Raw genomic sequence first — 71709 nt, 5'->3', positions numbered from 1 at the left:
GGAGAGGAGAGCTAGCTATACACGATCATTTGTGGATCTGGATTTGATTTCTACTATTAAAACTCTCCAAAAAAAAAAAAAAAAAAAAAGGAAATATCTCAGCTAGTAGTGGTCTAAGCTGCCTGTAGAAGCGGGGCTTTGTTTTTGGGCAATAAGTGAGTTTAGCAGCGCTCCGTGCAGCGCGGGGATTTGCAGCTCCTGCCTTGGCTGGGCTGCTGAGCTGGGTGTGTTCCAGCTCCTTGGCAAGACCTTGCACACCCCCACTGTTTGCTTCTGCTGAAGGCTAAACCTTATCTCAGCAGAGGCCTCGAAACAACCCTGTGCAAGCTGAAGGCACGCTTATCTTTGGGAAACAACAGCAGTGGCATTGGGATGCTTCTGCTCTCATTTTCACTGATTTTTGGGTTCCAGCGAGCCCTCATTATTTGAGGAATGGATGTGCAGTAATCCACCTTGTTAATATTTAATTATTCCCGTCTGTCTGTAGTGTTTGCTCTGAAGGCTGTAGGTGTAAACCTCTCTGCAGTTCTTTGCACAGTGGTAACTTCAAACGCTGGGATTGCTTTGTCTCAGAACTATGCAAGAATTTGTAGTACTGATAGCAACTTAAAACACTCAGGGGGCAGAGGAGGCTGACTCAGACTTTCAAGTGTAAACGCCCCGTGTCGGCTCAGGCTTGAATAAATGCATCTCTAGGTAATAAAATCTCTTTACAACATCTAATTTGGTTACTTACATGTGATTAAATGTGTTCACAATGAATTATTCTAAGCATTCCAGGACTGAGAAGGCTTTATTTAAATTGATGGCTTTCTCAAGCTGTAAACTAAGCGCAAACTTCCTAAATGGTTGTGTAATGGCATGCCCCTGCTAGGGTTACAGGTCCTTAGACTTGAGACAACTTCTTCAGAAAGCTGAAACCTGCCTGCAGAGCAGCAGTGCCGTGTCCTGCTCTGGCTGAGACTGAGAGCACAGCAGTCACTTTCTGTTTGTTAAGGCATGTAAATTCTCTGAAGTGTGCATGCTTTTATAGAAAAGAAGTAACTTAGTGGTAGGTAGTAAATTTTCTCTGAATTCTAGATTTGCGTGCCTATGAGTTTAAAAAGTCTTCTGATGTATTTTTAACGTTCAGCTGCCCGTGAGGGTTATTAAATGTGTTCTGTGTAGCAGTTCCATGTATCCCTTGCATGTACTAACCAGCTGGATTGTCTGACCAGGACATCAAGCCCATGAGGGACCAGATTGTCCGGGTGAAGAGATACGAGAAAGTTCCTCTGATCCTGGTGGGGAATAAAGTGGATCTGGAGTCGGAGAGGGAAGTCCCGTCTGCAGAAGGCAGAGCCCTGGCTCAGGAGTGGGGCTGTCCCTTCATGGAGACGTCAGCCAAGAGCAAAACGATGGTGGATGAACTGTTTGCTGAGATCGTCAGGCAAATGAACTATGCCTCCCTGCCTGAAAAACAAGATCAATGTTGTACAACTTGCATCGTCCAGTGAGAGAGATTATGAAAAACCTCAACCATGGCCATACAGAGCAGGTTGGTGGAATAGTCATAACTAACTGAGGTGCCTAAACGTGGTGTTTCAGTAAGAGATAAAGGGACAGGGAGTCTGAAGTGAGGCAGCCTTCCTCCAAAAGAGATGATGGGAACTTGTGCACATGGTTGAGTCAAATGGACTTCTCGTGTTACCTCAGCAGGGTTAGTCAGGGAATGCTGCATTTGCTTGCAGTAATTTTACAATGACACAAAGTGAATGATCTCATCTGCACCTATTTTGACTGTCAGTGCTGTATTTGATGCTGTGTTATTCTGCATAAGTGCTTTGTGATGTTGCTGGTTTGTTCTTGTAGCTGGTATCTGAATTATTTTCTAGTAATGGGAGTTACCTTGGAGTTCAATGGGATTATTGTGACCAAGTTTCCCAGTAGTTTTGCTGAGAAGACTTTGAGCTTGTTTTAAAGAAATAAAGTTCTGCAGTACAGAAACTGACAGTACCTTCTGCCTTATCAGTGGGATAAGTTTCTCTTGCAAGAGAACCACCCTGAGTGGTGAGAAGTGGCTCAAAGCCCACATGTAATAGTCAAGGGCATGCACCAAGTGCTCTTCATCTCAAATCTCCAGAGCAGAGAACACACTGTAAAATGGCTTCCCAATGCACAACTCCTTTCCCAGTGACTCACAAGAGGTGTGATGAGAGTCCAGTGTTCAGAGGGCTCTCTGTAAGGCTTCCCCTGTGTCAGGTATTGGTTTAAATTTTCATTTTTTTCCCTCCAGGACAGCTGCCTTTGGCCTTTCACATGTTTGGTCTTTTTCATCACCTTTTTCCTCCTCACTGTGCACAGGTCTGTCCCTCCCCAGTGTGCATTCCCATGGGGTGATTCTGAACCCTCCCCACTCCTGTTTCCCCTGTAGCTGTTGCAGGTCTTGTTTCACCTCTGGCTCAGATCCATGTGCCTGCAAAGCACCCTTGGTGTGCTCTGGGTGCAGCCAGCTGGGCCCTCAGACCTGCAGTTGTCTGTTGGACCTTCACAAACAACTCGTGATCTCTGAGAGCAAGTGCAGGAATGAGGGAGGATGTGGAAACTCAGGGGAAGGAACTGCCCCTCCTGACAGCTGCACTGCTGGAGGCTCACTCTCCACTGCCATGGTAGTAACTTGCTTAACTCAAAGGAGCTTTTTGTGTCTGAGTGACAAGAAGGGAAAATAGGTTATTACTGGAAGCTTTGGACCATGTATCCTCTTTAATCTTGAGTGCAAGGTCAGAGTGAAGTCTCAAAGCTTCTCTTTGAGATTGTTATCAAGTGCTTTGTAAATATAAAATTTTAGGTGCTCCTGGCCCTAGCACTGTCATGCTACAGATAATACATGATGTTTTTATCTCCAGTTCTGTGAAATTAGGAAGGGCTGCTCTCACTGTGTAAGAGGTGTGAGTTTGAGATTTGCTTGTTGAAAGGTGAGTGAGCTTGTTTTGGAGCAGAGGAAAATACAAATAAAGTCTTTCATTGTACATTAAGCACACCTGCAGAGTCCATGGAGTTCTAGGAAGAAATGAATCTAAGAAATTACTGCCTTTTTTTAAAATTGAGTGCTGCAGGGGTAATATCCTGAATTGTGTATAGTAATGCAATGTTGCAGCTATTTCTAAGGCAGCTTCACAAACAAGATTATGTGGACTAGAAGTATCATACCAAAGGATATGGCAATCCCCTGGGTTACTAATGGTTTTTTTTTGTGCAGGTTACTGTCTTAAACTCTGACAAATTCAGGCCTTTCATCCTTGAAATTTAGAGTTCTGGAATTGATTGCTTCTTAGGAAGGCTTTGTAACTTGTCTGTTTCTGGATTTAGCACTAAACACATTTAATCTTAGAGGTGAAATGGAATAAGGGGCAGGGCCACATGTTATTCCTTTGAATGATAACTTTTACCTAGATTTGGTGGCTTCCTAAACATGTTCTTCCTTCAGAAGAAACATCTGTATTCTTATGTCTTTGTGAGGTCTTGAGACAGGGGATCTAAGCTTTTGTCATAGAGATTTCCTCTCCTTCCTTTTGCCTGGCTTGGACAATCACCCCAAGCCTTTAGCAGCAAACTGCATCCTTGCTTCAGGGGGGTGCTGTCTCTGCCTGGTGTAGTCTCATCACCTGTGCCAAACAAGTCTTTCCTTCCTGATCCATTTCCTCTTCACTCCAGTTCTCACCACGTCTGGAACTTTTATTACTCATTCTGGATTTTCACAGGCTTCATGCTCTGTATATTTCATTTCAGGCTAACACTTTTGGGGTACTTTCCTTTCCTGGCTCCCACTCTATCCTTGTTCTTTGAGTAGATGTAGGATCTCATTAACTTTATCATAAGCCTTTGCTGCTTGATAATTTCTGTCTGATGTGCTCTGGTAGGAGAGGTGCTGATGGTGTCTGGTGATAGCTCTAATCAGCTTTGTAGTCCTGCTTATCTGTGATCCAGAAAACAATTGCTGCCTGTCAGACCTCTGCTTTAGGAGTGACCCCTCCTAGGTAAATTGCAACTGAGGTAGAACCACCTGTCTGAAAGAAAATCTGTGGGTTTCAACTACAGCTGTGTCCTGGGATCATCATCATCATCTCTGAGTTCTGCAGCCTGGCTGTGTCCAGGAGGAGTTTTGGGTGTGTCAGCTCACAGAGCAGTACATACAAGAGTTTGTGTTCCTGCAGTGCTGGTGCCAGGAGGGCACCAGAGGGGTGGGGCTGGGTTTATTTTCTGAGCCTAGCTTTGCCTGAGGCTGTTCCAGTGTCAGTTTTAACTCTCAGGTACCACTCACCCTGAGCCCTTTGTGGTGCTGATATTTCTGCCTGTCTGTCAGCTGTGATGTGTAGGTTCTTTCATGACACTTTTAAGAAACACTTGCTAAACTGTTGTTCCAGTCAGCTGCCTTGGCTGAGATGGAGGATGGAACATAACTGCCTAGTCAGGATAACCCTTAGTTCCTTTTAAAAATGTGTTGTTCTCACATCCTGTTTCCCACCTCCTCTTTTGTGTTTCTGCAGTGGTCTTCTGTGGTTTTGCTCATGTATTCAGAGATGGGAGAATTCCAGAACCTGCTTTGTGTTCCTTGCTCCTTGAGTTTTCAGTATAACACTGTTTTGTATTTTGAATCTTCTTTGAAGTATGGTACCTGGTACAGTCTTTCTGATACTAATAGGATTGGTAACACCTTAAAGGTTGGGATGAAAGACTGATTCTGGTCTCTGTCCCCTGTGTTCATGAGGAACTGGTATGAGCAAGGCTGAAGGAAGAGGAATACTCTTGGAATAAAAACTGAAATTGTACTCTGTTCTGGTCTGTGTGGCTGTGCACAGACACATTTATGATACTATATTGTCTAACTTCCCCTTCTCTCCTGCCTGCTCACAGAATAGAGAGTGGTATAAAATATCACAGGCAAATGAAGCCAGATGAGGTATCCTGTAGTGTTAATTTTAGTAATTAAACACAAATGGAAAGGTGACAAATCTGAACTGGGATGTCCCTAACCTGCAGATGCAGGGATGCTGAAGGGCATGTGGAGGAAAACACCATTCATTCATTTTTCTGTTCTTACTATTCCCAGCAATTCTTTGCTGGGTTTCGATGAAGTTTTTGGGGTGGATCTAACTCTGATAGGATGAGGAGCTACACTGTAAATGATTTGCCTCTTCTGTGCTCTAAGCAAAGATAAAAAAATCTATTAGGCAGGTCTAACCCATCCCCATTAGAAACTAAAGGTTGGTTTGCTGCTTCTGACACTGCAGGGACTCTGTCTGAGACTTGTGCACCAGCAACAGTGTGTGGGGTGGGAGTGATCTCCCAGACTGAGAGAGAATTGCTGTTAGCTGGAAAACTACAAACCAGCAGGAAAAACCTGCCTGTTGGCTCCTGTCAGGGCAGCAGTGCTGCTCTGAGTGCTGACCAGTTGTTAGGCAATAGGGGAGCCCTGGCCATGTCAGAGCACTCTGAGGTGACAGGCTGTTAGCTGAGAGCAAACCAACAGCTGGAAAGAAATGGTGCAGTAGGAAACACAAGGTCCTGACTCATTTGGAGAAATTGAAGAATTGAGAAGGCTCTTCAAAATCCCTGAAAAGTCATAGATCACAAATCTAGAGTGAAGTACATGCACATGCATATGACAGATTCCTACAGACTTTAAGCTTCACCTGAGACTTCTAGGATATCTCTGCATATAAATCCTGGGAGTTACAAGCAAGTTATCTAAAATGCAAAGATGGTTTGATCACATTGATAACATGTTGGTGTGCTTGATTGAGGATGGTGGTGTACAGCTCTGTCCCTGCTGAGGCTGTCTGAATGCTAAGGGGCTTTTTTTGGAGTCATTTAGAGGGTCTGATTGCTGAGAACACAGGTGTCAAAACTGACTTAGCTGGCTCATCTGCCTGTTCCCAGAACTTGTGCTAAGGCCCTTGCTGTGTGTTAGTGGGTATTACACATACACTGGGTCCTGCATTGCTGCATCTGTACACAAGAACTTAAATTTCCTGGCTTTTTCAGATCTTTAGGTGCAATTTCCTATCCCAGAGCAGCAGCTGTTAGAGAGTGAATAGCAATAGGTTGTTACCTGCTTGCCTCTTGTATTACCAGAGTTAGTGGAGCATTTGGGAATGCTGCTGTGGAAAACAGTGCTTTGGAGCTCAGGATGGAAACTGGCCATTCCAGGCTGGGGAGGAGCCCTGTTCACTTTGGATATGTATTGAATCTGGCTTTCATTAGGTTTTTTTTGTTTGTTTGTTTAAATTGCAGATAAAACTCAGAGGAAACTTGCACAGATGCTGCTTTGGAGAACTTTCAGCCCAGGTTGCAGAGCTGAGCCTTGGTAAACCTGTCTCTATTACAGCACATTGCCATACATCTAAGTGCATAAGGTTGGTGGCCTCCAGGATCCACACACCTTAATCAGAATGCTTAGCATGTTTACCATAAGTTTTAAAATCTGTTCTTTATCTATCAGTCCTTTTATAGCTTTCTAAGTTCATATAATGGCTAATATGCAAGAGTTCATTTTTAATATTTTAATTGATTTCTTTAATCAATTCTGAATTTGTATTTATTAAATACTTAAACTCAGTATTACCTACTCAATGCCTTTTAAAAGAAGAGAGTTTTAATGGAGAATAAGTTGAGCCTTAAACAAATGGTTACTTCTGTATATTACCTCGCATCAGTGCTTATTTCTATTTGCAAGGTTTTCTCCTACAATGTAGTTGGTCATTCTTTGAAACTTTTTGTTTACGTGTGACAGTGTCATGGAAAGATACTGAAGGCACCCTGTATGGATGTAGTATCCCTTTTCTTGGCAAATGCAGCTGTGACAATGTGTTTGGAACTGGTCTGGTTTGACAGTAGGGATTACTTGGAATGGTATAGAAAGTCTCCAGCTGATGTTTCTGGCAATCTCGGGTTTCTTAATTGAAAATGACAATTGTAGCATTGAAAAACAACAGCACACTTTTCCTTCTACTGAGTTTCTAAACTTGTTTGTTTACAAATTGCTTCTCTATGCCTTTGAAAAGGGATAATGTATCCTTCAAAATGGGCTCTTTGCCTACTCTGTCAGCTCAGCTTTGCCTGGCACAGTAAGAGACATCTAGTAGACCTCTGCATATGTAAATCTAATGCAAATAAGATCACTTTACATTTTATAGTTTCTAATATTTGTCTTTCTGAATAATATTTTAAAGCAATATTTGTTAAAATTTTTCTTGCACTGTCACAAATTGCTTTTTAGTTTGGTTTTTTTTCCCCAATAAACAAGTTTAATATTAGAGACAAGTTGGTGTAACAAGGGGAAAAGCACCAGGTTTCAGTGATACTAACTGCAAGTGTGCTTTAAACAGCCATTGCCTTCCTTATTGTTTACCTGATCAACATTTTCTCTGAATACTTGAAAATTTTAACAATAACACAGGTATAAAGAGCAGAATGAAAATGTACAAAGAACAGACGAAATCTTTTTGTTCACCTCTATTAACGTGTTGCATACATGAGAGCTTTTTCTAGCAGTGGTTTAAAATGTGTAATTTTTTTTTGCAGAAATTTAATAACTGCAGCTCACCTACTGCACCAAAGTTCTAGGTTTTTAGGAGCCCAGCTTTAGTCATTTGAACATGCTTCTAGAAATGTACATTCTTTCCCTGTAATAGTTAAATATCTATGAGAAAAGCTCCAGTAAAAGCAGTGATGGATATATGAGGTTAAGCAGTTGAAAACTCACAAATTGTATTGTGGATGATGGCATTTAAAACAATAAAAGATCACCGGTACAGTATCTCAATATTAATGTGTTTTATTGGTAATAATGCAGGCTGACTTGACAATATTAGCAGAAATAAAGATTGTGTCTACATTCAGTGTTGAATTTGAATCCTGGAAAGAAGAGGACAGGATTTCTGCCTGGTTATTAAAACACCTGAGTCTTTTTCTGTGGGGTTACTTGAAATTTTTTTTTCCTGTTTGTACAAACTTTATAAACAGGCTGAGGCTAATACTTAGGTTTGCACTTTAATATCAGAATTAAACCAAACCTTGTATTCAAGCTAGACTTTTTTTTAAGTGATGGTTGTTGATCATTTTGGTAGGTTGTAAGGAAGTAATAGGATATGGAAGTAATTCATAAAGATCCTAGTTTTCCTTTGTCTAAGAAGGAAAAAGTTGGTTGATATTGATCAGTGGTTCATTCCTATGGGTAGTTTTCAAAGCAGTGTTCATTTTCATTGACCTCAGCAAAAAAAGAAAAAAAGAAAAAAAAAACCACAAAAAGACAAACAAATGAAAAAAAACCTTAAACTTGAACTAGCTTAGAGTGACAGGACTGGGAAAATGAGAGATGGTTTCTTCAGCACACTTTGGGGGGAAAAAGGGACCAAAAGTTTATTTAGGCTTCCTCAATAGTTTGCATGTGAAGTTGCTTATTAGAGTAAGAGGCTAATAATAAATGCAATATGTATTGTCTTTACTATGGCATCTGTTTAGGAGTTGTTCAAATCACTGCAGTAGGGCTCTACAAATAAAAATGTAACCTAACATCTTGTATCTAATGTACTGTATCTTTATCAGTGATAGGTGAAATCTGGAATAACAAGTGCAAAAATGGAACAATTACCTATAATGCTTTGTAAAAAGTTTTTTCCAGTAGAATTCATTCTTGTCATTTTGTAAGACAACCCTACAGTCCACCTGTTTGTAACTTTTTTAATAAAATAGATACCTGTATTACCAAACTGGGGTGAGTAGTCTGTGTTCAGTTTCTTTTGGGGTGGGCTGAACTGACAAGCTGCTGCTGCTTTTTATTTTGTGGGTTGTTTTTGAGCTCCTGGTTTTATTCTAAATGCAGTAACCACATCTGAATTGTCTTGAGTGAGTCCTGGTGTGGGGGAGCAGGGTGTACAGCTGTGCCCCAGCTGGGTGTAAAGCTCAGAGGGGAGAGAAGGGGAGCAAGGGCTGTGCATCATCTTCCTGTGCAAGGCAGGCACTCCCTGAGCTGAGGGCCAGTTCAGAGCAGCTCCCTCACAGGCCAGTGTGGTGGAACTTTGGTCAAAAGAAATCTGTGTTTGTCTTGTGTGAGCCTGTAACCTTCTTGTTTCCATGCGGGCCTTATGTGTGTGAAGATGGCCACAAATCCTGACATCACCTTGCAGTGTCTGTAGCTGCCCTCCAGCCAGAGCTGACATCTTCCCACCACCCTGGCAGAGTGAGTGCTCCTGGAGCTCTGCCACAGGACAGGCACAAGATTTTTCCAGAAAACCAAAGTGCCCAAAGCTATTTGATAACAATTATCTTAAATGCTCAGTAAAAGTCCTGAATTTGCCAAGTCAATGATTGTCATCTGGGCCCTGTAACAAAAAGTGCATCTTCCTCAGGACATACAGTCTTGGCACTGACCTTTGGTACTGCATTTGTAACTAAAGCTGTGCACTAATGGAAAATGTGATTTCAAGTTGAGAAAAAGTTGATACCTTGGTACCTTCAGTCCTCAGCAGTGTGTCAGCAGGCAAAACCACGCAGCCTGCTCACCACCCCTCCTCCAGCTGAAGCAGCATTAGCCTTATCTTGTAGGTAGGTTTCTGTGCTGTTCTTCCTGCTCACACTTCCTCTGCTGCAGTAGAGAAGTAGTTTCCATCTTGAGAGGAAAATGATAAAGAAGAGCAGGGTGTGCTTCTAAGTGATTTTGGGTGAGATGTCTGCTTCCCTAAGCTAGCTGAGATGTGAGAGTGAAGCATGCCCTGTTCTCATTAGCGTCACTGAGGGTGGGAGCTGACACTTTAGGATCTGTCTGCTTTGAGGTGTTACTCTTGGGTTCATTGCTGTGTGAGTCTGACTTCTCATGTGGTTTAAAAGAATTTAGAATACAGCAAGAATACTCCCAATTCCTTATGGCACTCAGTGTGACTAAGGAAGCTGCTTCCTATTTCTACTTCTAGGTTGGGAAGTGATGTGAGTTAAACCCCTGTTATTTGCACCACTGGTTTGTTTCCAGGTGACAGTGTAATACAGGCTGGGTTGGGGATTTTGAGGAAGGACATGAGATTGTTATTTAAGCTATTATCTTTCAAAAGTCTTTGGTGCTGAGAATGAACCTGGTTGCTGCTGCACAGGCTTGTGTAGCATCCTTTGTTAAAAAGGTGTGGCAATGTCATGTTGCTCTGTCTGGTTTTGGGGCTGTTAGGTAGTGTTTCATGGCAGCTTTTTCTTTGGTCTACCAGGTCTTGCTCTGCAGGTGCCTGCAGTGTCCTGTGCAGCCAGAGGACCGGGATGTCATCAGAGAGCAGGAGCCAACTGCAGCACCAGCCTGTCCCCACCCTGCTCCCCCAGCCAGCACGTGTGACACGTAACTGTGTCTGCCCAGGGCAGAGCTGGGCCCTGCAGCCCGGCTGGGTGTGCAGGGGTGCAGCCCACAGCCACAGGAACCCCTCAGCCACAGGAACCCCACACTGGCACAGAGACCCTGCCAGGGTGGAGGGTGAGCTCCGGCCACACCTCGTGTGGAGCTGCACGCTGGCATCTGCCCCGGGAGGCTGGGCTGTAATTACAGTGTGGAACTAGGTGGAAGTGTCTAGCCTTAATTAAAATGAGATCTGGGTTCCAGAGCAGTACACAGTGACCTGTGAGTTATCTGTGCTGGAAGGCAGCAGCCCAGGCTGGGGCTGGTGACTCACAGCTCTGAGGAAACGCGAGCGGCGCTGCGGGCGCTCTGTCAGGAGATGACGTGGCCCGATGTTCTGCTCTCTGGAAGTGAAATAATGTGGGTTTGGGGTGTTTTACATAGCCACTTTTATCTCTGCCTGCTCCATGCAGCTGTGAGGGGCAGAGAAGGAGGGCTCTGAGCTCGGTGCAGGGGTGATGTCCTGCTGGCAGCAGGGTGCTGGTGCTGCTGCGGGCAGCGCTGAGCTGGGCTGGCAGTGACCCTGCTGATGGCAGGATTGTGGGGGATGAAACTTGTTCTCTGTGCAAACAATGCATTTAGTATGGAATCAGCTTCCTTGCCGCTGGTGCTCTCCTTCAAAAGAGTTTTCTTCAAGTCCCTCCCAAGGCTCTGGAGCAGTAACTGCAATAATTGATGGGAGAGTCTCTCATGTTGTAGGAAGCTGTGAAATATTCATTCGCAGGGAGATTTTAGTGCTTGTTTGGTATGAGGCATTTCTGTGCTCCTTGGTGTTCTGCTGGTTCAGTCTGAGTGTGCTGTGAGCTCTCTTAGCAGTGCCTTCCTCCTGAGCACATTTCCAATGATCAGGCTTGTGTGGGATTTGAGACTCTGTGACACTGCCAGTTGTGGGGTGACCTCAATTGTTTTCTTGGGAAAAAAAATCATAACTGTGGCACTTCCCTCCTGGAGCATATGGGCAAGGGTGTGTCAGAGATGTGGAGGTGCTTGGACTTGCTTGGAATCAGATGCACCAGCATTGTCGAATAATTTTGAAATTGGACTTCTTGCATGTAAATAAGTAAGTGGACTACAGCTTAAATAACAAAGTTGAAAAATTCTCAGACTTATGAAAAGGATTCATATTTCATACATTTGTGAGACTACAATGTAACTTGTTCTGTCTTAAGGCTCATGCTTCTACTAAAAGCTTTAATTGGTTTGTAAGTGTAACTCAGTAAAGCAAACAATCAGTTTTCTGGGAAATTTCTGGCTTTTCCAGAAATTGTTTTTCTCCTGTCTCTAGGCTGACTAGTTCATACAGTTTTATGTCCTTAGAAAATCTACCTTGACATAATGTTTAAATTATTTGGTCAGCCCAGAAAAGAGAAAATACACTTGCTGTGTGTGACGTTTCTGAAGGGCTACTTGTCTTTTTGGGAACTGGCAAGATAAGATGAGCAGTTGTCAGCTTGGGATTCATCCTACTGCTGGGACAGATCTTATAACTCTTTTCTTCAAATTAATAATGATTTTGTAAACTCTTAACAGCTTGGCTTCTGTGGGAAAACAAGAAGAATTTAACTGAATTTTCAGAAAGCTGATCTATGTTGGAAAAGAGAGAAAGCTGCTCACAGAGCCCATGTAAGTTGCAGCTCTGTGGGGTGGTGAGGGATTTTCTAAGATGATATTGGAATATATATCCTCTCTGCTGGAGGAAGGGGTGTGTGAGGTGAGTGCAGCTCCTGCCTCTGTGTGTTGGGCTGTTACGTGGAGGCTCTGAAGTCCCTTGCAGGGACCACAGTCACATTACTGATCTTGTCATTATTTTCCATTTGTTGTTCCAGGAATTAGCACAGCCTTGCCAAATGCTCTGGGTCTAATCTCAGTAATGCAGATGTTTTAATAGGTTAGAAGAAAGATTTTAGCTGCAGGGCCTGCCCATTATCAGGCTGTGGTTAGAAGTGCTTGGGTGTCCAGCTGAATTCCTTTCCTTTCAGCTGTCTCTGAAGTAGTTGTCAGCACAGGATCATCCAAATGGCTCCCTCTTGGGGCCCACTTTAATAATCTGAAAGGTTTTGTGAATGTACCCCTGAGACCCTGGGACAGTCACAATGTAGGAATGTTTCCTGGTTTTGGAAATGTGTCTGTCTTGTAGCTGCCACCACCTGCCAGAAGGCCCTGGAAGAGAAGCCATGGAGTGGGGATCACCTTTGATCACTACAAAAGTACCAAGCTCCCAGCTTCAGGTGGATGCTGCTCTGTTCTCCTCCTCTGCCTGCTGTGAAGAGTGGCTTTGACACCCTTCCCCTCTGCTGTGAGCTGTATTCCTGGAAACTGGTGTGCCCTGGTAGGACTGAAGTGTGATGAGGGTCTTTTGGGAAAGAATAAAAGGAAAAAAAGGAGGGGTAGAGGGGCTACCTGGGAAGGAAGTGTTAATAAACTCCAGGATGAAGATCCATGTGGTGGAATGGATCTGATCCATTGGCCAGGAGGTACCTGGAGAACATGTGCATTTCTTTGTCTAGGTGCAATCAAGACTTACTCAACCAGAGCCATTTGTCTTGAGCCAGAAGAAAACCACATCTGCCATGAAAATAAGCAGTACAGTTCCTTAGAACTCTGTCCTTCCCACTAGGATTCACCTGGCACTGCAGACTCCATTTGGCAGCTTCCTCACATGAGGCCATTGGCTGTAGGATCCTTCCTGATGCTCAGCAAGTGGCCCAGCAACGTGTGAAAAAATAAAGGACAGCAAAAAATAAAGATATCAGCCCAGTGCTGTGCACTGCTCACAGGTGTGGGGAGGTGCCCCTCCCCTGCTGGAAATCACTGAATGCTGTGCAATGCCCAGGTCCTTGGAGGCATCAGTGCCCCTTTGAGTCAATACATTTGAGAGGCTTTCTCTTGCTGCATAAATTTCTTTCTCATGTCTTTGAAGTGACCTGTTTGAATTAAACATCACAGAGTGCTTTTTATATAGCTGTGCCAACAACACAGTGCAACTGGCATATCAGAAATGAGATAAAGTGCTCTGGGTGTCACCAGAGTCAGGGCAGTATTTAGTTTCTTGCACAGCTTGTGCTGTCATTTGTATTTGCTTACAGCAAGCTGCCTTCTGCAGTCCTGGTCATAGTTTTTACATAACATATAAAACCTGAAAAAGGAGGAAAGGTCAGCAATGGCCATGGGTGCACGCTGGAAAGTGTGATTGCAGGAGTGACCTGCTCATCCCTGCACACTGAATCCTCTCTGTGTGTGCTGTGGGGCACCACCAACACCACGAGAGGGAGCGTGGAGGCAGCGAGTGGCTCCTCCTGGATGGTCCCGCTCAGAGCAGGGCGGTGCTCCGGCCCTGGCGGCCGAACACAGGCTGAAAACAGAGCAGAAATGGAAATAAATTCAGGTTTCAGGGCTTCGGGACTCCAAAGACTGTTTTGCACCTAGGGTTAATTTGTCTCAGGTGTCTGGAGTTGCAGTTGTGCTTGGAGTTTTTATTGCATAATTTGGGATTTCCTACACTGTTATTGCAGGTAGGTAAAAAGAGCCACTTACCTTAGCTGCTGAAGCTGAAATAAAAATATAATCATAAGAATAAGATTTGCTTTAACTCTATGATTCCTTTAGCATGAGATTATGCACTGATTTTGCCCTGAGTGAGACTGGGGCAAAATGCTGCTGCATAATGTCACCTTCTGATATCAAAATGCTGCTCAGAGAAGTCTCATCCTGCAGTTGGGAGGTTATGGGTGAACCTCACCTAAACACAAAATAAAAAATGCAATTATTTCCATTTTCCCAGCGATTACTCATGAGTAATGAGTTTTAGCACACTTGATGTCAGATTATTACCAGCTGATGGTTGGTAAGCAAAATTTGATGAAAATGTAAATGTATCATTATATTTATTGAATTTAATAAACAACAGTTTTGAGGGAGAAGTTTTTAGAAGGGCAGGACATGGCAAGTCAGGTTTAACTGCTGAGATATGTTTAAGATACAATGTGGAGAAAATGTAAAGCAATGATCACTGTTATAGGTTTAAAGGAAGGACCATGTACCTGAGCTGTTCCCTACAGATGTGTCTAAATCAACTCTGGTTTTTCCAGCCTGCTCCAGTGTTTTTTCTGCCTCACAATTTAAGGGTCTTTCCTAGGACCTAACTCAGATCTTCCCTGCAGTTTCTAGCAAACTCTTCATTTTCTCTTTATCTTGGGAACACAGCTGATCCATTCTGGAGGGGATCTGCATCAATCAGGTGATTGTAGTTCCTTTCTTCTCTTTCTAAGCTAAACAAACTGAATTTTTCAGGCCTTGTGGTTTTTTTAAAAATACTTTTTAGGAGGTATATTTTATAAAAAGTATAACGCAACTGTGTGTATGCTGGGAGCCCAGCTGAGAGTGAAGCCATTGCTCCTGGAAGGGCAGCAGGAATGAGGTGGGTACCCCATTCTGGATAGAATTGTCCCTGTTGGCAGTGCTGGTGCCATGCCTTGGGTTCATTACCCAGCTGGGATTGCCTGTTGTGGACCTGCAGCTGTTCAGAGGGATTTTGGCTGTGCCAGAGCCAAGGGCTGGGCTGCTTCCTGGCCCTGCAGCTGGGGGAGTCCTGGCTGGGTGAGGAGGGAAAGTGGATGTTCTCCTTGCAGCTCCAGCTGAGGAAGGGGAGGTGAAATGTGAGTGTATGAAAGGTCACAGCTGACCAAAGTCCACCTGGGTGAGTCCTGCCTGGCATTTCAAGCGTGCATTTCTGTCTGCTCAGCAACGAGCTGGGTGTGGGTTCTTGCCTCTTGGACTGTGGTGTTTGACATCTCCTGGCATGTCTCTATTCAATGACTTTATCTATACATCTCAATTTCCTGCCTCTAAACCATCTTTGAAGATAAACATGACAAAGTCTAAGGGACAGCAATGCACGGTGATGCAGGGGCAGCATGTCATGTCCCTTCTCTGCCACAGTTTGTTCTCTCACAGCCTGCTGCTCTCTCAGGAGGCAGTGGGGAGGTTTGGGGCATTTCCTTGCCCATCCCCAGCCCCAAAGCAGGACAGCAGCTCTGCCCTGGCTGGCTCAGTGCCCAGTGACCATGCTCACCCTTCAGGAGGCTCTGCAGGGTGTAGCTCAGTGCTCAGCTCTCTGCCCTGGCTCTGCCCTCGCTCCAGCACTGACAGGGAACAAAGGAGAAACACCCAAAAATTTCTCCTTGGGAAAAGTGACAGCAGGGTTTGGGAGGAAGGAAACTTCTTGGTTCTTGCTCTGCTCAGTCCATCCCAGCGAGCTGCAGGGTATTTGAGAGGCTGAGGAAGACCCTGGCCAATGCATCCAGACTAATATGAAGTCAGAGGCACTCGGTGGAAGAAAATCCTTCCTGGGAGAAGTGGTGCAATGGAGGATGGTGCTAGCAGGGTCCAGAGTATTTAAAATCAAGGGCTGAGCAAGGAGCCCTGAAGCAGAACTCACTCCATCATGCTGCTGCTCAAGCCCCTCAGTGCTCTGGTGCTGCTGCTTGGGGTCCCCTCCCCACCTGCCGCTGTGGCTGTGCTTGCCCCTCACGGGTTCTGTGCTTTCCTGCACCATTTTCACATTTTCCCTGCCCCTGCAGATAAGGAGGACATACATACCAGGCTGGGCTGTGGCATTGGCTCAGGCCAGGAGCCAGAATTCCTCCTGGTGCTCCCCTTGTGTGCTGCTCCAGCTGGCCCCCAAGTCACCTCCAGAAGAAGGAGACAGGTGGGGGTAAAAAAAGTTTCTCATCTGCTCAGACAGCAACAATCTCCATGCCCCAAGCAATCCTTGCTTGTCCCACATCTCTTCTTGCTGTCCTTTAGTGTCCTATCCAAAAAGCTCTTGTTAATGTAGTTTGATCCTGTTTGCTGCTGCTGGCTCCATGCTGTGTCCATGGATGGATTTGTAGGGTGGCCAGAGGTCCTGTCTGATCCAACACAGCCTTATCCTTTATATCAAGGTAGTGCAATAAACCCTTTTCTTGTGCCCACAGCCTGACTGGCCGGTGCCCAGCTTCCAACAGCATCTGTGGAGTCCAGGGTCAGTGCCCTGCCTTGCCAGGAGAGCCTGTAGCAGGGAGACTTGGCTCCTTCTGGGCTTTGGGGCTCCTCTGTTGCACCCCATACATCCCTTCTGCCAGCCCAGAGTCCCCACTGTGCTCCCAGTGCAGAGCTGTGACATGAGAGCCACTCACAGGAGAGCTGCTCCTCTCCTTGTGCTCTCAATATTTGGCAGCACAAACATTTTGAGCCTCAGAGGGAGGGTGCACTGAGCCCCCCTGGATGGTTTGTACGTGCTGCTGCCCTTCTCCTGTGACACAAAGAGCTCAGAGCCCAGGGCCACGAGCAGAGCTGGCTTTGTCCTTCACGTGGGGCTGGCACAGGGGCACAGCCATCCCCTCCTGGAGCACAATGGGCTCAGCTGATCTGTGGAGCAGCTTCATGGGGAAAAGCAGGTTGGCTTTGATTTTTGGGCTCCTTTTTGTCTTGGTTAGCAGAAGATTTACACATTTTTCTGTGGATAAAAAGCTCTATGGTCTTTCTCTCTGCACCAGAGATGACAAGGTATTATGCTGCCCTGATGGCCTCTGACTTGATATCCTCAGGAATGTTTGGGAAGTGTAAGAGAGGCCAGGGAAAATGGTCTGGAGTGACTTACAGTGGGAATTTCAGTAAGGGAGCACCAAGCAAAATCTCTGCAGCACTAAATATGTTTTTTTGTTTGCTGAGCCATGTTTCTATTACTCTGGGTCCCACAGGATCTTGTGTGGTTGTGACTTTTTCCAGCAGCAGTAATGATCCCCTGTGCCAGTCCAGTGCCTGCCTTTGGCACTGCTCAGTGCATTTATTTCTGAAAGGGAGGGCTCCTGCCCAAAGGTGCATTCCCCCAAAAGCTCAGTGGGGTGGTCTCTGATGGGTGAGAGGAACCAGAGGGGTCAGAGAGCTCCTCATGGCCCTGCCCACCTGGGGCAGAGGAGCAGCACAGGCACCCCCAGCACGGAGCAGCCTGGGCTGAGCTGGGCTCTGGCACTCCCAGGAGCAGCTGATAACTGGGGACATGGGCTGTTCAGGTTTGAACTGGGAACCAGGCTGTCTCAAAGGCTTGTGAGACTTCACTAAGCTACTCAGACAGGGTGTGAGCTGGGAATTAGGAGCAGGTTCTCCTCTGCCTCTCCAGGAAGGACTCACAACTGGTTTTGAGTCCAGCTGGAAACATTTTCCAGTCTCTGGTGAAGTACCTCAGCCCATCCACACATCACCCAGTGGACAGGACATGATCTGCCCAGCCCATGGAGCCAGCCCAGCTGCCAGCCAGCTGCTCTGCCAGGGCGCCTTGACCAGAGCAGGCAAGGGTGACACTCACTGCTGGGTGACTTTGGCAGGGGGGATGCTCAGCTCTTCTCCCCTGACCCATGGCACCCAGCACGGGCTTGCTTTGCCCTCTCATTGCTCACCACCAGCTGCAAGAGCTGAGCATTTATCTCAGCCCCATTACTGCCAATCTCCCCCCTGTTAATACACCCATAATTCACAGGCAGAAAACATCTTTTATTGCAGAGGTGACATTTGAACCAGGGGAGGTATTGGTTTGTTGGGTTTTTTTTTTAATTAGTTTTTAGTCAGTCAGCTCATTTGCTCCAGCCTCTGCTCCACATCTGTGAGTGCAGCCTTCTCCATCCAGCTGAGAGGGAATTATGTGTGCAAGAGGAGTCAGGGCTCCCTTCCCAGCTCCCAGCTCACACTGCTAGCACTGCGTGCCTGCTGCACACCCAGCTGCCTGCCCGAGGATGCTGCACCTCAAAGTCCAGTTCCTGGATGATTCCCAGAAGATCTTTGTAGTTGATGTAAGTGGGTATCCTATTCTTACTGATTTTTTGGTGATAATTATTAAATCATTGCTGTTCTGAAGGATTGAATGGTTTCTGATAGCTTCTGGTTTTCAGCTTTAAAAAAACCCAGCAAGCAAACAAGAAAACCAATCTCAAATTCAAAATGAAGCTTTCTAGAACTAATTGGTAAGTGTTTTTTGGTATCAATATAGTCCTGTGCTCCCCTGTTATTGGCATTATTTATGAAAAAGGAGGAATGGCTTTTCCTTACCTGATGTGATCTTTAGTAAATCAGTTAATATTAAGTGATGGTCTTGACAAGTGTCAAGTTCACTCATTTGTCTTGCTGCCAGTGTAAACATTCAGCAAGGAAGAAAAGTCTGGGAACAGAATAAAAATAGCATATTTATCCAAGTTATCCCTGTTGAGAAACATCTGCACACATCTTCTGGGCATTCAGCTGAAAAAGAAAACGGTGTGGTTTTGTGAATAGCTGAGGAAAAAACTCACTCTGTCTTATTTTCTTCATGGCAGTGTCCCACAACACATTGTGATTAATAAGTCACATTTTAAAAAATGCTAGCTCTGAACTAGGTTTAAAATATTAAGTATTAATATCTATGGTGTTAAGTTTATGCATATGTGTGTACATAATTGAAAGCAGGTATGTCTTGTCTGTGTGTTAGAAGCATCTTTTTACAAGTGTGATTGCACATTTACTCTTGGTTAGTGTTTAATAATCACAGTAGCTAATTGAATTAGCTAATTCAAGTGGATTTGTTCTGGTACTTACCTGCATCTACTGTGGGAGCAGAGTGTTTAATATAAAGTGGGTTTTTTCAAGTTCTGTTGCTTTTCTTCTGTTCTCTTCTGTGGTTTATAGCACAGCCAGAGAACTGCTCTCTCAGATGCCCAGCTCCATTTCTTTGTGACAGCATTTTGCACAAAAGAGGATTATAAAGCAATTCCATGCCTTGACACAGTATAGAAGTTGTTTGATTTAGTTTAATTAATCTATCCTAGTCCAGGAGTCAGCTTAAAAATGAGACTGGTCATTTTAAAATGCCTTTTCCTCCTCCCCCCTTTGATTAAATAAGTCATAGTGAGACACAATTCAAAAGATGCTTCTGCTACAATGTTGCTGCATTTTTTTCCATCTCTGTTTTCTTATTTGCTCAAAAGGCAGCACTATAGCTCTGCACGACATGTTATTGCAGCAAATAGCTTCCATTAGAGGAACTCCTGGTCATTTCCTTTTTTAGCATGGAATGGTATTGGAAACCCCTTTTAGGCATTTCATGCATTTGCTGCTCTGTGTGGGTACAATAAATGAGTGGCTGAATTAGTGACTTCTCCAGTATAAAAGGAGTGCTTTGGGCTAAGTTTTGAGCAGATATTTTAAGCAACTCTTCCTAAACCCCTCCTGACTTTGGAAAGCTCTTTTGAATGAGGAGTTCTTCAGTATAATGGGAGGGAAAGGACAAAAGGGACAAAACACAGAGGGCTGAGTGCCCCTGCACCTCACACTCAGTGTAAACATCTCTACCTGCCTCACATGGGTGTCACAGCTGCTGGCATGTGCAGCAGGGTCTCCTTTCCTGCTTGCATGAGAACAAGTTCCTTTGCTGGTGCTGGATGCTGACCCAGGAAGGCTTCTGCCTCCATCTGCATCAGTTGGGACCACTGAGTTCCCAGGGTTTCCTTCAGCTGAGCTCTGGTTCCTGGGATAACAGGTCTGAGCCCTCAGGGCAGGGCAGAGAGGGGCTTGGCACTTCTCTAAGTGTCCCCACTGTGCCCTCCCTGCCGAACACCCCATGGCTGGGCCTGGGATGCTGTGGGCAAACCAAACAAGCCCAGAAAAACTCTTTGCTGAGGTTGGGTGAAGGCCAGGGTCTCCTGTGGTCGTGTGTTCCCTGTAAAGCTGGGAATTCCTTGTAGGAGGTGTGTGGGCCTGGTGGCAGAGGAGTGAGGGCACGGGGAGGCTGGTGGCTTTAGGTGCAGGACACCTGTGCTGTGGGAATGCTGCAGAAATGGGCTTTTCCTTTGGGCTGCAGGTGCTGCCAGAGTCCCTATGGGGACATGGGGGGGTGTGTGTGTCCCCCGTGTGCTGCACGTGCTGCTGTCTGTCCCTGGAAGTGCCTCTGGCTTTCTGACTCTGCTCAAGTCCCAGATGCTTTCACTGAGGAGTGAGGGGCAAGTGCAGCCTTCCCTCTTCACCTCCTGCTCTGGGGTTTCTGCCTGTGGGTGCTCACCCGGCCCTGCCTCATTCCCAGAGGCACCTGTGGGCTGGGACATGGCACAAACAGCCCCACATGCCATGGCTGTACCTTGCACTGTGCCCCCCAGCACAGACCCCACTCCCTTCACTCGGTGCAGGGCAGGGCTGATGCTCTGAGCCCCTCTGTACCCCAGGGCTGAGGAAGCACTGGCCTCAGCACCCCAAAACCCAGGACAGGACACCTGCAAGAGAAAGGCTGTGCTCCTAAAGAGCCCCTGCAGCAGCAGCAGCAGCAGGGCTGTGTCTCCCAGCAGGTTTTCCTGGGTTTGGGGCTGCTCCTGTCCCTGGGCACTGCTGCCCTTGGAGCACAGTGGGTTGCTCCCAGCAGACATATGGTAGGTAATAACCCAGTCAGAAATGCTTGTCTTTCCTGGCTGCCTGACAAAGGCCAAGGCCTTTCATGCTAGAAAATTCTAGCTTGGAAAAAAAAAACATTTATAATTTTTTTAATTACCCTTGTGATCCAGTAATTTTGAGGAGAGCTGGGAGCGCTGCAGAGTGAATGCTGTTATTATGCTATCACTTTTCTGCAGCCTTTCAGCACAGAGCCAGCAATTTCATCCCAGGAGAAGCCCTGAAAGGTGGTTATTAGTGTGCATCAGCAGCAGCAGCCAGGTCCCTCCCATCCCTGCTGGGGACAGCCACTGCCACAGGGAGCTGCAGCCTGTCTTCCCCTCCATCACCCCACATGTGATCATTTAGCAGCTGTCTAACCTGGCCTCTGCTCCAGCCTGCTTTTGCAATAACCATTACGTCTTTTTGCTCTGCTTTTCACAAGCTGATGAAGGCATTTCAGAGTTTTGTTGGGGTGGTTCGCTGCCATTTTAATTTTTGGTGCTTTCTGGTGCAATTTCCAGAGTCGGGGCCCTCCTGGTTTGTTCTCCATCCAGGTCCAACAGCATGGCAACAAGCCAAGAAAACACCCGCCAAGTGTTTCTGTTTACTGGGAATAACTACAGCCTGGCCTCTCTTATCAGCATGCAGCACCACTTAATTCCTATTGCCAAAGCCTGGGATGACTCAGAGCCCTGGGCACAGGATCTCTGGCCCTGTTGCTGTTAATTACCATGAACCATAATGGCAGCTCAGCCCCAGCTGTTGGGACACCCAGGCTCCCTGCACAGGGTTGAGGCTGCTCCGTTGGCTCTGGATGAAGCACGTTGGCCATGGCTGGCCCTGGCTCAGGCAGGTGCCTGTCCTGGGATCACTCACTGCTTTGCCAGGGACAGAACTGCCCACACAGTGATAGCTGTGACTAGTGAGTCAAAACATGGTTTGTTTTCTCTTGCTCTCCTTTCTGGTTTAAGTTCCTTAATAAAGAAGAGAAGTGATGGGGAAGGAATTTGATTTCCAAAAGCAGGGAGCACAGCATGCAGCTGTCCTGTTGTACGTGCTGAAGCCAAGAGCATTTATTGAGTGAGATTTTGCTGCTGCATGGTCAGGAAAGGGGTGCAGGAAGGGAGCTGAAACTTCTCCCCAGCTCTCTGAAATCCCATCACTGCTGCTGCCAGCATTGCCTAACCTGCTGCTTCTGTGCTGTGTTTGCTTGCTAGCAAAAATCCTGTGGGAAAGGGCTCTTCAACCTCACCTGCAGCCACCTGAACCTCGTGGAGAAGGAGTACTTTGGGCTGGAGTTTCACAGCCAGGCTGGGAACCAGGTGAGTGCAGCTGCCAGCGCCTGCATGGCTGGGGATTGTCAGCACCTCCCTGGAATTCCAAATGGAAAATTAAATAGAAAGTTTTGCCATGATGGCAGGAAAACCCTGAGAATGGGAGTCAGGAGGGGAGCCACAAGCCCCAGTGGTATGTGCAGCTCACGGTCTGTCCATGGCCAGCAGGACACTTGTCACAGCAGCCAAGTTGGTCAGCATTTTCATGCTGCATTCTACCATGCTGCTGCTGCTGCTGCTTTTATTCCCCATCTCTTGTGCTGTTTATTTACCCAGCTCTTACTTGCCTTATTTCAGGTCTGGTTGGAACCACTAAAACCCATAACAAAGCAAGTGAAAAGTAAGTATTTCAAGAATGGAATTCTTATAAATCATTACCTGTGAGAATCTAGCACAGACACATTCATGCAGTGTTGTTTCTGAGGGATAGGCTCTCTGGTTTCCAGCATTTAACCAGGCTCATTTTAGAGGGTGAGGCTGGGCAGCATTGTTTATAAGGACACCTCAGTCCCTACAAAATCCCACAGAAACGCCACTGCCTTTGCAATCTGCTATCTGCACCATTTTAGGCTGGAGTGTTAATAACCTGACAGCTTGGCAGAGGAGCAGGGTGGCTGAGTGCCTGTGTGGCCGTGCTGGCAGCGTGACAGGCTCTGCTCCTGCCTGTCCTCCTTTTCCCTCTGCAGCTCAGAGTGGCCCAGGCACCTGCATGTGGCAGGGTCCCCCTGTGCCCTCAGCTCCTCCCCAGCCCCAGAGATGCTGCAGAGCCTGACCTGAGTTCAGGCCCAGCCTCCGGTGCCATGGCCAAGAGCAGGGTTAGCTCAGTGCTGCTCTCAGGCCTCTCTCCATCCCCATGGTGTTTTCCCCAAGTACACGAGGGCTGGGAGGTGACTGAGAGCCTGGGGCCATGACCCCAGCTTTGCCAAGGGGAGGCTGCAGAGCAGGGTTTGTATTAATTTCTCTGAAAGGGGAAAGCCTCATAAGGATCCTTCCCTTTCTGGGTGCAGCACAAATGGAATTGTTGCAGGCACCTCTTTCCTTCACCTTCTGGCCTGTCCCTCTGAGCCATCCCAGGGTGTTCTGTGACAGTCTGTGCTTACATAATTGCCTCCCTCCCTCCACACATTTTGCCTTGGGCTTGGCTGCTTGTTCTCACTCATCCCACAAAAAAAACCCTTTGCCCTATGGAGCTGCTGCATCCCAAGTGCTGGGAGGGCTGGGTTTAACACACAGCCCCAGTGATGGCAATTACACCAAGGCTCTGGCCAGGCTCCCTGGCACCATTTCATGGAAACCCCCTCCAACAGGGATTTTTGCAATTTAAAGAATTGCTGGGACATTTTTCTCTTTAGTATTCTTTAGGTATCCAAATCTCTGTTTGTATTCATTGGTGATACTGGGGCCTGGGCAGGCTGGTTTTGGGGGGCAGGCTGTAGTCCCTGATTCGTAAGGGTCCAGATAATTTACCCTGTAAGGAGGCAGCATGTGTGAAGAGAGTTGTAAATGTTCTCAATAGACATGTAAAAGAAAACTTATGAAGATGTTGTGTTTTAAGATCCTAAGGAGGTTCTTTTCAAATTTATGGTGAAATTTTTCCCAGTGGACCCTGGCCACCTGAGAGAAGAACTGACCAGGTACAGTGCTTGTTTTACTACTTTCTTACCACACAGTTCTGTGTTTTTGCAGTGTGTTAATTCTTTATCTTCATCCACCCCAGCCTGTCTGTGTGCGGTGGTTATCCTAAATATCCTAAGTATTTCTCTTTACAGAATAAAATCAGAGAACATATTTTCTTGATCCTCTGTTTTAAAACACAATCCACTGTCTTATGAGGCTGCAATTTGTTTACTGCCAAACACTTTAACAGTTGGGTACAGAGTCTGACTGCTCAGTCTAGCTCCTGCCTCAAGCAGTGTTCTGAGAGAACAACTTTAGTTTTATTTTTAAAAATGACTTTGTTAGCTTCTACAATTTTAGAGAAAGCATTGCAAACAGGGACTAAGAATAAAATCAAGACAGTGCTTATGCAGAACGTCAGCCCCAAGAGAGGCAAATGCCCTCCAAAACGGAAAGGAATGTTAATTTTGAAGTCTACTAATGTGCATTTCACTGACAGGGACATGCTGGTCCTACTGGTGCCCAGCTGCAGGGGCTGCGCGCTCATCCTGTGACCCTGAGGATGTGCATCCCATGAGTTTTGGGAACAGGCACAGCCCTCGTGGCTCAGCCCGGCACCCAGTTCCCCCAGGGATGCTCCTGTCCCCCTCCACAGGTACCTCTTCACCCTCCAGATCAAGAAGGACCTGGCCCAGGGGCGGCTGCCCTGCAGCGACAAGAGCGCGGCGCTGCTCGTCTCCCACCTGCTGCAGTGTAAGGGCAAGAGAGCACTGCAGGGCCAGGCCCCTTCCCTGGGGATGGGCTTTGGCCATGCAGCCAGGGCTCCCCTCTGCCCCGACCCCTCACAGCCTAATCCACCCTCTCCCTGTCCCCAAAGCTGAGCTGGGCGACTTCCACGAGGAGACAGACCAGCAGCACCTGGCCACGCACCGGTACCTGCCCAACCAGGAGTACCTGGACAACAAGATCATGCACTACCACCGGAGACACAGGTAAGGGCTGCTCCACACCACAAACCCCCTATGGACCTCTGCTGGCACAGTGCTGTCACCAGCAGGCAGGGCTGGCAGTGGGGTGGGTGTGATGCCAACCTGTGCACCTACAAAATGGCTTTTTCAGCCCATTTCAGCATCTCCCTTCTCACTCCTGTCCCTCCTGTGCCTTGTGTCTGCAGAGGGAAGACGCCGGCCGAGTCTGACGCTCAGCTGCTGGACGTGGCCAGGAAGCTGGAGATGTACGGGATCCGCCCCCACCCCGCCAGCGACGGCGAGGGGACACAGATCAACCTGGCTGTGACACACATGGGGGTGCTGGTGCTGAGGGTGAGGGGACACAGATCAACCTGTGACACACATGGAGGTGCTGGTGCTGAGGGGACACAGATCAGCCTGGCCGTGACACACATGGGGGTGCTGGTGCTGAGGGGACACAGATCAGCCTGGCCGTGACACACATGGGGGTGCTGGTGCTGAGGGTGAGCCCAGGGCTCAGGGGTGGCCTCTCCAGCTGCAGGTGACCCTTCTCCCCTTTGAGCACCTCAGACTCTCTCTTCCACAGGCCATGGGGGTGAAGGGGATGCTGTAGGCCTCAGCCCCACCAGCCCTGCGTGCCACTGAAGGTGCCCCAGCCCTGCTGGCCCTTGTCCCACGAGTGTGGTGGCCGTGTGAGCAGCACAGGTTCCACGGCTCTGTCACATGTGCTCGCTGTGTAATCTTCCAGTGAAAATAGCCCCCCACGTCTGTGCAATTATATAAGGCTGTAATCATGGCAGAGCTGGGCAGTAAATACAGACTTCCTCTCCGCTCCCACAGCAGCTGATTTCAACCTGGGAACATCTTGTCACAGCAAAAAAAAAAAAAAAAAACAAAAAAACAAAAACAAACCAACAAACCCAAACATAAAACCTAGCTTTGGTCTGGTATTGGTAGTTAGTCTGCTGTTGGTAATTAGTGCTGCCAGACCTGGTTATTTATTCAGAGCCATAAACACCCCTCACGCATGATTAGAGCATCTGTGAGCCCATTAAAGTCTGTGCTCTTGCAGAAAGCTGAGAGGGTCCTGGTGCCACAGAGTGGGGTAACGTGATTTTTCCTGGTTCTGCCATGTGGCTGCATCTAACCTTGTGCAAAATGATAACAGAGTAATTAATGTGTGCTTGCAGCCTGCTTAAAGCAGGTCTAAAGGTGTGGAGGTGAGCTGAGCACTGCTACACTTCCCAACAAAGGAGGGGAGAATATTATTTATTTGGGGCACTGATTTTGCCTTAACTCACCTGATATTTGAGCTGGCACAGATAGGACTCCCTGCCTTAACCTCTCTGAGGTTTGTCTGGGAGTCCTGGATTTTGCAAAGAGCTTCAGCAGACAGAGTTAGGCCCTGAACCTCAATTTCTACTTGTAGAACCAGCTGATGCAGTCAAACACCAAACCCCAGCAGCTCCAGGAGCTGCATTGGAGTTTGATGCAGTGTCCTGTGAGCTCAGGCCTTGGCCCACTGCATTTCTGTATTGACAGGTTGCCCCATCCAGCTGTAATTGCTGTGTTTGTCCTTTCAGGGCAATACAAAGATCAACACCTTCAACTGGTCCAAAATCCGCAAACTGAGTTTCAAGAGGAAGCATTTTCTCATCAAGCTCCATGCAAACATCTCTGTAAGTACCACAGGCACTGCTGGGCTCAGGAGCAGACAGCTGTGGATGGAAGGTCAGCCACATAAAGTCCCCAGTTTTGAGCAAAATCCATTCCTGTTGCTCATGATGGTGCTCCTTCTTGAGGGCTTCTCCTGTGTCCCCAGCCAGGTGACAGTGCAGTGCCTGGAGCCACTGGCAGCCCATATGGCCCCTGGGGGATCAGGAGGGCACATGGCAGAGCTTGTGCCGTGCTCCTGACCCCATCTCTGGCACACAGGCGCTGTGCAAGGACACGCTGGAGTTCACCATGGCCAGCCGGGACACATGCAAGGCCTTCTGGAAGACGTGTGTGGAGTACCACGCCTTCTTCAGGCTCTCTGAGGAGCCCAAGTCAAAGCCCAAAGCCCTTCTGTGCAGCAAAGGTTCCAGCTTCCGCTACAGGTAAATTCCCAGGGGAAACCCAAGCTGCTGGGGCTGGGAAGGGCCTGGGGATGGCTCCGAGCCTCACTTTTATGTCAGCCCTGTCTGAACCTGAGGGGGTGAGAGCAGCTACTTCTCCTGGAGAGCCCCCCTGCCTTAGTTCTGCTGCATCCCCTCACAAGGGGCACAAGGGCTGGGGCTGATGGTGCTGCTCACGTTTCTCCCTCCATGCTGCAGTGGCAGGACTCAGCGGCAGCTGCTGGAGCACGGCAGGAAGGCTAAGATGAAGAGCCTGCCCTTCGAGAGGTACCAGGGGCATGGAGGGGGAGAGGTTCCTGAGGGGACTGGGGAGAGGGGAAGGGCCCTCCTGGCCATACACCTACCCTTGTTCTTGTCCTGCAGGAAACACTACACGTCCCGCTACGATGAGAGGCAGTGCCGCTCCTCCCCGGACCTCCTGACGGATGTATCAAAGCAGGTGAGTCCCCATGGCATCAGCAGCTCTGCACCAGGGCCTTGGCATTGCGGGGTCAGGCCCTCAGCTCTGGGCGCTCCCTCCCACCCTCTCTGTGCCCTGCCCAGGTGGAGGAGCTGCGCCTGGCCTACGGCAGCCGGGGCTCCTACCACGCCAACGGCGTGCATGGCTCCGAGCCCACCCTGGACAGCCGGCGCCGCAGCTCCACCATGGAGGTGACCTTTGCTGCTGAGCTGGAGCGCTCCAAGCCCGAAGCATCCCCCACCTTCCTGCCCCACTCCAAGAGCTCCTCTGCCTTCCCCCTGCTCTACGCCGAGCTGGAGATGGAGCGGGCGTGGGAGCCCATCGACCTCTTTGGAGCCAGGAATCCCTTGACATCCTTCCGGCCCCACCACCAGTTTGCTGGGAACAGCAAGAGCACCTCTGTGGGCAACATGCGGGAGGTGAGCGCCCGGCAGCTGGTGTACACGGATGTGCCCTGTCCCCTGCCCCTGGTGGCCCCCGCGCCCCCTGTGCTCTTCTATCTGGACAGGGCACTGCAGCCCCCATGCCCTGCACCGGCCCCCGGTGAGGACACAGCAGGACCGGCCGGTGCAAGCGGCCCTGTGGCAACAAAACCCCCCCGGCAGAGCCCGAGCGGGGCCCAGGCTGGGCAGCTCCACGGTGAGGCTGCAGGCACGGCCGTGGGCACCAGCATGGCGGGGGACAGCAGGTCCCTGGCTCGCTCCTTCGCTTACGGCCTGCAGGAGCAGCCTCCCAAGCGCTCCTGGAGCCAGTCGGACATGAAAACCATCCGCTTCCCCTACGGCTCGGAGTTCAGGCCCCTGGGGCCGTGCCCTGCTCTCAGCAGTCGCAGAGGGGGGGTTTTTTGGCACGTCCCAGCCCAGCAAGGGCTGGCACCGGGGCTGCGGCGCTGCCCCGAGCGGTACCTGGGCAGCAGCACCGAGTCCAGCGACTCGGACCCGGAGCTGCTGGGGGCTGAGCACGGCGCCTGCTATGGCCGCGTGCTGCGCTCGCCCATGGCCCGCGTGCGGCTCTCCTCGGGCAGCCTCCAGCTGGATGAGGAGGATGAGGAGGTGTCCTTTGCCACCAGTGCTGCTGAGGAGAGGATTTCCAGAGGGGCCTCCAAGTATTTCACCTAGGTGCCTGACACCGGCCAGAGGGAGCGGAGGTGGCCGGTGCTGACCCAGGGTCAGAGAATGGTGACACTCTTGGTGTGCAGGTCTGCTTACAGCTTATGAAACATTGATGGGATTGTTGTGTGAGTGCTCTTAGCTATAGAGGACGTGTTAATGGACATCAGGGGTGTGCTCAGAAGTATTCAACCCCTGCACCACACTTGGAAGCTGGTTTGCCTCTGCCACCACAGTTTGAGGGGGGATTCTTGTTTCAGCCAGAAGCCAGAGATCTCCTAAAGCCCTGCTAAGCTTCTATGTCCTGCCCAAACTGAAGCTTGGAGCTCAGCTGCTGGAGTCTTCATTGAAGGGGAGGTAGAAAAAGAGACTTCCCACAGAATAGCTTCAGCTGCTTTTCCCAGTGCAGGGTGGCACACTGGAGGGGTGTTTCAGGACCTTTTGGGAAGGAGCAAGATCTTCATGGGAGGCTGCTCCTGGAGCTGATGCCATGTGGACAGGACAAAACCCCAGCATACAGCCTGTGTCCTCCACCTGCCTCACCTCCCTCCAGTGCTGCAGGGAGCACTTGGCACTCAAAGGCAAGGCTCTGTGTGTGGCTGTCTTCTCCCTGGCCAGTTTAGAGGATTATCCTTCTCCAGAAATATCTCAGGAGTGCTTGTCAAGCTTTTGAAGCACCTCATGGTGAGCACTGGGAAGAGGGTTCACACTCTGTAACTGTGCTTTGCTTAGGCACATCAGCCATCACCTCCTGGCAGCCCCAGTACCTCAGTGCTCTGCTTAAATCTGAGGGAGAGAGATGTGTAAGGAGTTTCTTTGGGGTCCTTTCCTTCCCCAATTCTGTCCTCAGTTAAGCAGCATGGGAAAAAAGATATCAGGAGCAGGTAGGAATGGAACAAGCAGCTTCTTGGAAGTACTTTTATTTTAAAAACTTACTGTTACCCTAAATCTACATGAAATCTACTTGGAAATCTTGAGAATTATGACACCTTCATAAGATTTTAGGGGGAGATCTTTGTAATCTTCTTCAAGAACAACCCTGTAAGTCTTTGTAGGACATGACTCTAAGCAGGGAGACAGCCCAGAAAATCCGTGGTGGAGAAACCACTGCAGCCTGCTAGAAGGATTTCAGAACCATGGAAATTGGGACAAAAAAGATAGATTAAAATGTAGAAAGAACTGGGCTCTGGGCTTATGGGTCCTGCTCACTCTGCATGTTGCTGTCCTTTGTTTTAGAAGGTGGACAATAAAAAAGAGTTGTTCACACTGGAGTTTTGAGTTCCTCTTTCTGCCCTGTGAAATCTGCACCCCCAGTCCTGCTGGCATCCCCCCAGCACACCTTGCCCTGTGCCTCCCACCTCAGGAGCTTCCCTCAGTGCTCCCAGGAGCTGGTTTCCTTCTCCTGCTCTACTGCCTGGCCTCCTCTGTGCCTTTGCTGTCCCAGTAACTGGGGACACTTGTGGAGATCCCTGAAGGCTGCTGCAAACAGCCACATTCTTGGTTGGTTGCCTAAAGAAATGCATTAGCCCAACAAGTGAGTACATTGTAAGGTTTGCTTCTGCTCCTGGTTACCCTGTGCTGAAGTTGGGAGCTGCAGTGATCCCTCACGCTGCTCTGGCACATGTTTTACTGAAAAAAAGGGATAATTCTGCCTAGAGGGTTGTTTCTACCCCATTCCCAAAGCTCTGCACCTTGGAAAGAGCAAGAATCACCACTCAGTACAACATTTAAGAATGGCAGTCTGTGGGCACAGTTTGGTAGAGGGTTAAAAAAAGCAGCAGCATTTCAAACACAGGCTGCAATCACAGCCCTGGGATACTCCACAATCACTGTCAGCTCCTCAAAGCACGTGGAGACACACCTTGAGCATGTCCCACCACGAGAGATCATTGTACAAACACCCTGCCCAAATCCTCAGGAACTGCCAGGGCTGGTCTTCAAGACTGTGCTGGGAAAACAGCATTGAGAGGGAGAAACAAGGGCTTGGGAACTATTTTTGGATTTTTCCATGGACTAGGGAGCATTGGGGCAGTGTGGGCACTGTGCTGAGGCACATCCTACACATGGTCAACAATAGCAGAGGAACAAAGCAGCTCGTCAGCAAGTGACACAAATCAACATCTCTGAGCTAAATTCATTGCTTAAACCACTTTACTGACTGATTAAAATTAAAGAACAATCCCAGTAAGCAGTGGCTGACTTGTCAAGGAACAATTGAAACAACCCTTGCCTAAGTCCTTCCCCTCACTCCCTGCTCAGCACTATTCACCCTCGAGATAAGGACAACTATTTAAGTGATTTCGTTCCCCTAGGAAAGAAAACAAGGATGGAGAGAGGACGTGGAAAGATTTGGTTTGCTGGTGGTGAAAGACAAACAGCAGAACCTGGAAAATGTAAACTGTTACAGTCCTTACACAAAGGATTATTGAGGGGGGGAGAGGCACTGCAGCATCACAGTGGGAAAACATTAAGCTACTCAGTGCATGCAGATAGAAGTGAGTGGTTTATAGAAAACAGATAAAGGTTTAGACAAAATAGATAAAGCTGTGAAATAAGCCGACATACACACCACTAAAACTTTGCCAAGAGGAAAAGAATCTTATTCCAGTGTTAAGTCATAAAACAGTGCAATAAAAATCAGACCTTTAACAATCACTAAACTTTGTGCAAACACATTAAAACCTACACACTCTCCTATTCAGCTGTCGAAATTGCAAGGCTAGAGCAGGTGTGATGACACTACAGTGCACAGAAATTAACAGAGTGGTCAGAGACCAAGGGCTTAAAGAATGGTTACATTGATAAAGGACTCATCTAGAACAAATACATTTCTCCACTCTGCAATTCAGATTACTTTGATACGATTACTTCAGCAACAATTCTTCTCAACCTACAGCAGGAAGCCTGGCACACCAAAAGAGCAAGAGATGGTTCCTGCATGAATATTTGGATCTATCTTTCCATTAGTAACCTGCCAGCAACAGAATACTGCTGATTAAGTTACACAGTTCATCAATAACTAAAATGTGGGAAAAAGACAGCTCATTTCTGCAATCAGCAATACAGATGTCCCTTCTTAGGAGCTAATTAAAGTCTTACTATGCACAGAGACTTCAGGCATATGCAGCATAAAAAAACCACCCTTATTGAATGAACTGTAATACAAGAGAATGTCTGTTTTGTACACATGAGGGAGTTTTTCCCATGCTGTCCCATGAGGTAGGTATACATCCCACCCCTTCCACAGGAAAAGAAGAGGCACTATAGTTCAGCAACTTATTACAGTTTTATCTCAAACATGTCAGGTTCCAATTTCCCATGTCATTTGCTAACCCCACCTATCCAGAACTGTCTGTGAAGCTGCACAGATTAAAGATTCTGTGTCAACAGGGCAGAGCCCTGTTCAGTTACAAAACTCAGGAGGAATTCCCATCAGTGCTTCCCTCAGACTGCCACAGGAAAAGAACACCTTAAGGGAAGTGACATGGAAGGAAAAACACATCTTTAATTCTGAAAAATTTAAATGGATCTCCTTAAAGTGAGATTTGTGTTGAGGCTGCTGAAAGTTGAGGGAGCTGTGGCATAGGCCTTTGTGTCCCTGTGCTGAGGCCAAAGGCAGGCAGAGCTGTGACAAAGCCATGACAGAGCCATGACACCACTGCACTGCCCAGAGTCCCACACATGCCAGAGTCTCCTCCCTAGGAAAGGAACCAAAGTGACCCCTGGGACTGCCCCATCCATTCCTGGGGTACAGCAGCTGGGAGGTGTCCCCTGGCCAAGGACAGCGTGGGGCACCCAGAGCTTTGCAACGCAGCCAGGCAGGGAACACCTTTCTCCCAACACGAGTTTGTGCCTGACATGTCCACACCTCTGCACAGCTGCTGAAATCCAGAACAGAATGATACACAACAGAACAAGCTCATGAAAGTTTACAGAACTTAAATATTTATTTTTAAACCATTTTAAACCCCCCAAAACATTGAAATAAGCTTCATCTATAAACAGATTTACAAGACTAACAACTACAGAAGCTAGAGGAGCACTACAATTTGTTTCTGTGATGCAGTTATTTTGTAAAGCTTCAGATCAACTGTATTTACAACTTTTGCTGCTTTTACATTTATAAAAATATTTATTTAATCCATAACATTATTGTTTTCAAAAACTATTTCCAGACTTTTTTCTCAGATATAAATTCTAATTGAATTTCAGTTATATAGCAGATGAAAGTTTTAAACAGAAACATTTTTTTTAAAATTAAAACAAGGAGTTAAAAGTAATTTTTTTTACAGTGTAGGCACCATTGAAAATAATTGTCCTTGGCATATCTAACCACCATCTCTCACAAGTGTCCTTTATATAAAAACGATGTAATGGCAACATTTGACGAAAAATGCAGTATTTACTTGCACACCATTACTTTTTCAATATTTGGCAGATATATTTCAGATTCTTTAAAATGACTTTTGTGCAAAAACAAAATGTGCAGGTCTGAACCATAAAATAAACACACCCAGCCTTTATCAAAAATAAATTTACACCAACAGTTCCACAGCTAAGTACTGAAAAACAATCCCAGTTCAAAACTTCAGCATAATATACATACTGGGTTGAAAAAGGGAAAAAACCAAATCAAAACAAAACAACAGAAGAGATTACCCATCTAGCAGTACCATAAATATATAACTGAAAGCAACTTTATAGTCTTACCTACTTTTTATGAAAAAAATCACTCCGTACTGCACAGTACTACCTTTTTTTGTGAAAGAATATCTATAACTCAGTTATTTGCATATTAACTGGTAAATACATATTTAAAATACACTTTCAGAAAATTATAAACAAATGATGTTGATGTACTGTATTTAATGTATTTCAGAACAAAAATGTGTATAAATATCTTACAGGAGAAACAACACCACCACACAGAACGCTGGTGTTACACCCATCGATACCTGCGGGTGAGGTATGTAACAAGCGACGCTCGGCTTCTCTGGCTCCCTTCCACCCAGGCATGTAGACTCAGAGGAAAAAAAATTAAATTAAGTTAAACTGGACTTCAGGTTTTGTCCATTATTGCCGAAAGCCCCACCCCCTCAACTGTATTGCTCTAAATTTTTCCTACCATGATGATATAAGATTGAGTTACTACTTCAAAACCTGTTCTAAAAGGTAATACACAGACTGTACATCAGGATAGACCTGTTGCTACATATCACCTGCAAACTATTGCCATATTGCTCTCAAATATATTTAATCATAGAGCTGCCTAAAATACTGTACCAATTTAGAATTAAAATAGATACTGTTGCAGGTTTGTTTTTCAGGGCACGATAACTATATGCTGGTTGAAGCAGGTGCTACAGCAATACCCTTGCCACTACATTACATGTGAAAAAGCTATTTTTCTCTGAAGCTCGTTAGTGATTTACAAAAGTTTAACTCATGAATATAAAAGACCTGTACAACTCCATGTACAGGAACAAAATAGCATCAAAACATACTGTACTTGCACATTCTATTAACTAAAGTAATGGTTATTTCTAAAAGCAAAACTGCACCTCAACATTTATCAGATTAAACAGGTGAAACTACAATATTAAAAGTTGTTCTTTACAAAATAATTTCCTGAAAATATAAAACCATGTGCACTGCCACAAAATAGTTGAGTAGGTGCTTCAAATCCTCAATCACCATCAATATGTTGCAAAGATCCAAAAGGCACAAGGAGCTCATGAGCTAAGCACTGCCAAGCTTGAAGTAGTTTTGGTGGGTTTCACTGGGTCCATACGAAACAGCAGTCAATTGTGTGAAGTTTCTTAGGATGAGTCATTAACAGAAAATCTACAGATAAAAAATGCAAGTTAAAAAATGTATTAATTATATTGTTTCAGCTAGGCAAAAAGCACATAAATGTTTCTGCATCACTAAAGTAGTACATGCCTTCATCTCAATGGTTTATAGTACAAAACCCACCAGAAGTGACATTTTTAAGAAAACATTACTAAAAGAGGTAAGAAAAAAATTCTCTGTCTCCCCTCTTGCCTGTAAATATGTTTAAGATAAACGTGCAGGCTAAACTAAAGCAAGATGGAGCAACTACAGTAAAGCCGTAGCACTTCAGGACCAGATACAGTAATTGTTAGTATTAGTTTTAGTCTCAAACAGAAGTGTTATCTGTAACTATTGGAATCACACTGCAACATGTAACTACAAAGCTAAAGCACTGGACATAGCAGATATCTCTCTTATCACTAAACTACTTACTTCTGAAATTTCTCCATAAGTTTCTTCACCATCTTATCTGTGATCCCTGGACATGTTGCTTCTGCCACATTGATGCTTTTCTCAAGTTCCTCAATTGCTTTCTTTCTGTTAGCATTATTTGTGTCCTGCTGCTTGAGCTGAGGAGCAAACCAAAGAATTTAAAACTCAGAAAAGTTATTAGACACTTGGCTAACACTTTCAAAGAAGATTTTTAAGCCAACACTTACCTCAGCAAACACAGGGGTGATTATCATAGTTAAACAACTCAGGGTTTTAACAAGATCCTGATCCTAGAAGTTAACAAATATACACTACATCAGCATATTACAACTTACATCAGCATATATACAACATACACACTGCCACATGTGATTTTGGGAGTTGAATTAAATTTAACAAAGTGTTTAAAATACATTACAAAACCCACAAAGACACACTACATCAACAAATGTTATGGGATATTGAAACAGATGCCTGATGAGACATCTCAAACAATGTCATTCAGCATCAGAAAAACAGTTCAGTTTTCCCTCACTAGTAAGAGACTTTAAAATTCCCATCTCTATGAAAGGATACTACAGTACATCTGCAGTATATTTTGCATTTAAGGCTGACAGGGCATAGGAAATATCTCTAACATGCATTATTCTCTTGAACTGCAAAAAAACCAGTCAGTTCTCATGAAAAGTGAAGTTACTCAGTTTTATCACTGTCTTCCTTAAAGTGGCTTCAGAAGCAGCAGTTAAAAGAAGAACTGCTCTGTCTGTACGCACCGTCCCGTTCTGGAGCTTCTTCGCATCCGGCTTCTTCCGAACTGTAGTGAAGCTCCACTCAGGGTGAGAATTATTCTCTTTGTTGCTGGACTCCCTGAAACAAAAAGGACATGATGTACATAATACCAGCCACAACAGCACCCCCAGCAAGCACAGGTAACCCAAATACATCACAAGACTATCAGGATTAGTTCCGTATTCCTTGAAATAATAAGGAAAACACATATTAAAACATTAACTGAACTTGAAAAGAGGCTGAATAAATTGAAATGTGATCAAAAGCAAACAGAAGATGGTATCTGCCTACAAGGCTTACCTTCTCCCATGGCATCCCATTTAAGAGTTATCTGATAGCCAGAAAAACAAGACACTTACAGAAAGCATGTTATTCCCCAGGCACTATGAAAACTTCTTCATGCACCTCAGCTTTGCTCTGCAATATCTCTAACTGTGACTCAGCGGTTTTGGTACAACCACTGGCCTCAGACTAGGAAATAGATAGCACTTAAACAGAACTGAAATTGAATTTAAAGAAAGAAAATTTAAAGATGTAACAAGCACACGGATTGACTTATGTGTTACTCTTTAGGGCCATACAGGGGGTTTTCTTGGAAGAAGACAATAAAAAAAAAGGACCAGAGACAGGTGTACAGAAATGGTGTTATTACACAGAAAAGCTGTGGCAAACCCACTTTAAGAACATTATTGAAACCAAAAAACCATACCCAAAAAAAGACTACAAATCAAACTTACGAATCTGAACCATCTGAATCACTTTCATCACTACTGTGTCCCTCTGCTTTCCATCTCTTAAACCTATCAATCAGTTCTGTCAGATAGGAAGTCTTCTTGGCATTTTTCATAATGAATTTGTGCTTCAGAAGTTCTTTTGCAGTGGGGCGCTGTAAGAAACACATTAAATATTTAATGTCATGCTAACATTTCATGATTTTAAATGCTAATAGGGGAGACTTAGTAAGACAACAGACTTCCAGAGCTAACTTGTATAATATCAGGAAATTAGTGAAACAGGAAGTCAGAGAAGCCAGTAATTCACATTTACGAGCACGCTAAAAATATGATCAAGTCACCCATAGACTATAGAGCTTATCCTTCCACGTTAGAAGGTCACACCCAGGAAAATGACTAATGAAAACTCTCCAATGCAACATTTCCTTGTAAGCTGAATTCAGACAGCAAAAGCTGTGCTGAAGCAAAGGACTTCAGATGTTTCTCTCCTCTGTTAAGGCTTCTCTTCTGACATTATCCTAGTTCAGAGTGCATTTTAGGAATCTGCCTCTGCCACTGTAATTTCTTTCAGCATTCTCCCTCCTCCTTTTGAGTATTTTAAACAAAACAAACTAGGAGAGAGCAGAGATATTAAAAAGCACCACTAAAATTCACAGTGCAAAGTATAGTCCCTAAAATGATTTCAATCACTGAAGATGCACAGTGTTAGCAAAATACTTCACAAGCACAGGAGAGCAGAAAACAAAACGGAAACATCTACACACACATGCACACACATTTATCTACTCACAAATGTTGGGTCCTTATTCAGACATGCATCAATGAACTCTTTAAAAGGTTTACTGAAGTCTCCTAATAAAGTGGGAGGATTGTTTTTCGGAATGAGGAACAGAACTCTCATTGGATGCATATCTGAGTTGGGAGGCTCCCCCTTGGCCAGTTCAATTGCAGTGATGCCCAGTGACCAAATGTCAGCCTGAGAGAGAGAAAAGGGACTGTTAGTACAAAATTATGGGCTGTCATAACTAAGTATTCAATAACTGACATCTTCACAGATAATGCATCTATATTATAAAATTAATGTTGGTCTAAGTAGATAATGCAAACATTCCCTTCTAACACTTCAGGAACACCTGATACACAAAGGCCTGGCTGACTTAATCAGGGTTTAATGACAAACATCACAGATCATAATTTTTGTTGCAGTTGGTGTTTTAACACTACCAGCAAGTTAAATGGACACCTAAATTTACACATTTTTGAAAAAGCTTCAGAGATATTGATCTTCCTTTGATATCTTCCATATGTTAATGACTAATTGCCACAAATTTCCTATGTCTAATTCAGAGTTTGTTTAGGTATCCAACCTTGTTTGACAGCTCACTCTAAATGAACAAGGCAGAAAGCTGAATCAAATCCAGCAGGAGATCACTTAATCTCTTTCCTAACAGACTGCTTGATGAATTTAGCTGGAGAATTATTGACAACTAGTTAGACTTGAAACACCAAGGTCACAGTGTAAGTCACAGAAGAATAATTAAGTACTATTTATTTTAGCTAAAAGCATCATTATAAACAAATTCTGCCTTTGTATCAATACACAGTATGATATTTTGATATCATATATAAAATACTAGTATTCTAAATTTTTTTCTGATGTTGATTTCTTTTCCCAAGTGAAATACATTATTACTTGCATCTTTTCAGATGAGCTCCAATAGCTACTTAGATCACTAAAGGTGCTTCTCATTAAAAAAGTGTTTGGCAGTAGATGACTACACTTGGCCCAGAACCATAAACCAAAACTGCCCATAGAGTAAACAAGGATTACAATTTGCATCTCTCCAATATTCCTTTTTGCTCACAAGACCTAAAATAGCTGTACTTTATAGCAAAGAATTAAACTCACTGCTTATTACTGAAATACCATAACCAACAATTGTGTATTGGAGCAAAATTATTTTAAAGAAGAGATGGGGCTTACAAATTTCTGGAAGTACTAAAATTTCTAGTTTACCTTCCAGCCTTTTGGAGTAGAGAGTCCACCATCTTGGCTTTAAATGAACTGCCATGTGCTGGTGGTATTTTACCTTGTGAGTATTTTATTACTGTTTTAATTAAATGCTAAACATTGAACTGAAACCAAACCAACCAACCACCCCACATTCAAGGAGTTGCTCTGAAAGAGACATGACATCACCATTTTACTTGGTGACTTTGTACCTGAGTACAATGACAGGTAACTACTGTATAAAACCAATTCAATCCTACTTTTAATTTTATTATTTGAAACCCTGTAATTTCAAATCTACTTTTTTTACCTCTCCATAATCATAGAGCTAAAAGCAAAAAAAATCAAAACAAATGCTGTTGGATAACCAGATACAAAAAAAAAAAAAAAAAGTTTTACTTACTTTTGAATCGTATGCTGACTGCTGAATAACTTCAGGGGCCATCCAAAACGGGGTTCCAACAAAGGTATTTCTCTTAATTTGTGTGTCTGTTAGCTGCCCAGCAACTCCAAAATCAGCAAGCTTAACATCACCTTGTTCTGATAACAAGACATTGGCAGCTGCCAAGGGGAAATAACATAGTAACTAATTAGAATACTGTTTTATGGTTTTTAAAGGCTTTAACAAAGTAACATTTGAAATGTTGCACACCTTTTATATCCCTGTGAATTTTCTTCTCTGAGTGCAGGTAGTCAAGACCTTTCAAGATTTCCTTTAGCATAGTAGCAATCTGGAACTCATCAAATGGGCCAGCACGCAGCTTTGGAAAAAAGACACATTAAAATCGTTTTAGTCTTGTATCTAATTTTTGCCTTGCTTTGATTCAATTAAATCTTAAACCTGAAATATTTTTCAAAATCAAAGAACTAACCAAATTAATGCAATATTCAATGCAATATGTCAGTATTCTAATTGAAATAGGTGCCACTGGAATCATCACCTTCACATCTCTACTGCCAATATACTGAAAAAGCTCTTACTCCTCAAACACACTGTCTGTGCTCCCCTCAGCATGCAAAGCATAAGAAAAGTAACAACTAACTTTCCACAAATTTGTATTTCCCTACAAGCAGCAAACACAGCAAACTGAATTTTGCAATTTAGATTAATTAAATTAAGAAATCCAGTTCATTTCAAAATAGATTTATCTGTTGATTGTGGGTTTCAAATTTAAAGATGAGTTTTCACTTGTCCCAGGATTTTTGATTCCATGCTTGGTTTTGTATCAGGAACATAACATACTACTATAAAGCTGCTAATATATTAAGTGTAAACACTGCACATTAAAAAGCTATGCAAATAAAACAAAAAAAAATTAAAGTGAGCAATCAAAAAAATACCAACACCACAGCACCAAAACAGTGAACACCATGAAATTATCGTAAAGCAAAGCGAGGCAAAACTGAAATTTTATTCTTCTAAAATTTTATTCCTCTACAGGTTCAGTGATTTAAATTGGCACTAGTAATAGCTTTTTCCCTGTTTCTGACACTCCACAGAATACAATCAATTACTCAAAAGTTTTAGAGTATCTCACAGCCCCTTCCTCAAAAGGGCCAAGTTCTAGAGCTACGAACTACCACAACCTACACCTAATTACTGTGCTTTTGATGAGCTGATGTGATGTAATTTGATAAAGAAGTTTAAATAGATTTGTGAAGTCAAGCACATACTTCAACTCTCACAGACAGGACTCCTGTTAGTGAAAACATAATTATTACCATTCTGTAATAGTGAAGACATGGTATTTTCCCTTCAGAATCACACAAAGACTGAGCTATATAATCTCACAGGAAAGGGTGGGTCTGTAGCACTGCAGCTGAGGCAGAGCTGCCCTGAAACCATAGGGAAACCACATTGACACTCAGCAGACTGTGCTTGTGCACTCTCCAGCCTACACCCTCCATGAATGCCACACTATCTGAACTAAAAGGCACTTTCATGCTTAACTGAAAATACCTGAACATGGAAAACCCAACATCTTTTAACCAGTTCATATTAACTGTCTGTGGACACACTCCTCATTCATTCCCAAGATCCAAACCTAAAGGAAACATTTTTTACTGAACTGTAATGAATTCTACTTGGAGGAGGTGGGGAGTGATGGACAGAGGACCCCAAACCTCCAGCAAACATACAGCAAGAAAAGGACTTCTCAAACTAAAAAAAAACCCCTGAGAACTGAAAACAAATGGATGCTTCCTAATGCTTACAGCTCAAAGAGCAATACAGAAAAATTAACACAATTCAATGTGACAGGACTACCATTCAAATTCACACTTTTTAGACCATTACCACATAGCAGTGATGTAGTATCAGCTGCCTCCAGGTACTTATTTTTATAAAGTGATATAAAACCACAATGAAATGAAGTTCACTGATATTTATAATGCAAAAAAAAAAAAATCATATACTCACAAGATCCAAAGCTGACCCTCCACCCAAGTATTCCATTATTATCCATAGTTTTGTGCCCTGTAAAGGAAGGCATGAGTTGTCAAAAGTCCAAGGCTGCCATAAAAAATTTATATATACATTTCAATAGACCACTAGCACAGTCTTAGGAAAAGTAGAGAGTTGTTAATCACCTAGTTGTATGCAATTACTTCTTGTAGAATGATCACACAGCTCCTGTGAAGTCTAATATATTAATTAATAAGTTTGACTTCTGTATTTAAAAAAACAATGAAAAAACACCATCAGTACTAACCAATTTCTGCTACATAGTGTCTAAAATTATATCACTTAAAGGAACAGAACTTAGAGGGCAAAAAGTGATTAGGCAGTGGTTTAAGTTTTAATTAAATACAAATAATTGTTCTGAGGACTTTGAGAATATGTGTTTCTGCACTTCCTCTGTGGAGATGTCTCATCCTCTAGAACTGACAAATTATTCTAACAGTGATTTCTAGGTACTGACTTTGTCCTTGGCTTGTCACTGCAAAAGGTGGCTGGTTCACAGAAACAAAACTGGAAGCACTTAGCAAATCTACAGACTACTTCTTGCTAGAGACCCCTCAAAAAACAAAACTCAAATATGAATCTATGTGGTACTAGTCAAGAAAATTTCGTGAATAAATATATTTATTTAAAATAAAACCCAGCTATTAAAATACTCAACTGAACCATAGCTGGTGAAGTACCACACACACTGTATAAGTTTCCAGCAAATATTTACCAGTGCTAGTTTCTCATTACAGAGCACAAGCTTAGGGCAGGAGCACTCTTTAAAGCCTCTTGCATTCTCCATTGTAAACTTTCCCACCCTATGGCCTGCCCAGGGATGGAAATCTAAAGAAAACTCAGCAAGCAAATAAAGGTGCAGTTTCTGAAAGCACCACATCCAATCATCCTAACAAAGTGTGCTCTATTAGATTTATACTAAATTTAAAAACCACACCATTTATGAGAGTCTATTCCAATATTATGATCTCAGCAGGGAAGGGCTGGCTAATTTTAGCAGTTTTTATAAAGCCCAACTTTGTCAGCTCAGAAGACCTGCAAGGAACTCCTGTTCTAGGCAAACATTGTGGTTAGCAGACATGTTTGGAGAATTTGACTTTTACTTGAAAACAGTACAGGGTGAAAATGAGTAAGTACTGTTTCTCAAACAATGTCTCAAAGAAATTGCTGCTATCCACTGCACTCGGGTGTGGGCATTTTCTAGCCAGGCATGAACAACCTTTTTCCTGGCTATTTTCTGTCAGCCAAGTATAAATAGACAGGGCAGAACAACCAGAATCTTTAGATTGTCTCAAAGTTTTGCTGCACAAAGTGCTGCACAATTCTGATGGAAGTCTCTGGATGTCACTGTAGGATTTCTCCATATTTCAATCTGAAAAGCTGAGAATAACTTCAAGTTTGTTTCAATTGCAAAAGAAAAGAGCAAGCTCAGGTGGCTGTAATAATTACAAAGGTAGAGACTGAAAACCTTGGTCTAAATGGCACAAATAAGGAAAAGAGTCATGGAATTCCAGTCATCAAGAGATTTATCTCTATGGTACTGCTGGAAAGTCCAGCTGAAGCACTTCATCAAGTGCACTTTCCAAATTTGTGCAACCAGAACATGCCAGAACTATAGTAACTTTTAATACTTTTAATCTTTTTCTTGCCTGAACTGGTAGGGGACTAAAGCATTTTGACAAGCCATTAAGCTGGAGGAAAACACTCATTTCAGCTCTCTAACCTAACTTATCAAGGGGACCCTGCACACCCAATGGTTTATTAATTGAGATGTGAATTGCAATCCAAGTGCAATAGCCGATGAGGAGACAAATTTAGATCCTGACCTTCTACAAATATGAAATAGCTACAAATACCTTCATCAGGACTTAAATTATCTTATAACCACAAAAGCTGCAATACAGCTGAAGCTCATATGATTTTACCCACATTAGTGAAAGCCAGGGTAGAAAGGTAAAACATTTTATTATTGTGCACAAATGTGTTTACTAAGGTGCATTCTCTGACTGTATATATGCTTGCACATCACCTACCAGTATGTTTATAAAACTACTGATCTTGTCAGACATCCAAGGAAAATTTAGGAAAAAATTACTAACACCTAAGCTTTAAGGTTAATTCAATGGGAAACTCCCATTTGAACCTCAAGATGTCCCACACTACCATGATATGGGGCTTTTGTATCTTTTTGTGTCACAATAACTGGCATCAACTTCATCACAAGAACCTCAAGGAAGCTGACCTTGCCATCTTGTACCAATGATAAGGTTTCTCAAGACTAAAATACCTGATAACAGATAAGTAACATTGCACTGCTAGGAAAACTCTTCAAGGACTGTCCATAGTTTTAAAATCACATTTACAGGTGGGATATACAAGCTGTAGCTAATGAACAGCTAGGCTGCAGAATGTCACAAGTCAGTAAGTCAAGTAAGTGAAATAAAGACACTCTAAGTCAAGTAAGTGAAATAAAGACACTCTTCCTTTCTGCCTTTCAGCAGCAGGGGCATCTGGGAGAGCCTGCATGCAGCTGGCAAGCCCCAGGCTCCCTGGGACTGGGTTGCCTCTGCATCCTGAAGTGCAAAGAAACTGTCAAGATACAGAATATGTAGAACAGACCTTATCATTGGAACAAAAAAAAAACCCTCTCATCTGAAATGTTTGCAATTAGAACCCCCTCACAATTACATCTCTTCTGCCATGTTTTAGTTGTAACAATTTTTAGTTACCAACTATCTTGCAGGAGGGAAAACTCAAAAATTACAAAATTATGACACGAACAATCTGCTTACTCGAAGTTTAGTTAGAATTGGTTAAAAAAGAGTAAGTTACAACAGAAGATGTTCCATTACAGTTCAACTGGATGACCTGTGGCTTACATGATAAACCTGAAATCAACACATGGTCTCAGTGGTGACTTCTTCAAAATAGAAACCATAAAATTTAAACATTTAAGACAGATCTAGATTACTGAACTAGAGAATTATCAGTAGGTGCTGTAGGCAACCTGAATGCTTTTGCACTGAGGGTTTGCTTTAGTATTTAGTCAGGAAAATACTAAGACTCTTTGAACAGTGTAAAACTGCAAACACTTCTAATGGCATTTCTACAGCTTCAGAGAGAGCTACATGTATGATTTAGTAAACTATTTCTAGTTTACTAGAACACTTTAGTAAACTATTTCTAGTTCATAAAGCATGATCTGAAACACAGCACACTGGCTCAACTGTTTTGTTTGCCTGTAGATGCCAAAGAAAAAGTAACCTATCTTCAATTTTGAAATACCCTCTCTATTTACTTTATGCTCTTTTTAACCATTATCTTAAAAATTATTTCTAGGAATTTTTCAGTGATATTTATAAATAAATTGAAGTATCCAGGAATAAACATATTGGGGCCATTATGAATGTGAGCTTCACATCACTTATATCCATGGCAAACTGTGTCTGATCTCTGCAGTCTAGGACTTGGCTTTGTAAAAAATGTCTTATTTTTCAGAATTTAACCTCAGTATTCTTTAATTATACAGTCTTTTGGTACCAACTGTACCCATTTCATTGTTTTAAAGAGAAACTCTCAAAATACCTATTACTAAAATGAAAAGGCAGAATAAAAGATTCTTTGCACACTGAACAAAGCCAATACCCTCTTTCCCCTGAGGAATCTCAAGCTGAAAGATCCTGAACTAGCAACCTAGTCTAAGAACAATTTAGATAGAAGATACCACTTAAAAAGTTGCTTTATTTATTTTTTAATTACAGAATTAAAGGTATTAATTTATTTGTGGACATTTTATTCATTTTATGTGGGGAATAGCAAGCAGCAGAACTACCTCTCATGCTACTCTAGGATGCAAAACATTCCTGTGAACAATTTTTTACTTTTTGTTGTTGTTGTTTTGTTGGATTTTTTTTCCAAGAGGAATTTCTTAAAGGAATGAGAACGTAACCAAAGTCCACAAACACCTCCCCAAACTCCATGCACAGAAATTTTCCTTCCCCCAAAACTTTCCAAGTGTGAAAAGTAAACAAAAGATCAGCATTAATCTTTCAGAATGTATCCATTTAGAACAGAAATGGAAAGAACTCACAGAGTGGTTAGGAGAGTACTGCTGCATTAACATGATCCTACATTTGCCAAGAATTTTTTAAAATAAAAACCTAAGCAGAATTTAATAGCTGAATAGCACTGACAGAATAGCTAGACTTTACTTTTGACACCTATATTGCTGTAAATAGTGATAAGACTATTTTCTTTCCCTATCCAATCCATAACTTATAAAGCTTTTTCCACCCCCCACCTCTGAGAAAACAAAGAACAATCAAATAAATCCCCACCCAATCAAAGTTTAATTCCTCCATTCATAGCTGCTGAAATCACTGTTCAGTTCTGAGATTTCACAAAACACTTTTCCAAGCAAAACCACTGACAAGTAAGAACACTTTCCATGACTTACTTTGACCTGTTTGTACTTCAGGGCAAACAACTGGGCTTTTACAGCACAAAGCTGAAATGATGGATATGCAGGAGAATAGAATTTAGGGCTTAGCTCATCACAGAAAATAAAGGACTGTAAAAAAGACTGATCATGCCTGGATCTGCAGCACCATTTGTACACTGCTGCAGGGGAACCTTACTAGATGAACTCAAAGTTATCTCGAGATGAACCTGCTTGTTCTAATATGCTGTGATGGTAGAAAGTAAATCCCACTTCTCAGACATTTATTACTTATTCATAAACACAACAAAAATCCCACCAATTGAGCCCAATAAAGAGAAGCAAAAATGGGTTATCAATGGCAATTTGTATGTGTAGTCAGGTGTGAAGAAAACACAGTAAACAGCAAAGCTACTACAGCTGTCTTGCATTAGCCAAAATGAAAAGTATTTGGAGTATACTAAATATACTGGAAATATTGGAAAAATAACTTGCCCATTTGGTATTAAAATATAAAAGATTGAATATTTTTGCAATTTAAATGGAAAAAAGCAAAATCTACAAAGAATATTACTAAAATTCTTCAAATACAAGTGTGAGACAGAGAATGCTTATCAGAAATCTGTCTCTAAAATGTACAAAACCCCACTACACCTTAAGAAAGCAGAAATGCTGAGAGGGAGACCAAGCACCAAAAAACAGAACCAACCAGAAAAACCTCCCAAAGTGAAGCAAACAAACCAAAACCAACAAAAAAACCAAACACAAGCAAATAACCCCTCCCAGATACTTAATATATTTGAACTATCACTAAAACTTTAGCTTTCATTAAATGTTTTCAGGGATTTTTTAAAAGTCACTTAAAATATTTCAGCAGTGCAAAACATTTAAGCAGTACTTAAGGTGACAAGTTTTACTCAACATTTTGGTTTTCTGTAGGTTTTATTTTGCTTGTTTGTTCAATTATGCCTTAGATAATATTTCACACAGTGGTTACATAACTGCTGATGTCAGTGTTACTTTGTCTCAGGCCTGCTAAGCTGCATAACTGCCAACACATTTTACATGATGCAGGGTTTCTTTCCACACAGGAACAGCTTTTGCTTCTGTAACTATGAAGGTGTATTTCTTTTGCTCAGAAAGGCCACAAAACTGTGCTAGGGGATTGTGGAGGGAGGAGAGAAAACCAAGGCCCAAAAGCAATGGCAAAAAGAATCCTTTATCAACTCTGTTCATTCTTTAGCCATTTTGTGCAAATCCCAGGCCTGAAGAGCAAACAGTAAAAAGAGAAAAATGAAGTGAAAAACTCTGTTCAAAGAAAAATAAAAACCTACTAAAAATGCCAAGTTGGCATAATAAATCTTCCTTATTTTTACATGATTTTCGTAGCAGCATTTTCTGTGCAATATTATACATTACCTTTAAATATGATCCATAGTATTTTGTTACATAAGGACTATCACACTGACTTAAAACAGTTATCTCTTGCTGTATATCTTCTATTTCATCTTCTGCTTCCTCAAGGTCTATGATTTTTATGGCAACCACTTGCTGTGTCCGGTTATCAATTCCTTTGAAGACCTCGCCAAAGGAGCCCTTCCCAATGCGTTCCAATTTTGTGAAGAGTTCTTCTGGGTCTGCTCTGTGGTTCTAGAAATAGGAAAAAAAAAGGGAAAAAAGACACATGAATTGCCTAATTTACTTCCAAGTTATTAGGCCTCATTACTCCCCAAGAAGCACACCATCCAGATTCATCATCACCAGAAGGGTTGCATCAGGTTAATTTATTTCCTACACACTAACTCCCAATTCAGCTATTAGTTACAGAACATACATTATGCAATTCTGTCAAAGGTAAGTGAGCCTTACCAGGGAGGGAGTCAGGTACAAACGTCATTTCACTTCCTCACATAACCACCCTCTAAAGAACAGAGCTGTTCTTAACATTAATCCTGTCTGTGCAGGAATTCAGAAGGCTGGGGAATGCAATTACTGGCACAGGACCACCAGCACCATCATGGGCTTCCCACCTGGCCAAGAGCCTGGGGCAGGCACAGCTCCCTGTCATGGAACACAGCGAGGGGTGCCCAGGAGAGGATGGCACAACTGCCAGTCTGAGATCAGGTGAGACCAGGTGTCTTTGGGCTGGTTAAAAGGGCTGACAGAAAGATGAGCCAAAGGGACAGAGGAGCTCAGCAAGGAATGAGAAGCTGCCATGGAGTGCTGGACCGGTGGCACTGCTCAGAACTGTCAAGTATCTCACCACACGTGCCTTAGAGAGGGAGAGCACTGCTGAGGACACTGCTGGTTTGGAATCTCCGCTGACCAACTACTCTTAAAATCACCAGACTGGTTCTTATAAAAATATTTTACATTTCTTAGTAGTCAAGTAGATTTCTTAGTAGACAAGTAAGTAAATTTCTTAGTAGCCAAGTAGTTGGGAGGGCAACAAAAAGGAAGCAAATTCTCATTTTCCCTTCAAGATAAAGCATGCTATGTAGCTTAGAGAACTTTGTATATCCCAACATCAGAGCACTGGCTTTTGAAGGACATGGATGACACATTCCACAGTTTAACAACACAGAACTTGTGATCAGAGTACAAAAGTTTACAGAGAAATGTTTTGAAGAGGTCAGACACACCAAAAGAACAGAACAGCCCATGCTTTGCAGAGCAACAGAATTAAACACCTTACTGCTATCAGAACTGGGCAACTGACTGCACAAATCAGTGTTGAATAAAGAAACATCCCTGCCTGAAAAAAGCCCTCTAATTCAGTAAGAAGTTCTGAAAATATGAAAGAAATGCTTTGCTCTGCTGCACCTCTCTCACATTCCAAAAGTCAGAAGAAGTGGCAGGTTTGGCAAAAGCAGATATTTAACCTAAACCAAATACTCAAGTATCAACATGAAACTCCAGAAAATAACTTTACATTGGTGTTCTTGCAAATTCCTGAGAAAAATTTTACTGGAAAAATAAATGCATTAGTACTTTAAGCTAGTCCAAAAGGGACAGCCCCATTTTCTTACATCTGGGCCCTTACTGCTGCTTCTTCCCTTTGACCAGAACCAGAATATATTCCACAATATGGTGAAATGAATCTGGAAACAGATTTAGCTAAGAGTTAACCATATGATTTTCCAGGTTTATTTTCAGCTGAATCAGTTCACTGCTCATATATACCAGGCTGTTATTTCTATTATCACAAGAGGAAGGAAGATAAATTAGTACAGCAGATTCATACTGATCTGGGGAGGTAAGATTTTGCAAATAGACAAGACACACTGCTGCTCCTGAGCAGCACATTACAACTGTGGAATGAGGAATTTCTCTTTTGTCTATAATGAACTCATTGCTACTCTACTCCATTAAAAACAATTCTTAGAAATAGTTAAACAAAAAAAATTGTATTTTCTTCTGTTGATAGAGACAGTGAAAGACCTAAAAGATGAACAAATACACAATCAAAGCAAATGAAAAGAAAAAAAAAGAAGAACCTATTTGGTCTGAAACCTGGAGGAACTAATTCTGTTATACTGGGAAAGAAAATCACTGAAGGCTTCAGGTGCTCATAAAGCTTTTAGTTAAAATGGTGACAGAAGTGAAGTAAATCTTGAGACTGTCCAAAGACAGACACATTGCTGTGCACTGCTGCACCAGTCCTGCCATCATTTCATCACTAAGAGTAAAAAAAAAAAAAAAATTTAAAAATATCTGAATTTAAAATCTATTTTCAGGCGTGCTCTAAAAAATGATTGTAGGGACAGGCATGCAAAAGCAGCAGTGACTGCCACCCAGCCTTTCCCTGCTGCCAGGTAAGATGCCAAACTGTCCTCTAGACAGGAATAATTTCTCAACTGCATTAGTTACAATATGGAATAATCAACTGATAGCTCTCAATTTACAAAAAACAAAGACACACACTTCCAAGAAACAAGAGAGATGACTGGAAAAACTTTATATTGATGCTTAAATACTCATCTTCACAAGACCTAGCTTCAATTTAAGACATACTTGGAATCTGGGATTTCAGGAGTCATTCATACTAATTTGAAATTAAACCTGCTAAGCACTTCCAGTCAGATAAAAGAAAAGCAATTTAATAACAGACATGCTCAGCTAATCCAGCCCTTCATAAATGTCTGACCACCTCAAAGGGCAACACTTGGATTTTGCTGGGGGAGAAATCTTAAGCAGAAAACTCCTCTGGGCTCCTCAGTAGAAAAGACATCACTCCATCCTATACACCTACTTAACCACCATCAACAGAACAAACCAGGCCTACAAATTCCCTCCCCCAAGCTACTTCAGGTGAATCAGAGCTTTAAAGGCTATTTTATCTTCCAACAACTCCTGATGCCATTATGTGTGAATGCTGGAGTACAGGGAGATCAGTCGTGGCTGGACTTCCCAGTGCTGCAGAACTCCATGTACAAATCCCTGGGAGGAGGAGGTGGAACAGAGGGGCATCAGAGGAGAACAAACTGTGCAGGACTACTTGAGGAAACAGTCACATCTTTCTATTCTCAGAAAATCCTCTCACAGCAAGCAAAGTCAGCTTTACAGCTTCTGTTACTCACCGAGGCTGACAAGGGACTGTAGGACACTCCAGGATAAGGACAAATATTTCCGACCAGCTACAGCTAATATTGAGATAATGTCCTTTGGAAAGACTTCAAACTTGTAACACTACATAACTTAAAACATGGCCTGAGAACAAAGACTGCATTTTGAAACAGATTTGATTTTACCATTCTTAATTTCCTTGACTTTAAGCCTACTGTTCTACAGGAATGTTTTCCTGTAACTAACGAAAACAAAACAAAACTTTAAAAGACTGCTACATAAACAAATGTATAGAAAAGGATGGAGATATATTTTATATAAATAGAAGTGTATATGGGTGTATACATACAATAAATAGCAGTAAATTTCTGCAACACAGCTGCCAGCTAAACTTCTAATATGGTAGAAATTATGATTTTTAACACTATTTACACTACTGAGCAAAATCACCCATTGTTACTCCTTGTTTTTTCACAGATTTATCACTGAAATGGCAAAAAGCTTTGAAACATGCCTGCATGAATAACCAGTATTCTTTTTTTAAAATATATACTGGTTTCCATGGGAAGCCATGTCTGCTGGGCAGCAGATGGTAACAACACAATAAACACTACATGGACTCCATCATCACCTCTCCAAAGATAATACCTATAAGTGGACAAATCAGGCAGGGAATGCCTTGCTCTTTCCCTCCCTAAGCCCAAGTCTGACAAGCACAGGCACATCCCCGTGCCCGCTGCAGTGCCGCCGCTGTGACTAAAGCAGCAGCACCAGCGTGACACCACAAGCCCTCCCTGCACCCCTTCCAAGTGCACCATTCCAGCAGCCCAGCTCAGCACACAGCCTGGGGCCTTCAGGAAATCTCTCCTCCTCTCTTATTCAACCTTGCACCATCACTGTGTGTGTTTATACACATCTGTATGTGCACACAAAGTCACACAATCTGGCTCCAAAAGGACCTCAGGATGTCATCCACTCTGACCACCTGCTCAGAAGCCCCAAATAAAAAACACTATAGCATCATTTTTGCCAGCATACTTTTTTTTAAACATAATTTTTGCCAGTTGTTGTGTCAAGCATTCTGCCAATCTGGCTTATATAACCTCTTTCCTTTGATTCCAATAAACACATGTTTCTGAAGCAATGTCCTGGCTGTGTTCTGCTACAAGACTGACTTGCTGACTCACCTTTTCACCTCTGACCCTGTCATGTACTGTTCTTCAAATTCTGAATTTTTCCTTTAAAACAAGGTTAAAACATACTGAATATGAAACTTCCAAGATTATAGAGAAATCTAATGACATAGACCAAATTAGAAGAAACAGTATGTCAGGCTGTGTCCAGATCTGTCAGTTCAGGACAGCTCTTTTACAGAAACAGGTCTTCTGAAAATGCTCATTGATGAATTTCATTCAAAGGTACTGAATGAATGAAAAAAACAAAACTTCAAAGAATCTCAGACAGAGACTGAACTAATGCCTTGACTCTAACAAAATCAAGCATCCAACATCCTCTAGGACTCCTAAAGCAACAATTTCAACAGTCCTGTGAGATTTCTTCTAAGTAGTCTGTCAGTGTGAGAACATATATCCTCTTGTCTTAACAGTATTTCTAAAACCTGAACAAGAAATGCTGTTACACTATGAGGACTTTCAAGTGTCTCCCAGGCTTTATCTGGAACAGAAGTTCCCTTAGAATTGCAGCACTGCTACAGAGCAGCTCACCTACACTTACACCTACATTACCCAAATATGCATTGAATAAAGATATAATTAGTTCAGAGGATTTTATAAAAGGTTGGTAAGAGAAGCCCATAGAGTATTTACTCATGTTTTTAAGCACCCACTACTATGGCAGCCTAACAGGTCCTGGTATCTTTGGAAGGCATTAGAATTATCTGTGTTTAAAAGATTGTAATTTCAAGCAATTCCACTTGCAGGCATTTACCTGCTCTCAGATAATAAAGTAACCCTTAAATTTTTATTCTGTTCAGACCCCCCAAAAATAAAATTAAGAGGGAGTAAGATTGACAAACCTGATAGGCGACAGTACTTCTTAAGAGTAATGTCTTAATCAACATTATTAATCATCTTTATCTCTTGCCATACACTATCTGCATGGAATTTCAGATATTTTATATATATATACACACACACACTAATTATACCCCATGCATATTCAAATATGTAACAATATTTATTCAAATAAATTATATATTTTTTCATATTTAACTTGCATAAGGAAGTTACAGAAACTGTGCCATAGGCATGTGTGTGTGTATACATAAAAATTTAAATAGTTTGAAGTTAATGAAGGCACAGGTGCAGATCCATTATTACTTAAAAAGAATAAGAAAAAATGAACCTGCTGACATTCAAGACAAGGGTAGAACCTGTAGATATCTATTTTTCTTCATCTTGAACCTATACACACTTTTTGGCATGTAAATAAACTCAGCTATTTTGGCATGTAAATAAACTCTAATGTTGCCCTGTAGTCCTGTTCAATACTAAGATATCAGAATTTGATTATATTTACTGGAACTGTATGATACATATGCAGAGAATATTACTTTAACAACAAAACAATTTGATTTTACCAAAATTTTACATTATCTACAAGTTTTTCTACTCAATGAGTAATAAAAACTAGATCTGGGTTTTGCTGTCCTTAAATGGGACCTGACCTGAGTTACACCCTTTATGAAACATCTCTCTTATCTGACAAGGCCAAGAACTCATTGCCATTTTTAGTGAGAACCTAGGGAACTTCATATAAAAGCAAAAACAGCAAGCAAAAACATTTGTGGCCTTATTTTCATCAAGTTAGCCATAAGGTGAGCTGCTTGAGAATTTCCATGACTATCAAATCTCTAAAATCAGCATTCAAATCCACCTATTGTCAGATTTTGAAGGAAAGAATTACCTTCATATTCAAAGCACCTCTGAGCCGTGGCAGATGCGAGCTGTCGATTGTACGTTATGCTGGAAATGGAAACCACTGAACTCACTTCCTCTATTCTTAGCTTTTCTTTCACACACCATAAAGCAGCTTAGGAAAAAGCATAAATAAGCACAAAAAAAGACTAATACCATATGTTGCAAAGATTAGCTCTTTGACACAAGGCAATTCAAAAAAATTAGACCAATTATTTATAAAGAGCACTCTGCATGGAGGAAAGGAAACAAAGAGAAATTTGAAAGTGAGTTTCTCTATAACTGATATCCTACAGTTCAAATGGAGTCCCACTTGGCTTCTATTCTATGTATCAGTATCTTTTAACTACCTAGTATATTTTTTAAATGTCCTCAAACCACTGCATACAGCTGCATAATCTCCAATTTGTTCACATCTCTGAGGAGCACAGCCTATTAAAAAAATCAGAGAAATTAAGGTGGGGGGGGGACACAAAAATTACATGATTGAGTCTTTACTACAATTTGAAAAAGATGTGAGTGGCTGAATGCTTTCTAGCTAGAAGCATGGACATCCTGAAATGGAGACAGAAATCAGTTCAAGACATCAACAGGTTCTGATGTCCCAGTGTATCAACTAACTGTTCTGCATTTATTAAGAGTTCAACAAACTGATCTTTCACAACAAGTTTCATCTTTGTTGAACAGTGCAGGAGAAGTGACTGCTGAATGAGTAACTTGCCCACCTCAATGAACTAACCTGAATCAGAAGTCAGAACATAAAGGACTACTGCAATTTCTCCTTGCTTAAGAACACTTGTAACCTCTCCATTTTAAGAACTGCTTTGAAAAATGTACTCTGCAGAGAGACTTCAAAGGCCACATCTAACAGGAATATGGAAAACTAGCCATTTATGGGCTGCAGCCTACTTTTAGCAGTGTGCCTTTCCTTTCAGCACCAGCCTGCTTATCAGTACACAAACAAATTTTTTTTGCCACACCCATTTAAAGGAATAACCGTGTCAGAAGTCTGCCAGCAATAACCTATATCACTACAGCATTTCAACCATTTTCCTAACATTTAAATACAGCCAAGTGGCAACTGTTACATCAATCTGACAGGCCTTCTCACTCTAGAAGCCATTTTAGCATTTCCTGTGTAAATCAGGACTTGATACACAGACCTTCCTCCTGTAAATAAGATTAGAATTATACTATAAGCCAGCCAGAACACAAATAACAACAAAATCCAGGTTTTTAACTTGCCAGTTCATAAACTAAAAAGTAGCAGAAAGACCTCAAGTATGACACATATTAGTACTTTAGCTAAATCTCTCCACTGAAGAAGTCATTACTTATTTTCAGGCCAAACAAAATTAAAGTGAGGCACAAACATGCTAGTTGAAAAAGGATGGCTCCAAACCACAGTGTGGTTTGAAGAGCAGGCCACAAGTTTAGTTACCACAGATAAGGCTCCAGGCACAGTGACTGCCTGCAATGCACCCTAAGTGGGACCCCATACTTAGAGGGTATCACCCTTCCTCTAATTTGGGGGGGGACCATTTGGAGAAAGGAAGGCAAACAGCATTCTACCAGAATCCTACAGCTTCTGTCCTCTCCCCTAAGGCTAGAGGACCACAAGCTTGAAAGCTGTACTTTCTTCTTGAACATTGGCCCTTGATCATATCAATGATACTGGACCTGAAGCTACAAAAAGCACACAAAGAAAAACCAGAAATACAACTCCAAAATGAGCTGCAAAGAAAGAAACCTCTGCTGCCAGAACCAACCTGCCCGTTTCAGGAAACTCCTTTTTCAATTACTTTGCAGCTCATTCATAGCATGGCAAAGCATCTCATTACATAAAAGGCAAGGGGAAGGGGGAGGGGAGGAAAAGAAACACCCTGGAGAAAAAAAAAAAGAATCAGATTCTTCTTGCCAACTAGGCTAGAATAAAGCTGTGCAGGAATGTGAAAATGTTCTTGCTATGACCAGCTGCCAGATGACACCTTCCTAGGTGACAGATCAACAGCAAGAACATTTTGCTCCCCTCATAATTCTCTATGTTTTAGCTGATCTACATCAGTAGAAATTCAATCTTTTAACTCAGTGTTTTACATTTAGGCATGCTACAACACTCATGGTCGCTTCAAGCTGTACACTGTTTTTATTATTCTCCATTCAGCTCCCAACACAGAAGCCTCCACTGATACACAACTCGACATCTAGCAAAGCATAGACACCCTCTGATCCTCCCCCAGTCAACATTATTCAGATATTCAAAACATATAACAGTACCCAGTTGAGAGGAAAGCCTGCAAAAGACTGGGGAGCAGGAGGAAACAGGAAAAAACCCTCCATTCTCCAGGACTGAACACATGGTTCTTGAATTCTGCTTCATGTAAACAGTGAAGCCACTCTGGGCTCTCAGACTCTCCCTTCCAAGGCTCAAGTGTGAAACCTGCAGATTTCTGCACATTTCTCATTCCTTTTTTTCCTTCACTGATGCACAGAGAATTTATGCAGAACCATGACAGACCTTGTCAAAAAGCTTTTTCAGATATGCTGCCTCAATCAAGACCATTCAAAGCCAGATTTCGGCAACACAAACTTGGATAGACACTTCCAAAACCTGCAAATTTTTGCAATTCTTCGAAGTTTTCCTTATGAAGAAGGAACTAAGTTGGAGCCATGCTCTCTCCTGAGCTATGGACCTAATCAATATAGCCCATCTCTGCAAAAACACATGCACAAAATATGATGAAGAATGAGACCAGCAAGCTACTGCTACCTTGTCAGTACCTGTATTAATTTCTCTGATTCAGTTCTTTTTGCCAAATTCCTGTGGCAGAGGAGATTTCAGTGAGTATCACCAGGTGGGCACTTTTCCCAGGAGATTTAAGGAGTGTGCTCAGTGATCCTCACCTAATCAGCAGAACAAACATGTTCCAGAAGAGCTGCAAGAAGTTTAAATTTAAAGAACAAATGACAGTTCTTTAAATAAATGCTGGTGAGGCAGTATTAGGAAGGAATTTTCTTTCCAATTATTGTAAGAAAGAAATAGCAGGATTTGGAACACTGACTCCTGATGCAATAGATACCTCACCAACTATTTCTTTGAAGACACCATACAAGCAGACAGTACAGCATGACAGTAGACAATATTTATCACAAAAACATTTCAAAACCAACTTTGTACCATTCATCTCCAATATCATCTTCCCAAAACCCATTTCTGAATGCTGTTGTCAATTATTAAATTCAGTCCCTAAGAATAAATGAAAGGCACAACAACAATGCCTTATAATTTTCCAAATTTCACAACTCCTAAATCTGAAGAAGTCACTAAAGAGAAAATAAGTACTACTTTTACTACTGGTTTTAAAATTCAGCCTTTCACTTTTATAGATGACTGAAAGCTGAAGCTACTACTCTTGTCCATCTTCACCAGCACATTTCACAGGTATCATAGGACAAATGCTGCAGCAGAGGCACATTCAGTGATATAGACACCTCCTGGTGTACCACTGAGTTTCTATATAGAAAGAAACATTTCTCCCCTCAAAATATGTACCTAAATAAAAAATTGTAATATATTACTGAACTATTGCTTGCTATACATTCTACTTTTGGAGAAAAAAAAAAGAAAAGTAAGACAAAGCTTTCATAAGGACTTGTAAAGCTGAGACACTGGAGTTCAAAAACAGCCAGTGTAAATATATTCAATGTTAAAATCAGAATAAAATAGCAATTATATTCTTTTAAAAGTTAGAACTCTATTTTCAGATGCAATGTTTTTACCTTTGGGGGAATATTATTCTCTGCCCAAAACTGACAGAGTATGATGGTACAGAACAGTACAGAGATTAAGATGAGCTGGTTTATGTGCTCTCAGCAGCTTCTGCTAGTTTGCCTCTGAATTCCAAGTCAAAGCACTCAATGTGTCTATAAAACTGTAAAATATGCACAGCAAATACTACTACAGGACTGAACTTTTTCTTTTAACCTTGACAAAAGCATGTGCTGAATTCCAGGTGATTATAGCTGCACAGCTCCCATGCACTGAATACTGTTCAGAGCTCTGTCTACTCTCCTCCTTTGACACCAGTAAGACATTACAAGGATAACTGAGCCATACTTTTCTTGCCACCAGATATTAGGACATTACCACAAGGCATAAGAGGGAAGAAACAAGTTCAGCTAATACAGCCTGAGCTGATTCATGAATCTGCTCTTAGATACAATAGAGCTTGTAGGCCCTGCAGAACCAGGAAAGGAACAACTACAGTGCTGAATTCCACAAATATTTTGTGCTTCAAGCAGAAAAGAGGCTTGTTCTCCATAAGGCTTAAAGTACTGTCTTCCTGCAGCCTACCTGCACCACAGCTCAAAGCAGCAATCAAGGAACTGAAACTGGAAAAAACAACACAGTCCACATCAACTTAATCATAAGACATCAGTTTTCTAGGCACTGTGGAAGTCTCCTGGTGTCCAACAAGTGCTAGACTTTCCAGTTTCCCTTAAGACACGTTTCTAAATAGTAAAAGTTAAAAGCCTTTTCAAATTTGCTGTAGAAGCATCTGGATACAGCTCAGTTCCTAGGAGGAATAAATTAAAAGAACTTTGAATGCATCTTTCTTTGAAGGTTTAAGTTTCTCCAAGATGCACTTTCTAAACATTTAAGTATTTTACAATAACAGACTGGTTACTCTTGAGAAGCCATATCCTCTTAACTTCAGTGCATAAGGTTTACTAGAAATCTAACACACTTCCAGACTAGCTTTAGGTACTACACATTTCTAGATGTGCACTAAGTTAAGAGAAAATGTGGGTTTTTTCCTAGGGCTATGAAAAAGACCACTTACAAAATTAAACACTACCTCTCATCTTTCTCTACTCACCCAAGCAGGCATTTGGTGATCTGCCCTGAGCAGCCTGCAGGGAGGGGCTCTCCAGCTGCTCTCAGCCCTTCAGTGAGCAGCTCTGTTAACTGGCAGCACAGAGAGCAAAGCTCACCTTGACATCCCAGATTTCATTTAATCAAGCAATCCTTCAGTTGTGAATCAGAGTACACTGCCTGACAGGTCACATGCTTCTGGCTGCTACACTTTTAGAGGAAGTTAGGTTCTTTATTGCAAGACAGCCTGAATGCCAACAAAAACAGATGGAGAGCAGCTCTAAACAACCTTTCTGGCTGTGCTCAAAACTACTGTCATACAGCATCAGGAGATATCAACAAAGCCAGGAGAAAGGAAACAGAAAGTGTTTAGATTAATAGGATAGCAGAGATAATGGGACATAAAGCCCCAAACCAGGTTCCAAAGACACAGATACTAACAAAAAATATAAATGAGAATAATCAGTATTTCCATCACTTAATAAACTACTATTTCACAGATAAATTAGAATAGGAAAATGGTAAGTTTATACATTAAAATTCCACCAGCTAAAAAAGGCATTTATTACTGGAGTGATGCTCCAGCAAATTTACAGACTACTTTAGAAAATTTAAATGCTGACATATTGAAAAGTAGCCTCCCTGTCCACCTTAGAAAGGTTAATTGTTAGTCACTTGCAAGTGAACAGATTCCAACCTCTTTTATTTGTAAAGGGTTTTGGAGCATTGTGTGAGATGCTGCCAAGAACATAAGTTCATCAGAAACACATCAATCTCAAATGACACCCTTGAAATGTTCCCATCACTTGAAACAAACAACTCTAACTGTGTACTCTGCCTGCTGGGCAATACCAGAGCACTTAGGACTAATAATAAAGGATCCAACACCTTCTTCACTCCAGCTGCTTTCAGCACCTGGCCTGGCAAAGACAGGCAAAATGTCTCCTTCAAGCTGTACCCACAAATGTTCTGTAGGAGTTCAACTGGATTCCTTGAAGACAGTGCTGGTGAACAGGTTTATCACTGCGAGATCTCAAAGCATTCCTGACTAAGAACTAGTTTGAATATTTTTATCCCAAGGAACAAAGTTACTGTGACATTACTGAATAAAACCTCAAACCTGACAATCAAGCTCACTGCAAACTGTGCTTCCTGTAACCAGGACACCTTAACTGTGCTCACCATCCTTTCCATTTTCCATCTCATCTTGGATTCTGTGTAAATGCCATAATTTGGGTATCATGTTCAGCTTCAGACCACTCATGTTATACACACACTGAGTACTTGGGTTTTACTGAATGGGCTCAGAAGTCTGGCAGCTGGCTGAGTTAACTCTGTACAACTGCATCAAGTGAGCCTTTCCAAAGGAGCAAGGAAACTGGATGTGTTTAGGAAGTTGTTTGCAGAGGCAAGAATTGTTAGGTATAAAATTTGGGTTTGTAAGGGACACAAGACAGGTTAAACAGAATGCAACCACTACATAAACAAATGGCTCTGTAACTACTCATAAGGGCAGCAGATAATACCACCTCTGGGTCTGCCATTGCTGCCAGGGGACTAAAGTCAGAATCCAAGTCCACCAAAATAACTCTGAGATTTTCTGTAATTTTCCATGTTTGAGGTTTTTTTAAAGGGGACGTGACTCTTCATAAGATGAAAAAATCTTTAGAGAGTCAAAAAAGCTTCTGATATACTTTGGTGATAAACTGTCCTCAGCCTTGTTTTTGGAGTATGTGAATTACATAACATGTTTATTTCTGGATTTTTATTGATAGTTTTTGTATAATTAAATGTAAGGAAAAGCATAAGATGACAATAAAGCTGAAAACTTCAAGCTTGTGACATTCTCTGACAAATTCAGTTTCCAACTGTTATATTCAATAAAACCTTTCCTCAACAGATTACAAAACAAGAGGTTTGACATTACACTTTCCCACAGTGATAGTTTAAACATAACTATTACATCTTGCATCACAGAGGAACCTGTTTATTCCTTCTTCAATCAATCACCACACATTTACTTTAACACTGAGCAGAAGCAGGCACAATTTTACCATCACTTAGATGATCCTGCCTGAACAGTCCAGATAGGTTTAAAAACCCCAAAGGAAACAACTCTTCTACCTCAGGCTGCCATGCAGTTGTTGTGTTGGTTTTAGTTTATTTTTTTAAATTAAAACATTCTGTATTACGACTCTTCTAGAAGAAGGATGAGCAGATTAACATCACACCAAAGTCTATTTTTTTGTATTCTGAGGGTTTCAGGACTTGTGTAATAATCTTCATAAAAAAACCACCAAGGAAAAAAATGTGGTTTAATTCTATGCATCTGGATTTATCTCATAGTCTAAAAAATATTTTTAACATACTGATTTATGTTAAGGGCTGTGGGTAACACTAATAACAATACTAGTGGAGATAAGGATGCTATTAGGACAAAGTTTATTGGTATAACAATGAAAAAAACAGAACCTTAAATAAATTCAAGGTCCTTTTGTGTTGGCAGTTACAGTTGGAAAATAGGACAGCAATACATTAAGCAGATATAAAAATAGGAAATTGACAAACTAGAATGTTGAAACAGAAGTTTCCCAAATACAAACACACTAGAAAGCCCAGAGGCTGTAATTAAAGAAGCTCATACTAAAGCCTTTAAATCTTTTATCACAAAATTTCTTCAGGATGTTCTAATGCAACAGTTATTCTGACACAATGGAACAAGTAGGCTGAGAAGATGTGGCTTGTGTCCTCTTATAGAAACAGAAAGTGAATAACCATAATTTAACAGATTTCAGAAAGCCTAGAAATTATTAGAAAGGAGAAAGGTAAACTAAACCATAGCACTGGTAAACCATAGTAACTGGCATAAATATATAAACACTATACATCAACTCTACACTTTTTAGTCATAAAGTTACCTGACCAAGAGATATATTAATTTTTTGTTCTGAAGCCTTCTGAACTCTACTGTATCTCTCACATACACAGAGATGTATCATAAATGTTTCTGTATTATTTGAAGTGAAAGAACCTCTGATGTTGTACAGGTACGACTATCCCAGAAGTTAAGAGAATGCTCAAAACACTGACTGGGCTGCCAGGGTCTGACAAGCAAAAATCAGCACTGAAATGAGCTGATCTTTACATTGATAAAGATCTCTGGCTAAATTTGTATCAGATTATCCAGTGGAGTAAAAGAGTCATAGGTATTCTACCGTTCTGATGAAAGTCAGTAACATACCAATTTGTTGGTTTTCTAAGCAGGTAACACAAACATACAGAAACGACACTAGGCCTCATTCCCAGGAGAGGAAAGGTGCAGGTTTCTGACAGACTGTGTTCCCCGGAGCTCTGTCCCCACCAGACCTGACAGATACCACCTTTCCATAAACGCCAGGGTCCTCCGGGAAGCTGCACTACAGGCCCAGCGCCAGGCTGCTGGGGAAGTCCTGCAGCAGGTCGGCCTGCCAGCGCGCCTGGTATGTCATTTACAGCGCACCCACACACCCTGCGATTAACTTCACTTCGCCTTTAATCAGTTTTAGAGGCTCTTACGTGCTCCTGGATGCGGCGCGGCCACCCCTGAACAAAGGGAGGCAGGGAGGGAGGGCAATCCCTTCTCCTCCGCCGGGGCGCAGGTACGCGGCCCCCGCAGCCTCCCGTTAGCTCGGAGCAGGTTCCCTCCCTGCCTCCCTCGCTCCCCGGCTCGGCGGCCGGCCCGGCCTCCCCCCAGCCCAACGCGGCCTCCCCGCGGCCCCGCTCCGCTTCGCCCACCCGCGGCCCCCCGCGCCCCGGCGGCGGCTCCGCCCGGTGCGGGCCGCAAGCGCCGCTTCCGGAGCCGGGGCCGGGCCCGACGCCTCCATTTTGGGCCCGGTGCGGAGCTCACCTGCATGCCGGGCACTTGCACCGCCACGGGCGAGTGGGCCATGGCGGGCTGCGGCGGCCGGGCGGGCGCCGCCCGCTGCTCCCCGATCTCGGCCTCTTTCTCCTGGGCGGCGGCGGCGGGGCCTGGAAGGACAAAGCGGCGGGGAGGCGGCGGCTTCAGCGCGGGCCGCGCTCCCTCCTTCCCTCCCCGCCCTGCCCGCCGGCCCCCGCCCGCCGCCGGCTCCTCACCTCGCGGCCGCGGGGCTGCGCTGCGCGAAGGGCGGGCGGGGGTCGCTAGCGCCGCTGTCCCCTGCCCGCCGGGCTCCCCGCAGCGGCCCTGCCCATGCCCCGCTCCCCGGACCCGGCGCGGGGGCGGCTGCTCGGGGCCCCCCGGGGTGGCGGCTCTCGGCGCGGCCGGGGCTGGCTCAGAGCGCCATGTCGGGCTCCGGCTGCAGGCGGCGGCTGCTGTGCGGCGGCTGCTTCCGTCTCGGCTCCGGCCTCGCGGGGGCGGAGCCGCCGCACGGCCCTGGCGTCACGGCGCCCGCCTCCCCGGGCGGGCCGGCACCGGGGCACGGCGGACGGAGGGAGGGGCCCGGGGACCCCTCGGCGTCAGCGCGCCCCGGGCTGGGGACTGCGGCCGCCCGCGCTGTCACAGAGTGACCGACAAATAGATTGGAAAAGACCTCTGAGGTCATCGAGTCCAACCGAGGGCCCAACGCCACTTTGTCAGCCAGACCATGGCACCGAGTGCCACGTTCAGTCTTTCCTTAAACACCTCCAGGAACGGTGACTCCACCACCTCCCCGGGCTGCCTGTTCCAATGTCTAATCACCCTTTCTGTGAAGAAATTCTCTCTAATGTCCAACCTAAACCTCCCCTGGCACAGCTAAGATCTGATCCCCTTGTCCTGTCGTGGTTCTCCGGGAGATGAGCCCGACCCCTGCCTGGCTAAAGCCCATGTCGGGGCGTTGTGCAGAGCAGTCAGGTCCTCCCTATGCGTCCAAACACCCCCAGCTCCCTCGAGAGCTCCCATCAGACCTGTGCTGTTCCAGGGGTTTCACCCACTTCTGTTGCCCTTCTCTGGACCCGGTCCAGCACCTCAATGTCCTTCCCGAGCTAAGGGGCCCAGAACTGGACACAGCACTGAAGGTGCAGCCTCACCAGCGGCAGTGCCGACCCCTTGGGTGCTGCCCTGGGGTCCCTCCTGCACAGTCACAGCACTGCTCCTTGGCCCCACTGTCCCCAACACCCCATCACCCCTGTAACGCTATTTAATGGGGTTTACTTGCTTTTTTGACAAAAGTGATGCCTTGTCTCAGGGATGCTCCTGGCAGCTGTGGCAGAGGTGGTGAGGGCTGGTCCAGTTGGTCTGTGGAGGTTCAGCTCCCAGTTCAGGGTGGTTGGCTCTTTCTTGGCTCACCAGGGGGGTTCCCCCTTCCTTGGCCAGCTCTCCCCACCCTGCACCGGCTGCTGCAGGGCTGTCCCAGCACATACCTCTGTCCTTCACCTGCTTTCCTGTCCCTCACCACCACCTGCTTTCCTGGTGAGGTGGGCTGCCCCAACATTCTACCAGGGCCTGGAGAGGGGAAAATAACAGTGTTTTTGAAGTGACTTTTTTCCCATTCATGCATGAGTCACACATTAGTGTGTGTGATTCACGTTCCTACACATGTAAGTTTTGCCAGATACTGAAGCAAAGCTCAAACTGACACCTTTTATGGCACTGGTCTTCCCCAGCAGCCCTCTGAGCAAGAGTATAGAAATCACATAGATCCATGTGATAATATCCTCATGGGTATGTGAGGGCTTCCCTCAAATTCATGGGTTTCTAGGTCTAAAAGCCAAGAAAAAGTAAGGTAAGCTGGAGGTGTTGGATTGCTGGCTGTAGCAGAGCTGTCCTGCTGAGAGGGTGGGTCCCTTCAGAAAGGATGTGACAGCAGGCAGTCTCCCTCCCTTAGGACTCAGTGGAATGTTGCACTGGGCAAGGAACACAAAACACCTCTGTTTAAGGTAAGGTTGTGTTAAAACAGACTGAAGACAAGAATTTCAAAGTTAGGCAGTCTTTCCATGCTTAACTCACTGTGGTTTGAACCAAAAAACAAACAGTAATGTTTGTTAAACACGGGCTTGTGGATCATGGTGAAATATTTTTTTCCAACTTGCCAGTTTGTTAAGCCATTACTGTTACTAAAATATTTACTTCCTTCTGCACCTTTTTTAAAAAATAGCATGACTTAAAAAGGCTTCTGTGTGATAGTTATACATCTAAGATACTTATGAGCCTACCCGGAGTTCATTTTAATGCGTGGAATGTTTAAGGTAAGTATTTGCTGAAAGTTGATACCATATACTTAAATTCAATAATGTTTTCCATTAATAAACCTCTGGAAAGAAATGGGGATTTCTACTGATAAAAATCTTTCTTAATTATGTACAGTGGTTCAGCAAATAAATGAATGACTATTCACTCATGGTACTTCTGAATCCTGCCTGATTCATTCTACTCAAATATACTTAAGTCACTTCTCCTGCTACCTTTTAATAATCTTTAGAACATAAGCCCTGAAAAAATCCTGACAAATGAAATAGGATGATTTTTATTTCATGCTGCTGCTGCATTGCAGACCTGCTGCTCCTCTTCTAGTTCTGAGGCTTTGCTTTTCTCTTTCTATCCATATATTACCTTTTCTCTCCAGATTCCTGCTAACTGTTTATATCAGCCTTGTCTTGATGTTATACATATTTTCTCTCTGTTTACTTTATTCCAGAGAATATTAATTGCCAATCCATTCTTCCTATTTTGGGGCCATATACTGAGACTTTTGGCCTTTTACATATTTCTGACTTGCATGCAGCTTACTATAACATGAAAGGGACTGTAGCAGATATATTTAAGAGAGTTCTACTTCTGTGCTTGCAGGACAACTGTGAAGCATGTGATAAGGTACTCTCCCCAGCAATTATATCTGTAGCTGTCTCCTGTGCATGGCAGGTTGACCAAAGGAACTGCAAAGTGACAAAAACAAAGAAAAACATCCTGTGAAAGGCAGGACAGAAAGCCCAGGAATGACATGGTGAGCAAAGCCAGGGAGGAAAACCTGCCAGGGAATCTTAAGTAATCAGCTGCTCATGCAATGACTGAATCATTGAGCCAGGCTGTGAAGTGAGGTAGACTGGCACCATAACATCTAAGAAAAGGGCTGTAATATTGTATTCCCCTCTGTAATTAGCAAATTCTAGTTTGTGTATTAAGAAAGACAGGTGGTCAGTTGCTGATATTGCTCTATGAAAGACCTTCCCTGCTCCCTCCCAGCCTGCCCTTTAAATACCTGGTGCTGCTGTTTTCCAAGACTTAAAATGTGTCTATAATTCACTTAGGACAGTTCCCAGGGCCTCACAGTAGCGATGTGACCCAAGTCAGACCTTCAACTGTTTCATGTTTTTTAACTACTATTTTTGTGTTGCTGGTGTGAAAATATAATTATTTTTACATCAGAAGACTGCAGGGAGCTATCAAAACCACAGAACTTTTGGAGAGTGCCTGCACCATGTTAGTTGCTTTAGACCTACCACAAAATGTGGTAGAAATGTCTCTTAAACTTTCAAACGTAAATGAATAAAATTATATTAATTAGAGTGCTAAGCAGAAAAATACTGTATTTTACAGACTCCAAAGACTCCTCACAGTGGTATGCTGGGGGGAGGGAGGGAACAGGTATCTGATCTGATTCTAGCAGAGCTGATGCAAACTCATCCATCTCTCTAAAAATATGATGCCCAGTTTCTATGTATCAGGATGGATCTGGGTGTTGCAAACCCTTCAGTGCCTTTGCCAAGCTCATCTGGCTGGTGCTGCACTGACCTGGGCTTGTGGTGACAATCCCATGCAATGCATTTAGAGGCACCCACAATTCTCCTGCCTGGCACCCTTCTATTAAAACAACCAGCACAGCTAAAGGGTTGTCCCATAAAAATGGAATTCAGCATCCCAAACAAGTAGCTTCAAATGCCTTTCATGATTTTAAGTCTGAAACACCTTGCCAAAGATGTTGTGGGAGTTAAAAGTTGATTGGAATTGGGGGGAAAAGAACCACATATTTATTTTATTAATGAGAACATCAGGGATGTCAAAGGAAGAATTAAAATGTTTTTGTAAGAACATAATTTTTCAATCCTTTGACATAAATCAGTCTCTGATTCACAGGCATTAGGGAAATCACTTTGTCTTCAAGGCAACTTATTTAGACCTTCAGAATTTCCAGCACTAGAAGCTGCTGATACTCACTAAACTCATGGGGGACAAATGTAGACCTTGCAGTCCCATAGTACAACTTTGACATCTCTGTATCCAATAAATAATTTAAAATTTTAGAGCCTTGCAGCTGGACTAGAACCCTGACCATGGTATATTCACTTCTGCTCACCACCTTCATTCCCATGCCCAGGACACATCTTGTTTCATTCTCCAGTATTCTCAGTATCCCACCTTCCTTGTAGCCTCTGCAGCTCTCAGTTCCTCCAGAGGAGGCAGCTCAGTTGTTCTGTAGGACACCAGGTGCATGGAGCTCCTCCAGCTCAAATGGATTATTTAAATAATTCAGCTGCCAAAGTCTGCCACTGCCAACTGAGTGTTTAAAAATTGAGACTTTCATGTAACATAGCAAAACCATGCATTTTCCCCCGGAGACAACAATGGCACATGCTTGACACAGGGATGATGCTCCACATCCTCCCTCAGAAGCAAAGGGAACAAAATGATATTTCTTAGCAGGGCAAAATGATACATCTTCTTGCAATCTTCCTCTTAGAAATGCCTGAACTATTTTTTAATTGACACTTCCTGTACTTTTAAGGAAAATAATCAGGCTGAGGTAAATGCCTAGGATGGAAGAGGTGGGTGAAGGATGCTGGTTCACCATCTCCTTCAGTGTAAAGACTGAAGATCATTAAATCAAACAAGCAGATGCCAAGTTCAAAGCAAACAAAAGAAGGCACTTCTTCACACAGGGTATAGTTAAGCTGGTGAACTATTTGCTACAGGCCAAAAGTGACTGGACAATTTCATGAAAGGAAAAAAAAAAACTTAACACTGGGAAATACTGTTTATAAAACTGGCACCTTTGACTGAGGAATCAGGTGAGCTGCAAATCCTGTCAGGGGAGTGCAGGCACTGTCCCTGCTCACTTCATTCTCACCCACTTCCCTGCCACTGGCTCCAGTCAGAGATGAGGTGCTGTGGTGGATGGGCTTTGTCCTTGCATGATTGGCCTGTTCCATGCAGAAGTTTCAGCCTGAAGGGATAAAATTTTGCCAAAGTACTCAGCTGAGATGGGAGGAACTGCCCTGCAATGGTAGGCAGAGCTACTTGTTAACAGGACCAGGAGACACGGTGCCCATGGTACTAGATGAGTCTGTAGCACAGGAATTTTGTGCTGACCCAATCTTTAATTTTCCATAACATGGAAAAAAAAAATCAGTGAGTTGTCTTTATGAGGGTACTAAGCTGATAGTGCACATGTATTGTACCAGTCTGGTGAATGGTGAGTCACTGTGTTCCTAAGGATTATGATAAATTGAATGGACTGTTCACAAGTTCAAGGTCAATATTTCCACCTTCAACACAAAAGATCCTTGAGCCAGTTAACTTTTTATTTCAATGCATTATTTGGCTTAAAGAAGATGATCTTCTGTAGGATAGTTCTGTTCTTCCAAGATTGCAACATAATTGAGATGAAATTACTGTTTTGTTTCTGACCTCTTTATTACAAATATACTCTATTTACACTTCCATCTCTAAAATAATCCACACATCTCTAAATACACACATGGAGACACACATGTATGTATTTACAGGTAATTGTATCCAATTCAGTAGTTTAATATCACAGAACATTGTTCTCAAATTATTGTTCTCATCTATTCTTCCCCCTGTTTGCAAATATATTTTGTAATTTTAAATAACTCTTCCCTGCTCTAAAGCAGGAAACCAGAATTTCAGCAAAGCTTGCGCTCTTGGAATACCAAAAATAGTTTGCTCACAGCAGTGGAAAGGGTGAAGGAAGTGAGAGGCCCTGCCAGTGGGCAAACAAAACTCCAGCCCCAACAGCACAGTGTCTTTACATAGCTAGTCCAACCTTTTTTTTTCCTATTTTTTTTTTTTAGTAAAATGCATACAGTATTTATAGAATTAAAAACATTTCTATATAAGGGAACAGCAAGAAGCTGGTTCTAGTGGAATTCTTACACTAGCAAAGCACCCCTTCCAAAGAGGCTGATAGCCCTGGGCAGAACTCTGGGCTGGGTATTTGTGAGGGCATGTTGCTCTGCCAGCACCAAGAAAAGGGTGGAGAGAAAGACAAACAAGATGAGCTAAAGAAGAGAGAGGAAACAGGAAAAAAAGAGGTATTTTTTTAAACATACCAACTGAAGAAGAAGGAACAGAAAGGGTAAAGGAGAAGGAAAAAAAAAAATCAGAAAGAAGTCATTATCTTGTCTTGATAATTCTCACATGGAATTACTGTACTAAAAGAAGGGATCTCCTTACCTTTCCTACCATATCTTCAATATTTTTGGTGCCTGGTTTCTGTTGTTCTCAAGATGATGTTCTCTTCACCTCAGCCTCCAGCTAAGCTGGTCCATGTGTGCAGCAAGGCAGCGATGACCTGATGGAGGCAACTGGGCAGGGGAAATGAGGACAATGAAGTGCTAGGAAGCACTAGCTGTGAGAAGGAGACTGCTTTTTCCCAGCCTTGCCAGGCTGCCAGCACCAAAACAGAGCCACAGAAACACACAGAGGTGTGCATAAACACGCACACGTGTGCACAAACACATGGATGCAGACACACACACATCCTCAGTCCCTGTCCCCAGAGCTTCAGCCATCCTTCCGGAGAGGCCAGGGCCATCAGCTTGCTTTGTGCTGCTCTGGCACTTCCCTCTCAGCCTTGTCCCCTCCTCACTGGCTGCAGCCCCAAGGCCTGCCTGTTGGGCCCTGACAGCACGCTTGGCTCCTGGGAAGAAGTATTCACACACGATGGCAGCTCGAGTGAAAAGTTGAAAAGGATTCAAAGCCATCTCTATTGAAATAAACATCTGCTCTGCGTTCAGTATCGTGGCAACAGGGCTCACAAAATGCACGGGCAGCCCTCCAAGGGCTCCTGGCACATCACAGCTATCAGTACCTGCTGAAAACAGGCTGATGGAGCGGTCACAGCACAGTGGGGAGCACAGACGGGGACACTCAGAAGAGAAAACTTTGGTCAAAGCTAGAAATAACTTCATGGTTCCCTTGGAGGAATAGAGCTCAGAAATCCACTGCCCCTGCAGTGATGCTGGCAGTAGGAAGAAGCGATGGCACCACAGTCCCTTCCATGTGGCTGAGACGTGTGCTCATCACCTCAGCCCACAGTTTGTTCCCAGTTGCCCCAGTGCAGGCAGAGGAAGAAAGCAGTGGGACGTGGCTGTGGAAAAACATTTGTCGCTGGAAACCACTCAGGGAGAAATGTGTTTGATGGTTCTCACTTTACATTCAGTTCCCTGAGGAGTGGTCAGAATAGGCAGAGACACATTGCCTTTGCCTCTACCCACAAGTTCTTGGACAAACTGGGACATTAGATGCAATCCTCTCTTTTTTGCTTTCCATTCCCATATCCCTGCAGAGACAGGACTATGACAGAACATTGAGCTGAGTCCAAACGAGGCAGTGACAGTCACAGCCAGTGCACCCAAGTGCTGCATTTGTCATGTATTTATTTTCTAGGATGGTGTCCTAGCAGGGGAAAGACCACAGCTTGGGTGATGGAGACTCACCTGAACCTCCAGTTGGAACTTAGTAATGATGGCAAGAGGTCTTTTTAATGAGTGTATTGTGTGTGGTTGAGCCAGGAATCAATGTGAAGAGACATGATAATACCACAATGTGAAGAGTCTGATAATACCACTTTACTGAGTTTCTTAGAGCAGAAATGCACATGAAATGAAGGAATCTGATATGTTCCTGGGAGAGGCAACAGAGGTATTTTTGTCTCCAGTCCAATTTACCCAAATTCCCCTCAGAGCACTATGTGACATGGCCTTCACTGAGAGCTTCAAAAGGAAATTGCTGTTTGCATAAAAAACATACTCAGTTGAGTTGGTTATTAAAAGGGAGCTTGAACATGAGGAGAGAATGGAACAAATATCTTGGAAAAATGTCCAAAAGCCACTGGATTGTGGGAAATGAGACTCAACATCTGTGTCCCAGTTGGGCTGTCACTCATGAACAGCAAGCACAGAGCTTTGTGTGAACTGCTAGATGTCACAGATGGTGGCTTTTGGGTGAAAAAAATCAGGAGATGCTCAAGATTTCAGCAAGGACAGTAAGGAGAAGGGGAGCAGTCTGAGGCTGAGATGAGGGCTTGAGAGCTTCATCAGTTTTACAGCAAGACAGGGTAAAAGGATGACAGAGAGGAAAAAGAAGCACAGGGCTAGCAGGAAACCCAGCTAGGTTTTAATCTCTGTTTGAATATGTAAATAGGGTGATCTGAAAATTTTCCTGGCTTCACAATTCTTGTTTCCAGGAAATCAACCCTCAAGCAATGCTGCAAACCAACCCAGCTGCCATCACAGCTGAGACTAGCCAGGGGGCAAATGGGGTGACGATAGGGTGACAGTTCTTAGTCCCAAACCTGTAGTCAGACCAGTACAGGCAGAGCCTGGTAGGTAAAATAAAACCCCAGGCAAGGGCCAGGGTTTCTCTGCCTGAATGGGTGAGATCAGGGCACCAGCATGGTGAGTGTGTGGATCTAAGTGCAGTGTGTTCAATGACAGAGGCTGCAGCACAGAAGGGAAATTTCCACAACAGAGTCACTTTTCTGCCAGCTAAGAGCAACCAAAGAGCTGATGACTCATGAGGACACATCTCCCCTGGCTGCTTTTGGAACTCTCCTCTATCTGGTCCAACTGCTACGTACACTTATCCCGTGTGCTGATGAGGAAGTCAGATGTAAACATGTGGATCAAGGCCAGCAAGGCTACTGGTGACACTGTAAATGCCTGGATGGTGACAATGTGACCTGTGTGCTAAAAGGCTGCATCTATAAAACACTCAATAGGTGGTGACTCCTTCATGTGTGCTAGTGCTTGGCCACCTTTGCACCCAGGAAAGTGGGTGTGTTTTTCATAGAAACACAAATAATCGTGAGACCTAGTTAAATACCACCCTCTGCTACCAGACGTTGATCCGCATACTCAGCCCAGGAAACTGCCACTACAAAGGTAAAAGTAGAGGGAGGATATGAGTGAGAAGGGGATGAAGGGAAGAGGAAGCTCACAGACCCTTTTACCTTTCACTGCTAACGAGCTGCTGAATGCTTGGGCCCTTGGTTCCCCCTTGCTCAATGTGTGAATGAGGAACGATAGCGAAATAACCTACCAGAAAGTGCAAAAGGATCCATCCCCGGGAGATGTGTCAAGAGTGTGCTCCAGAGCCTGATCCTCCTGCTGGGTTTGACGAGGCTGCCACGGGGCAAAACATTTACCAGAGTGACTGAGATACTGATGGGATAAATGGGAGAAGAGGGAAACAAAGAAGTCAGAGCAGCAGGGGAGAGATGACCTTTCATAAGAGGGAAGTGAGGAAAGCTTGTTTATGAGCTCTGCCAGGAAGTCCTGTGACTAACCTTATTTCACACACCGATTTTATGGACTAAAGTTATATTTGTAGGAGGCAGGATAAAATGCATAACCAAGCTGTGAAAAGGTGGGCTCACCCTTCCTTTGGAGGGTTACAGCACTCTGAAACCTCTCCTGCCGTGAGAGCATCCCACCAGAGCAAGGCTTTGCCTTTGCAGCAGAGACTTTTGCCTGGAGGCCCGGGAGCAGATTTTGTAACCCTAGTGAGGAAAAAAACCGCAGCAAAGCTGTGTGTTCTTGCAAAAAGATCTGTTCTTTTTGCAATTCAGAGAGAGCAAATTTGACATGCTGTAGTTTTGCACTGTGCTGGTCTGATTGCTCCTGAGCAGACAACAGGGCATCTCTTTCCATTTCCTCTCTCCTGTACCTGTCCTCTCCTCTTTGCACTCAAAGAAAAGCAATACTTTGTGTTTCTACAGCTTCAGTGACAACTTATGGATTATATGTAAAAAGCAGAGAATGCACAGGAGTGTTCTTTAATAGAACTTTCCACTTTCAACCCATACTGCAACATGGACAGAAGACCAGAGGTGATCTAGAAGTTTGTGCAAATCAAACAGGACACAAAGCATAGCATCACCATAAAATGCCTGTGCTCGTGGCAGGGAAAGTTCAGGAGGATGATGACAGACTTTTCAAAAACATCAG

The 71709-nt window shown here is 43.6% G+C and overlaps 3 protein-coding genes across 3 annotated transcripts in view; 2 read left to right on the top strand and 1 right to left on the bottom strand.

Moving 5' to 3' along the window:
• The window catches only part of RAP2C (RAP2C, member of RAS oncogene family), a 9545-nt gene extending 795 nt beyond the window's left edge, over positions 1–8750 (top strand). Inside the window, exons 2-3 of the mRNA XM_063170691.1 lie at positions 1218–1537; positions 6274–8750. Coding sequence (XP_063026761.1) covers positions 1218–1496 — 279 coding nt within the window. The 3' untranslated portion in view covers positions 1497–1537; positions 6274–8750. The remainder of the gene's footprint in view (positions 1–1217; positions 1538–6273) is intronic.
• Positions 8751–21779: 13029 nt separating this feature from the next.
• FRMD7 (FERM domain containing 7) lies at positions 21780–29680 on the top strand. Its single transcript, XM_063170950.1, is given in 12 exon segments — positions 21780–21950; positions 21953–22158; positions 22468–22510; positions 23726–23804; positions 24443–24540; positions 24665–24779; positions 24962–25109; positions 26342–26437; positions 26694–26857; positions 27074–27142; positions 27239–27314; positions 27419–29680. Coding segments are annotated over 12 exon segments (2145 nt in total). The 5' UTR covers positions 21780–21934; the 3' UTR covers positions 28454–29680.
• Positions 29681–32366: 2686 nt separating this feature from the next.
• Positions 32367–61734, bottom strand: STK26 (serine/threonine kinase 26). The gene is made up of 12 exons (XM_063170924.1): positions 61731–61734; positions 61412–61533; positions 46567–46797; positions 40665–40721; positions 38898–39006; positions 38649–38806; positions 37025–37210; positions 36238–36386; positions 35485–35578; positions 34939–35001; positions 34712–34848; positions 32367–34288 (listed from the first exon to the last, which is right to left on the bottom strand). Exons 1-12 carry the CDS (start codon positions 61732–61734, stop codon positions 34264–34266), a joined length of 1335 nt encoding a protein of 444 aa, XP_063026994.1. The 3' UTR covers positions 32367–34263.
• Positions 61735–71709: the final 9975 nt, after the last annotated feature.

The sequence above is a fragment of the Melospiza melodia genome, chromosome 16 (genome assembly GCF_035770615.1).
Source record: "Melospiza melodia melodia isolate bMelMel2 chromosome 16, bMelMel2.pri, whole genome shotgun sequence".
Taxonomy (NCBI): Eukaryota; Metazoa; Chordata; class Aves; order Passeriformes; family Passerellidae; genus Melospiza; species Melospiza melodia.
The sequence above is the reverse complement of the archived record's forward strand: the minus strand, read 5'-3'. Positions and strand labels throughout refer to the sequence as shown.

What these genes read in the sequence shown, in the direction of transcription:
- STK26 (XM_063170924.1), bottom strand. An exon ending in TGCAAGTGCCCGGCATGCAG is followed by an intron (nt 46,798 to 61,411) that starts GTGAGCTCCGCA and finishes TCCTATTTCTAG; the next exon opens with AACCACAGAGCAGACCCAGA. An exon ending in GATTCAGATGGTTCAGATTC is followed by an intron (nt 35,579 to 36,237) that starts GTAAGTTTGATT and finishes TTTTTGTTTCAG; the next exon opens with GGAGTCCAGCAACAAAGAGA.